General features: G+C 40.6%; 2 protein-coding genes across 2 annotated transcripts; one reads left to right on the top strand and one right to left on the bottom strand.

The window, feature by feature from the left end:
• Nucleotides 1-18,647: 18,647 nt before the first annotated feature.
• LOC115356766 (calcium-binding mitochondrial carrier protein SCaMC-1-like) lies at nucleotides 18,648-43,618 on the top strand. The gene is made up of 10 exons (XM_030047994.1): nucleotides 18,648-18,992; nucleotides 19,924-19,998; nucleotides 22,465-22,512; nucleotides 33,067-33,227; nucleotides 35,138-35,141; nucleotides 38,966-39,112; nucleotides 41,433-41,540; nucleotides 42,015-42,182; nucleotides 43,045-43,195; nucleotides 43,423-43,618. The coding sequence occupies exons 1-10, from the start codon at nucleotides 18,648-18,650 to the stop codon at nucleotides 43,599-43,601; spliced, it is 1,386 nt and encodes a 461-aa protein (XP_029903854.1). The 3' UTR covers nucleotides 43,602-43,618.
• An 825-nt stretch (nucleotides 43,619-44,443) lies between these two features.
• Nucleotides 44,444-45,180, bottom strand: LOC115356771 (transmembrane protein 69-like). Its single transcript, XM_030047999.1, has one exon. It carries the CDS (start codon nucleotides 44,940-44,942, stop codon nucleotides 44,457-44,459), a length of 486 nt encoding a protein of 161 aa, XP_029903859.1. The 5' UTR covers nucleotides 44,943-45,180; the 3' UTR covers nucleotides 44,444-44,456.
• Between the last annotated feature and the right edge of the window lie 26,909 nt (nucleotides 45,181-72,089).

Here is a 72,089-nt window from a genome sequence, read left to right as displayed (position 1 = left end):
CCTGTCTCCATGTCTTTGGCTGGACTTGATTTTTTCCTGTAATGTGCATCAAAAAACATAACAAATCATATTTGAACAACAATTAACTAGTTAAGATTGTAATTTTCTTACTCATTTTGCTTATTTTTTCTTTTCATCCATGCTAGAGTGTGAATATTTGTAGGTTTCCACTATCTCCACTGCCACTAATATTGTTCGTCAGTCAACAGCTACATTCAGTGTGTAAACCCCCCCAAAAACAATAAACAGCCCCCAAAACAGAACAATAAACAGGACAGACATGGCTTGCTGCTGGTCGCTGCATGAGTATGCGCCCATTTAAAACCATGATTACAAACTACTCCACTCTCAAATGCAGCTGATTTTAAATGTGTTCTGTTATTTGTTTGTTTGGTTTCTCAACAGTTATTTAGTGTGTGTGTCTGTGTGTATAATATCACTGATCTTTACTTTTATGTCCCCTTGGATTGTCCCCGCCTCCTCAATATTTCAAGCTCTAAAAGCCCTTAAGTTTCAATTTACTTTTTAGTAGTTTCAGTATTAGTTTTATTTATTTACTTTGTATTATACTGTAATATAGGGGTATTTGTCAGGGGCAAGATTGAGGAAGTTTAGAATAGGTATTACAGTACAAATAACACTTTGTGAAGGCAACTGACTCTCAGTCATGTTGACATCCTAGTCTCAATAAACATAAATACCAATTCCTCCTCGTGGTTTTTGTGTGGACAAATTTGACCAAATTGGCAAAATATAGAACTAAAGACATTTTCTTTTTTGTTTTTGGTTTGTTCGTTCATTTGTTTTGTTCAGTTTATTTTGTAAACACACAATATTATTTCAGTTTTCTTAATTTAAAGGTAGGTTTTTATTTTGTATTGTGTGTCTGTATTAGGTAGTAAGTTAAAGGGCCAAACAGTTTATTTCCCTAACAGGCAAGCATGACAATATCAGTTTAATGTTTATGGTTTGAAAATGTATCAGTACTGAATACTTAACTTTGGTAAACACTACTGAATTTATTACACTAAAATGTTTGACTTTGACTCTGACTTTTTTTTAACATATGCAAAAACACTTGTATTTCTATTTGCAAACAATGGCATATCTTGTATTTCTATTTGCAAACAATGGCATATCCTCTAAAAGCTCTGTGGCAAAATATTTATCACCCTCTATAGAGCAGGGAAAACTATCTTTAGAAAACCAAAAACATATCAAACAGTAACAATGCTGTTTTTTGTTCAACTTTGTGACCTTTGTGATCTTTTTCTGTCCTAATTACATACATGCAGGAGTGTGGCAAAATAGTGTTTATGTATTGTGTGTCTCTATTAGGTTGTAAGTTAAAGGGCCAAACAGTTTATTTCCCTAACAGGCAACCCTTCTCATTCCGTGTAAAATTGTTGTTCTCTGTCAAACCCTTAATATCGATATCCAAATTAGGTACTAAAGGATTTTAGTTTCTTTATACTTACATACTGTAAGTCATGATAGGTGGTTTTCACAATACATCCCACATTTCAAAAAAGCAACATTGACAAGATTACTGGTGTAACTTTGCTAAAAAATAACACCACAGATTGAATTATATTTAGTTTAGATTATTTTGTCTTAAGAATTACCCATGTTACTTATTTATTTTTTCCTAACTCATGTTGGAGTGTGGCTGTCGCTCCATGCTATCCAAGAGGGAACTCCTGTCAGTGTTTCCCAGCCAACAGGGGACCTCTGTCATTCCAAACAGTAGAAGTACCTTTTTTTCTGTAATATGCCTCAAAAAACATAACAAATCATATTTGAACAACAATTATCTAGTTAAGATTGTAATTTTACTTATTCATTTTGCTTATTATTTCTTTTCCTCCATGCTGGAGTGTGAAGGTCGCTGCATGCTATCTAAGAGGGGACTCCTGTCAGTATTTACCAGCCAACAGGGAACTTCTGTCATCACAGTTTAGAAGTCTAGTCAAAGTCTGATAATAAACTGTTTTTTTAGCAATTAGTCAAAAATGAAATAATTAAAATTTTAATCTAATTTCATCCTGGTTGTTTTTCTTTCTTTCTTTCTTTCTTTCTTTCTTTCTTTCTTTCTTTCTTTCTTTCTTTTTAAGTACTTATTACTCCCTTGCTCCCTTGCTGGTTATTTTTGTAAGATTTTTCTAACAGAGAAATGTTTAAATAATGATCACATTTAAGTTAAATCACCCATTCTTGAAAGAAACCAAGAAAGTCTTTGTGGTAAACGAGCTCTCATTAGGAGTGTGAATGGGTACAGACAGCTCCACTGCCTTATATGGAGGTCCCCTGTTAGATAGGTATACCTCACTCAAGGATCCAAGTCCCCTCTTGGCAATTTCTTTAAAAAAATTTAACAGTCACATTTGAAGTAATATTATGGTAAAAGACCTTAAAAGAAAATTTTCTGTTCTTTTTTTGTTTTATTAAAATGAACAGAAATAGAGGTCCCCTGTTGGTCAGTCTGGGCTGATAGTCCCCTGTTGGTAAGATAAACGTGTATGTGTGTGTGTGTGTGTGTGTGTGTGTGTGTGTGTACATCACACTTGACATTCAGCAAATGAAAGCTTAAAATCTCCCCTTGACAGCAATGACAAGCTTTTCCTTCTGTCACACACTTTTTGTGAAAGTCTGAGTCTCATTTGGTGAATAGCCTCCAGATATCACCATCCTGGAGGCCATTGGGAATGTGTGTAATTGGCCATATGTTGGACCTGATATTTAACAGTAAAGGACAGACAGAAGGTCACAAGTAGTGTTTTCAGATAGAATTTGTTCCAACATTCTACAAACTTAAAAATACACCTCTGTGATTGAAGCAGCAGGAATGAAGCAAAGATTTTGTTCAGATTGGCTGACTGAAATTGCAATGTTTCAGACAATTTGCACTTCCCCTCTTCTGCTTTTCCATATTCATGGTCTCTTTGTCCTTGATTAGATCCATTAGCAGCCACCCCACATCCCCCCTCTACTGTATTTACATATTGATGGGCCCATGAAGATTTCAGCACACCTGGCTTTAACCTCAAGGTGTTTGAACACCTTCCATGAGACTAAGTCTGTTTGGTTTTAGTCTAATTTTTAAAGTTTAAACCTGGAATGTTTAAAATCAGAGCAGCAGAGAGTTTTTTGTGGTTTCATGTGCCACCTAGTGGTCAGTATCTAGATAGCACATTGACTGGTCATATCCTGATTTCTGGAGGCAAAATATTCTCACCCAAGGGTTTTCATTAGTAATGGGGACTTTGTCAGGCCAGACATAACTTATTACTTTGATTTAAAGGGAGTCAGTGAGCTCCATGTACTTTTTCTCTGTGATTAAACACAAGTTCAGTGCAATGACTCTCTGCACATGTAGCACAGTTAAATACAGACAAAAGGTCACAAGGTCACTGTAAAGTCTGTGTGTATTGAGTAGAAAAGGGACTTTACATTTGAGGAGGTTTCCCCTCTTTATGTGTACACTTGTATAAACAGATTGTGAATTGTGATATGTCACAGACATTGTAAAAACTGTATGATTTGTGATTTTCTGTACTGCAGACAATGAAGTCATTGTGCTGTAACTTGAACCTGTGCACAGTAAAGCTGTCAATTACATGTAGAACATGTCAGCAGGACAGAGCAGCTCTCTGTCAGACTCTGGCTGCCTCTCTGAAGACATCTGACTGACATGCTGAGGATTTGCCCCCAACCCCAGCAGAGAGTTTTAGAGGTTCCAGGCCCCACCTGGTGGCCAGTGTCTAGATTGCACACAGGCTGTAACAGCAGGGAAACACTGACTGCATTTATTGTATTTGTGGAAGCCATAACAGTCTTATTGACAGAGACTTTGTTTTGTTTTTTAACCTTTTCAAAACAATAAGATTCACAGTCACACATCAGAGTCAGGCATCACATTTGGTGACTATGTCGTTGTGATGAGAAGAAAAATGCACAAGTTCATGTGACCTTTGTCGTATTTTGAAGACTGAATGGTCCAAAATTATAAATGCGCACAAGGAATTGTTTAACTCCCTGCAGGCACACAAGATCCACAGTCAGGCATCACATTTGGTGACTCTGCTGTTACCATGAGAAAATGCACCAGTCAGTGTGATTTTTGTCATATTTTGAAGACTGAACAGTCAAAAATATTTCCTGCACCCAAGTTATTGTTGAAATCCCTGCAGGCACATCATATTCACAGCTGCACATCACATTTGGTGAAGGGAAAGAGGTGTGAGAAAATAAAGTCAAACAGTTCATGTGACTTTTGTCATATTTCTAGGATTGGATGCTCATGCATCAACGTATTCTCATGAAACGATTTGTATGATATCATGCAAAAAAATTATGCACAAATGTTCGTGCATATTCCTACGGATTTCCAGCAGCACGAGCGATCAGCACGCATGCGCGAGCCCTGAAGCAAGAGCCTTAAGAAAATATTATTCTCAGTGGAAAATGCAATATTTTAAGATAGCTTATGCATTCAAATGCGTTTTGATAACATTTCTAGCGGGAAATGTGCATTTTAGTTATTTAGTTATTTTAGATATTACGAAGATTCTTTCAGGTTTCTATCGTTGCTATTGCTGTTGCTATTGACGCTGCTACCACTATCGCTGATGTAGCTTCCGCTTGGAAGTATTTTCCTCACTGTCACGGTGGAAATCTGGGGAGGGAGGCGTGGGGTTAACCTGCTCTCACAGAAATCCGTGAAATGAGCATGACCTCCTAATAACGCATTGCGTGCTCCTTGCACGTAACCTGTTTTAATCATAGATTTCTATGGTTTTAATTCCGTGTGGTCACCACACAAACAGTGTCCACTGAAAGTCAGAAAGGATCCGTGACGTCACGCTGTGGGTGGTGGCCCATAGATCCTGGAAGTGCAAATTTAATCGATATTCCGGAAAAAGGTCTGATTATTAGCCATAACGTTGTAACCATCCAAGGCAGACTTACCACGAGCTATGAGGTTGTGTAACGATGGCATGTGCTTCTGCCGAGTCCACAAGTCCCGTATAATATCAACTTTATTTTAAGAAAACACGTTTTATTTGCGATGTCATATCACGGAGAAGCACTACATTACCCATAATCCTAGTGTTTATCAGCGACGTGTCTGATTTGACTTTCATCAATAAAGTCAATAAAGTGTAATAAAGTTTGAAAATTGAGTCAGCTCTCCCAGGTGAAGTTTGGGCCCAGAAAGTCAGAAATAAACAAGCCTGGTGTTTCTGGAAAGGTCAGAATTCAACCTTTACATTGAGCCAAGGCTCCCTGACATGAGACCTTGCTGGCATTTAATATCAAGTCAAACATATGGCCAATTAGAGACGTCTCTGTATGTACTCCAGTCTGGCAAATGTTGACCACACTAGCTGCTGGACAGCGAGCTCCCAGTTTGTGACAGAAGCAAATACTTATTATTGCTGTGAAGGTGAGATTTTAAGCTTTCATTTCCTGTATGATAAGTTTAATTTGAAGTAAGGACAGGGAAAATAACACAGGAAGCATTATCACAATTTTTGCTGCTTGTTGCAACCCTGAATCCAGCTGAAAATTGAGTCAACTCTCCCAGGTGAAGTTCTGGCGCAGAAAGTCCAAAATAAACAAGCTTGGTGTGGTAACGCTTTTTATTAAGGTCCTTGTAATAAGCATTTGTTAATAGGTAATAAGGCCCTTTTCTTATAATAAGGCCATTTTCTTATAAGTTATTATAAATCTGTTATAGTCTGCTATTAACTATATTATAATGAGACTATTAATACATTATATAGTCTTATAAAGGCATACTAATGTTAATAAGCATCTTATACGCACTTATTAGGGCCTTATTACCTATTAACAAATGCTTATTGCAAGGACCTTAATGTAAAGCATTACCATTTCTTTTCTATAATGTAGGACAATGTCACATTCTGTTCTTGCTGTTACCAGACTTTATTGAAGCTACTTCTCTTATACTGAGGAAAATATTCAAAGCCAAGACACCACTGTTTTATGGCTGCACCATGACATCAGATAGAAAATATCTAGATGTCTTGTGCATAATGTTATAGACATTTGCCCGTAATTCAGCAGGACATATTTGGTACCTCTGGAAAAAACTGGAATCTCCACTAACATTTAAAGTGAACTACTCTGGATTTGAGTAAAGCTCTGCTGCACAGCGTGAAGCATTTGTAATGGCGAAGCCGCTGATGGGACTAGGAAGGTTGAAGAGGTTAAATAAGAGTAAGCGGCCTCTGTTCTCTTCAGTAAGGAGACAGAGAGGCACAGAGACACTTTTCTCCTTCACATGTTTAGACGAGGCAAAGACGCTCCACTCTTTGAGGCCGGCGCCCATCTGTCTCTGTCAGCCTCACCAGCTCCCACTGTCCACAACTGTGGCTGGAACTCACTGACCCGTCCCATGCAACTCTCTGGCCTGTCCAACTCAGCACCCTCTTCATCACCGGCTCACAGAATGGGGAGTGAGGCCGCTGGCTCTGTCACACCTGCGTTTGCTCGAGGGTTACTGACCACCCACAACTCGTGCTGTGGTCCACTCCCAGCCCTTTGGTCCTTTAGAGCAGCAGCTGAAAGTCTGTTTCCACCCATCAACAAAAAGACCAATTTTAATCAAACAAATGTAGAAGTTTGTGACAAATTCTATCTGAAAACACTACTTGTGACCTTCTGTATTTTAATGTGCTAGATGTTGAGATTGTATTTAATCATGACATTTTTAAACATTAAAAAACTTTAAAAATTAGACTAAAACCAAACAGATTTAGTCTCATGGAAGGTGTTCAAACACCTTGAGGTTAAAGCCAGGTGTGCTGAAATCTTAATGGGCCCATCAATATGTAAATACAGTAGAGGGGGGATGTGGGGTGGCTGCTAATGGATCTAATCAAGGACAAAGAGACCATGAATATGGAAAAGCAGAAGAGGGGAAGTGCAAATTGTCTGAAACATTGCAATTTCAGTCAGCCAATCTGAACAAAATCTTTGCTTCATCCCTGCTGCTTCAATCACAGAGGTGTATTTTCAAGTTTGTAGAATGTTGGAACAAATTCTATCTGAAAACACTACTTGTGACCTTCTGTCTGTCCTTTACTGTTAAATATCAGGTCCAACATATGTCCAATTACACACATTCCCAATGGCCTCCAGGATGGTGATATCTGGAGGCTATTCACCAAATGTGCTGCGTGAGACTCAGACTTTCACAAAAAGTGTGTGACAGAAGGAAAAGCTTGTCATTCTAAGTGGGAGGGGACACTAGTTTAAAAACTGGCTTGGCCACAGAGGAGGTAACATCTCTTCATTCATTCATTCATTCATGCATTTTCCAAGCCACTTCTACTCCTTAGGGTCACAGGTCACGGAGTGCTGGAGCCTACCAGGTAACATCATTTTCAAATTGCTTTTTGGATTGTATTTCTATGAATAACATTTGAGTTATTGAGGATCTCTCTTTTGTAATATTTCATTTATGTTTATGTATTTTTTTAAAACTGTTTTTCATATTTTTGCACATTTTTGTGCCAGTATAACAAATCACACCATCGTCACATTTTCTGACTACGCCTGTGATTTGGCAATTTTTGAGGAGACTGACACAGAACCCTGCAACACTCTGGCGGTCCCAAGTGGCAGCAAGAGACAACTCTCTGAATGTTTGAGTGTGCAGGACTTCATTAACCAGAAATCCCATAAACTGACATCTTCTCCTTAATGTCAAGTTGGAAGGTTAAGCCTCTGAAGGTCAGTTCTAATTTCCCTGGACAGAAAGCTCACTCACACAGCTGTCTGAGGAACACCTTTGAGTTTTATTGTTGATTTGACTTTCTTTGTGGGGAGGATTTTGCTAGAGAAACTACAGTGTAAATATAAGATGACACTTTGCAATAGAAACTCACCATCATGGATTCCTGTCAGCAGCTGACTGCCATATTGGTTGTTTTTGTTCCACTTGATCATGGCCGTTATGGCTTTTATCATATCACTCTCTATTCTCAGAGACCCAGGATATCAATAGCTCCAGCAGGTCTAGACTAGAGACGTTGTTTTAAAATCTTGGCGTGCACATTTTTCATGTGCCAAAAATTCAGACTTGGTGTGAACAGATCCTTAGGCTTGCATTCAGAAGACACTGAACACAATCAAAGCACAAGACTGCACAAGGAGCCCCAAAGCAGAGGGGGGTTCTACTTCTGAACACGCAAAATGATGAAGGGCACATTGCCTGCTAATGGATGTTACACCAGAAGTGCAATTGTGGTTCCACTGCACAAGGTAGAGCACAAGCTGCAGCAATAAACAGCAATTTCAACACCAAATTGGTAAATTAAATAGTCCACTGTAGGCAGATTGACATACATCTCCTTGAATCAGAATGTAAAATATGTAAACACAACGTGGTATCCCCATCATCTCTGATATCTTCTGCCATGCTGACACTTTTCTTTACAAGTCACAGTACACCTTAACTAGCAGTAAAACAATGAGCTGCTCCTCCACGAGTCTTTGTTGACAAATTCAACAAACACTAAAAATTCTGCCTGCAGGAATGTCATTGGAATCGCCTCCTAGAGGTCATGGATGTTTGCTTTCTGTTGTGCAGCCGCCTTGGAGAGCGCAGCCATGTCCTTAACAATAGACCTCAAACTGAACACAACCTTAGTGACATGAAGTGTGTAGGCTGCAAGTATTTTAGCCATTAATACCCATGATCCTGTTCAGACCTGGTGTTTTGTGTCAAGATACATCCATATTGTGACAACTGAGATGGAGTGTAGTTCACACCTGGCATTAAAAATACATCTCCGAGGTCCACCTGTGCTCAGATACCCCATCCCCACCATATATGCAAATACTTACTCCATCACTTCCGTTACTACAGCACCTCTATTCATTTCTGTTCCTGCATCCACACTCCAAATCAAAATACAGACGGCCTCCACCACAGACCATGTTTCATGCACTCTTACTTTATTTTTATGGACTATTGTCAGTTGTGTGATATCATGGATATCGCACATACATCCATTAGGTTACACGGGGACACATACGTGCTCACGCTACAAAACACATTTGGACAAATATGTCCCAGGCCACCTCCAAATGTGGGTTGAGTGATCAGATCAAATGTTTTGGGTGTGTTAAGACCCGTATTTAGAACTGTCCAGTTCTGATCAAACCACCCAGGATGGATGTTAATGCCAGGTCTGAACAGCCTCTGTGACTTCCAAGCTGATGTGAACAGTACTCTCAGTTAGCAGGCCCACATCATGCCATCTGTCCCATTTGACGTGGCAGTCAAATTAGCACAGGGTGAACTACCACTAAACTGACTGTGTGTTCACTGTTGTGTTTACTTATTCATTTACAAACATTGTGTGTGTGTGTGTGTGTGTGTGTGTGTGTGTGTGTGTGTGTGTGTGTGTGTGTGTGTGTGAAGGCCACTAAAGTGTCTGCTGACGGAGAGCAAGTGGAAGATGATGCAGAAAGGATTTGTAAAGGAGCTGAAGACCTGGAGCAGTTCATCAGGGACACACTGCTGGGTGTTCAAGGTAGCAGCAGCTGACAGCAGCTCTCCACTGCTAACCACTCACTACCTCCCTGCACTGAGCTGCTTCTACTACATTCATCTGACATCACTGCCACTCACTGGACAGGTTTCATTATCTAGCACATTAAAATACACAAGGTCACAAGTAGTGTTTTCAGATAGAATTTGTCACAAAATTCTACATTTGTTTGGTTAAAATTGGCCTTTTTATATACATGTAGAACATGTCAGCATTACAGAGCAGGTGTGTGTCAGACTGTGGCTGCCTCTCTCAACACATCTTACAGACATAATAATGAGCTGACTTCCCGTGAAACTGAATTCACAAGTGAAAATAACTTGTTTATGTGACACACAAAATGTATGGTCACATTTGATGTTATTTGATGAATGCTTTTATTTTGGTAATTTTTGTAAGAAGTATTTGAATTTGAACCGAAGCAGGCATTTATTGTCTCTCTGTAAAAGTACAGTGTAAGTTTGTTTTGTATAATGCACTTTGAAACCTACAGCACCTCAGTGCTGCCAGCAGGGGGCAGTGTGTTCGTTGTTTTCCCTTTGGGCTCTTATTTGCAGACTTGCGCTACTTCCTCATTCTGATGAGAGAAGCTGAACGGACTGAACGCAACGTTGCCTGTCCTCATTATTTCTCCCATTTACAGGTTTGTAAAGTTGCAAAACCAGTATAAATGCACATACATGTTGTTTAACATTCATATTATATGTTAGATTGATGCTGTGAGAGGAAATGCCGCATTTACATGTTATATGGGAAAGTGGAGAAACTACCGTTTCTGTAGTGTTGCGGTCGCCTAAAATGGCGCCCTCTGTAACACTGAAGTCGCACCGCGACCAGGTTGAGACCAGTCTTATGTTTTTATTATGGCTCAAGGCTCCAGTACATTTCAGGTTTTGGTTTAATATTGTTGTTTTGTGCAACAGCTTATTCCAAATATAGCCTCTGTTCCTGGTGTTTACAGTTGAATGCACATGTGAACATTTCTTGTATTTTATTGGAAAAAAGAGAAAAGCACTTTGCCAGCCTTCAGCTTATATTCTTACTGAACTAATGCCAGTTAATGCCACTTTTTGTTTCATACTGTAAGTCATATGAAAACAAGGGGAAACATAAATGTCCAGTATTTTTACATTTCAGATGAATGCTTAACTTGTATTTTTGATAGTTGTGAATTACACTAAAACAGTTCAGTTTATGGACTGAGGGAGGATTTATTAGTACAGTAGTGCTGTGAATTCAGTATAATTTTTATGGTGAATGGAAAATGTATGCTTTATGTCAAGGTGGAAAAGACTGAAATGTGTAGGCATATTGTTTATTTTTGTTATTTGTGGATCTTTAGGACAAAGAAAAGGACATTTAAATAAGAAACACAGAGAAAAGAAAGAGATATTTAGTTTAATGGCCAATAAATTCTGATCAGAGCAGCTGAACTGACAGAACGCAGCGTTGCCTGTCCTCATTATTTCTCCCATTTACAGAAACTTTTATCTGCCTACGGGATCCAATGCCTGGACCTGTAACATTTACATCCTCTCCTGTTATTTATGCACAATGCACTATTGTACACTGCACTATTCTTATTTTACTTTTTTAATTTTACTTTTTTAATTGTACTTTATTTTGCTCTATTTTATCTATTGAAATATACTTATTTTTATCTTCTTGTATTTCAATGTAAACATTCTAAAAAACACCTTACAAGGACAGTAAAGGCTTCTGATTCTGATTCTGACATGCTGAGGATTTGCCCCCGACCCCCACGTCTGCTGTGTGTGTGTGTGTGTGTGTGTGTGTGTGTGTGTGTGTGTGTGTTATTTACTTGAACTAATGTGATATTTTCACTGAAGGGCTCTTATTGGGAAGACTATATGTCTCTAATTGGCCATATGTCTGACCTGATATTAAGTGCTAGCACGGTTGCTCACAAGGATCATGCTAGCATTAAATATCAGGTACAACATATGGCAAATGACTGACGTGGCGAATGTCCTCCGCTAAGGCAAATGTTGACCACACGAGCTGCTGCACAGTGAGCTCTCAGTCTGGGACAGAAGGAAAAGCTTGTCCTTGCTGCAAAGGGGAGATTTCACCAAAAACTGAAGAAAGCAAGTATGTGGTGCTTGGTGTCACAGTGTTGTGGACTCTTTGGTTGTGCCCCAGTGATCACCGAGGCACTTAAGCCCCCATGCCACGTCAAGGCAGAGTCCATGTGGAGGGTCTTTTTTTTTTTTTAACACCACAAACACAAATGCACACAAAAAGGCTTAGGGGCTAGGGGTTAGGGTGTTGCTATACTGTTTGACGGACAACAAAAAGGGTGTGCCCAACACTTTTGTTTGGTTTCCTCTCTGCCATTCACCCTTGCTGTCCTGATTAGCTGTCTAGTCGTCCAAGTTAACCAATTGCTAAAAGATTGGATGCTGTTTTTTGTAAAATATCAGGACAGTTATGTTATGATTTCATGACCTTTTCCCCTCCTCTCAGACAAATGGCAACAAATTTCAGTGATGTATCCTGTTATTGCCTCTTATATGCTTGGCTGTTTTTTCCCAATTGCAGCCACCAGAGGGCAGATCCTAGTCTACCACAGGGGGATTTTCCCCAGTTTCAGCTGTGATCAGGCAGCCATGAAATATGGGTTTTGATGAGCTTTCAGTGATCAGTGTTCAGGTTAGTCATTTCTCTAGGGTAGGGCTGGTCTCAGTTAACTTGTCCTTTTCCTTGTGGAAAAAAGGATGGCTGTTTCCTGGGGTAAAACAGAGTCTAACGAGAGTGCCTGGAGAGAGAGGGGCGCCACCGGAAGCTCTAAACGCTCACCGATCACGTGGTCCATGTAGCCACCAACAGTTCCAGGAAGTGCTTGGCGGGTAATAGAAAGCAATAGGAAAACTATGATAATCGGTAAAAAATTGATCAATAAATGCGTTGCTGTGAAACATTTTTTATGGACATTGCAAACTGTCACATTGTCTTAAAGCATGGATGTGTGCAAACAGATTTGAGTTTGTCTCAAATGTAGTTTTCCTGATCTTCTTCAACCCCTGACTAATGCATGCTCTCACTGACAAGATAATATTGACTCTTCAACTCTTAACAAAGACTCATATGACCTTGGTTATACAATATTAATAAAGACTTGACATTTGTTATTCCAGGGCTACATAAAGATTTATTTAAGAAAACAAAAACAAAACGTTGACAGACAGGGTTAAGGAAAGGGCCTTGAGCTCAATCTTGTGTCACCTGCAAAGTGAGAAGAGCAGATAAAACAATTAGATCAGTTATGATGACGCATATTACAGTGACTGTTAACCTAACATGTCATCATTTACCTCTTCAGCTTTTTACTCCTCTCTCTCTGTCTTCATCTCTGAGCTTTTCTCCTCTCCCTCTCTCTCTCTCACTCTCTCTCTCTCTCTGTCTTCATCTCTGAGCTTTTCTCCTCTCTCTCTCTCTCTCTCTCTCTATCTCTCTCTCTCTCTCTCTCTCTCTCTATCTCTCTCTCTCTGAGTGGACGGAGTGAGTGTGCTGAGTGTCTGTGAGTGGTGATTTTTTCTATCTTTCTCTTATCTATCAATGTTGTAAATAGTGTTGTAAATAATTGTTAGTGTATTATTGTATTGGTGTGTAAATAGAGCGGGTTTAGGGTTTTGTGTGTGTGGCGGCCGCTGAGCCGCCGGTAGCGCCGGCATGGAGTTCACTAAACCATGGGTGCAGATGGCACTGGGGACGGGGGGGACGTGTCCCCTCCAGATTTATAGTGACCCGATCCGTCCCCCTCCCCAAATTGATCAGTATACAATACACCGATTCAAGAAGGTGGAAGGCTGGAGCCTGGAGCAGATCCTTGCCGAGTTGGCAAAGCAAGATGTTCAATTTTCCACATAATCCTCGGTTAATAATAACACTGCACAGCTGATCCATTAACATCCCGGTGTGTGCCGCTTTACCGCGCCTTACATGCCTACGACTCCGCTGTGCGTCGTGCCTTAGATAAGAACGCCCCTCAGCCGTTGTAAAATCACTGTAACCCACGGCTTCTCGGGGCTTATCGCTTAATTAATTTTATCAATATGAATCGGTTGTTTAAGTGTGTGCTTCTGTTATCATACACATTGTTATCAGGCGCGGGGGTGGGGGGGATCTTTCCTCAAAAGCCCCGGATCTTTTTTGATCTTTATTTTTTCTTTTTATCATTATTTTATTATGCTATACGAACAATGTGCATCTTGTGGAGAAGAAGCGGTGTGTCAATTTTCAAACCGATCAGACTTTGCATTTTTTCGTAACTTATCAACATGAATGGACCATGAGCCCAAAGTGTTATAATGTAAACAAGCCCTGATAGCTAAGCGGTTAGAGTTCCTCCCTGCCATGCATAATACCGAGGGTTCGATTCCTGACCCGTCAAAGAGGATGTCCGTGCGTTATTACATAGTTTTGTTGTTGAGTATGACAATAACGTGATTCTTATTATTCTGCCTGTCATTGGCTACATGAAACACACAGTAGCATTTAAGGTTTCTGTAATGTTCATTTCTTTGCTGTTTTTGTGAATTTGTATTGTAACCCAGGTGCAAACGGCAGCCTGTTGCCAGGTTTCAGGAAGTAGCTACGCGGCTGCCGAGCTGTGGTTGTGACAGTTTGCTGCCGGTGGGTTTGGAGTTATTAACAGTTTTTGTGTCGATATATCGCTTTATACTCACCGCGACGAGCCCTAAGTTTTAGGAGCCGCTTACCGATGTGTGCCTGAATATATATATATATATATATATTAAACACACACACAAGTATTTACAGCTTGGTCCCCCCCAGTTCTAAAGTCCTATCTGCGCCCCTGCGGGAAAGCAGGTTCTAACTTAAGCTCTCGGTCAGTTACCGCAGTAACAGACTCCATGAAACTAACCTGGTCGGGACCAGGTTTTTCTCATGAAACCTCGAGTTTCTCTCTGTGTCCATCCGCCCTCTTTCAGTCACACGGGATTTAACTTCCTCATTCATTCAGTCAGCAGGCCAGTTTTGGCGTGGCTTATTAGTTCTGCCATCTGTTATTTAAAAAAAAAAAAAAAAACAGTCAGTGGGCCTTTATTAGAAGTCCATTAGTAGTTAAGTGGCGACTTTTTTCATGAACATGGCATGTCCTTTTGACACCGGTCAGCTGCAGCGGCTCCGATCAACACCGGAGCCACTGCAGCTGCATGCTCGTTAGATACGGTTAGCTTAGCTTTAGCTACTAGCGGTGTTGGACTGTGTATTTGAGTTTGATGAGGAAAACCAAGAAATTCCATTAGCCTTCGTAGCTGTAGCTGAGCAGCTTGCGTCTCTTTTCTGCCATCTAAAAACAGCTTTTTTGCCGAAAATTAAAGGTAACGAACATATGGTTTTGACTTTAGGGATTATGGCAATGGGCCAATTTGCCAAAATGCTGAAGATCCCATTAATAATGTGGTAGGCTATTGTCTTTATTGATGTATGAAGAGATGAACGCAACAGAAAAATATCAGTGTATAACTTACTAGAAGTGACTAGTTACTCTGATAGTAATTTTTTGTTGAAACTGTTTCAGACAATAACATTAAAATAATATTAATTTTCTTGTGCAGAAAGTCGGCGACCTCTTTGCACTATGCGCTTCAGCATCCGCTGACCCCTCTCCGTCACTTTACGTGGCCTACCACTTCGTGGCTGAGTTGCTGTTGTTCCCAAACGCTTCCATTTTGTTATAATAGAGCTGACAGTTGACTGTGGAATATTTAGGAGCGAGGAAATTTCACGACTGGATTTGTTGCACAGGTGGCATCCTATGACAGTTCCACGCTGGAATTCACTGAGCTCCTGAGAGCGGCCCATTCTTTCACAAATGTCTTGTTTCACAGTCTGCATGCCTGAGTGCTTGATTTTATACACCTGTGGCCAGGCCAAGTGATTAGGACACCTGATTCTGATCATTTGAATGGGTGAGCGAATACTTTTGGTAATATAGTGTATATATATATATATATATATATATATATATATATATATATATATATATATATTTTTTTTTTTTTTTTTTTTTTTTTTCCAACTTAACTAGGGCCCTATAATTTCTGCAAATGGAATCACGGAATTAGCCAAATAAAACGGAATCTATTTTTAACTCTGAATTTGACATAATTTGAATGAAATGCTGTTTTTGTGTGGAATATGAACATATGTCTGGGGAGAATTACATGGAGGGAAGCAAATCTGGGTCGCACAACCCCTCCAGTCATTTCACCTGCACCTGCACCACCAAGAAAAAACATTACAACACCTGCACCGTGCAAGTTAAAAAGGCAAAGAAGCTTTCCAGCTACAGCAGCGCTCTGACATAGATTGTGTAACAAAGTGAAGAGTCGCCACTCCACTCTATTTTCACTAGCTAACAGCAGAATACTGGCTTAGCTTGTCTATTCAGAGAAGAGGTATCACTTCGGCTTATTTTTCAATCTATGTTATCACAGGCATACTACTGCTCTTTCATTGGTAGCTGAATTGTTAGGTCTGTTTGATAAGTAATTTACATTTTTTTTAAAAAATAATAATTTAACATATTGTTATACACACACACACACACACACACATGAAATGTTAAGTATTTAATGAGATGTTATTTCATATGTTTAATTTAATGATTTAATTATATGTCTAATATTTTGTGCTTTAATCAATTCAACCACACTAGTTAGTTGAGATTAAATTCAGTTTACTTCACCAGGACAATCCACTTAGTATCAGTATCACTCTCCAAGGCATGTATTAAAGACAAAAAAATATGTATACTTATAAAGACTGAAGGCTAATTTGATTACCTGTTGATATAAACACCTTTACAAACACATACAAAATAAATGCACATTAATTAAAAATCCATGAGGATGGCTACTAGAGTTCTCATCGGGCCTGAAAATTAAGACCCGACCCGACCCGGGCCGGACTGGGCCAGCCCGAGGCCCGACCCGACCCGACTAATTAGCCGAACTTTAGGCCCGACAGACCGATAAAGCCCGGAAAAAAAAAATCGCCAAATTCGCCATTATTTAACAGAGCCGGTCGGCCGCGGCACCGGGGCACCATCAGTCGGTATCAGGCGAGCCGGCCGCGGCACCGGCCAGCATCAGGCAGCTCACCTGTCAGACCCGGCAGACCTGACGGGTGGGCGCGGTATCGGACGGTGCCGCGGCCGGCCCGCCTGATACCGACTGATGGTGCCGCGGCATGTGCGGGTCAATACGGTAGTCTAGAAAACTGGAGATTTTTTTTTTTTTTTCTCATGCGCCCCCAAGTAGATTGCGCCCTGGGCAGTTGCACTGCCCATAGCAGAAACCGTCCCTGCTGCCGAGTCTGCCAGCACAGCGGGATGCTGCTGCAACTCTCTCTCACTTGTTTGCGCTGCGCTCGCACAGCTGGTTGTCTGTCTGTCACTGACAGTTTAGCCTCCAAATCCAATCCAGTCTCTCACTCTCTCCACCAGTCACATAAAAATGAAACGTCATAATCAATAACAGAACACATAATTCTATTTTTTTATTTAAAAAAAAAAAAAAAAAAATCCCCCACAGAACCCGAAGCCTGACCCGACCCGCCCAATTCACGTAAACCCGACCCGAAAATGTCGGATCGGGTCGGGTTCGGGCAGAATATGAGAACTCTAATGGCTACACTATAAGTGATTGTAACATTTATTAAAACAAAACTTTATCAAAAAGTGACACCTTTCCAATCTAGTATTATAGATGAAAAAGTTAAACAGCAAGACTTGGATCTGTTTTTTCTCTGACGTATATGCGTTTTGCTTAAAGTTGGACAGTCGTCGTGAGGAGTCAGTGAGTGAGTGCCATGAATCCGAATTTTCCAGCCATGTGGGATCAGACACAGAGTACAGCCCACCTCGGACTGAATCATCGTCTAGTGATGAGGATATGAATATCTGGATATATCCAGTGATGAAGCCCTTGAAGGACCAGATACAGATTCAGAAGAAGACAAAAATCAACAAACAGGCAAGTGCAAAATAAAACGCAAAAACCCCAGAACTTATGAGAAAAGAAAACGTAATAAAGAAAAGAAAAGAAAAGAAAAGAAAGATGAAGAAAAAAGTGTGACCATAAAAACCTGCACAAAAAGGGAGGATGGAAAACGATCATGGGACAAAAGGCACTACTGTCTTTATTGTGAAAAGCCACACTCAAAGATAGCGAGGCACCTGGAGAGAAAACATATAGAAATAAAGGATGTAGCATATGCCTTTAGCTTTCCGGTCAAATCAAAAGACAGAAAGGTTCTTCTGGATCAGCTCCATAATAAAGGAGATTTCAAGCACAACACCAAAGTCCTGGAACAAGGGATGAGACAACTTGTGACGTGCAAGCAGCCATCTTACAACACCTGTGTTGAGGATTATTTGCCTTGCACCTATTGTTATGGGATGTTTGCCAAAAGGAATTATGGAAACATCAATCCTCGTGTGGAAGCAAAAAATCTTGTACAACAGATAATGAAACAAATAAAAGAAGAAGAGTACAAAGTTGCGCTGCACGCCTCCTTCCGATCGCTGCTTCCTCCACTGGATGTCAGACCATCATCAATAACATGCGGCAAGATGATGTGTCTTTTCACATTAGGACAGATTCTTTGATTTGCAGGTACGGTGAAGCACTTTTTGCAAAACATGGGCGTGTGAAGCCAAGACACCAATACATCTCACAGAGAATGAGGGAGCTTGGCCGATTCATGTTGGTAGCTAAAAGCATGGACAAGTCTTTAAAGGGCTTGGAAGACTTGTGTGCACCATCAAGGTTTCAGTTTGTAATCTGTGTGGCGAAGAAGGCTACAGAGTTTAGTCCTGGCAAAAATGAGTACGGGAAACCATCTACTGCTGTCAAAATCGGATTCTGTCTCAAAGGAGCGGTGGAGGTCCTGATTGGACAAACACTCATGAACGACGATGACTTGGCTGAGAGGAAGGCAAAAAAAATCCTGGAACTGTTGGAAAAACATTGGAAAAACCAGGTTGCTGTAAATGCTCATCAAACAATGCAAGAAAAGAGATGGAACAAGCAGGATGACATCCCCCTCACTAAAGATGTGATCACTCTGAGGGATCATCTGAGGATGATAGAAGATAAAGCAAAGGAGGAACTAACAAAGGCTAAGCTAAGTTTAACAGCCTACAAGACATTGAATGAGACGGTTCTGGCACAGGTCATCATCTTCAATAAACGGCGTGAAGGGGAAGCATCACGCTTGTCTCTTGACATCTACAAGACAGTAAGCATAAGTCCGATAAACAAAGACATTTATGAAACACTGTCACCCCTAGAAAAAGAGCTCAGCAAGCTCCTGACGCGCATAGAGGTCAGAGGAAAAAGAGACAGGAAGGTACCGGTGTTCTTTACAGAGAGAATGAAGGAGTCTATTGACCTGTTACTTAAAAGGAGGGATGAAGCTGGCATACCTAGTGAAAACCCTTGTCTCTTTGCAAGACCTGGTGCACTGACCAACATCTGCGGGTGTGACTGCCTGAGAAAATATGCTGAGGATAGCAAAGCAGAGAACCCTGAGCTCCTGAGATCAACCAAATTAAGGAAACAAGTTGCTACTCTCTGTCAGCTTCTGGATCTAAATGAACAAGAGCTTGAACAAGTCGCTAGATTTATGGGTCATGGCATCCGAGTGCATAGGGACTTCTACAGACAGACAAAACCTTTCAAATCGCCAAGATAAGTAAACTACTTTTTGCGATGGAGCAAGGCACAGGGGCCTTAAAGGGAAAGAACCTCAACACCATCAACCTTTCTATTAGTGGTGTGTATGTACTACAGCTGACACAGTTTAGTCCTGTCCCTAATCGAGCTAGTTTATTCAACAATAGTAATTTTGGTTCTGCTTAGCGCTGAGTTTGACTATAATTATCATTCGTAGGTGAAAGACCCACATCAACTTCTGACATTGGCCCACAGAAAAAAGGGATCCTGGGCAGAGAGGAAGATGATGGTATGTGTCTAGGGATTCTGTTCATTTTAAACATATCTGTGTTAGAGATGCACATAATAATTTAATCTGCAGGAAAAACGTAAAATAAATAAATACATGTTTAAAATCATTAACATATTAAATACTATTACTATCGTATGGTATTATGTGATATATACTCCTTTGTGAAAGTGTCAGCAAAAAATTGTACTGTTAAGCATTGCCATATAAGCCATAAAGGCTTATATGGCAATGCTTACAGTTGCTTACAGTTGTATTTCTCTCTTTCAACACTGTACAGTATGAGGTCTCACTCACTGTTTATTTTTATTTTCAGATGACTGCTCTGACCTCCTCTCTACTGAAAAGAGACCCGACCCCTGCAGAGAGGATGGGACCTCAGATATCGATGGTGAGTTAAAACTACATTAAAATTATTGGGTTAGGTTTATATGTATTGAGCTCAATCTTTGGAATCTTTTCTGACTTAAATTATTACTTTCCTGAGTATCCTAAAATGGTAAACATAACAGCCACCCTATTTACATTTAAAAAGAAAAAAAGGCTGAATATCTTTGAATGAGTGTTATGAGTAAAAGGAGCAGTTTTGTGGCAGTTAATGGACTTGTCAAAAAGAGCTAATGGTTAAATAAAAACACCTAAGTTATTTCAGCAGACTTAAAGCTATGGTCTACATTCTGAAAAATGCGGTGAGCCGGGGGGAGGAGCAGGGAGACTCGACGTGGCACCAGCACTGGTAATAATGGTGGAAGCAAATTCTAACATGGAGGCGGGACGTCTCAGGACGATAAGGAGCAGGGGAGTCGAGGGGATTGGATGGAGGATAGGATAGGAGCCATGCGGGCCAGTCAGTTTCTCTGCAGGCCTGCAGCTGCTAGACAGAATGGATTTTTTTTTCATTCTTTTTCCTCTTCACATTGTATAGGTCGTACTATAGGGCCATAAACACCGGCTAAATGACGTTAATAATAATGATCAATCTTTCAAATAGTAGACCATAGCTTTAAGTTGGCTTTTGCTGGCCAGGCAATGTGAATAGTTGTGCTCACTATTGCTGAAGGAGAGAATTAGGCTCCTCTGGGTCGTCAGTACATCTGGGAAAAATAAAAATATTTGATCAACAACAGTCTTAACATGTGAGGCTTTAAGGACTAATATTTGACCTTCATCTTTCACAGCTGAAAATCCCACGTCAACTTCTCAGACTGTCCCACATCAAGGACAAAAAAGAGCCAGAGAGATGGATGACGGTATGTTCTCTCTTAAGAAAAAAACATTTCGCAATCCATTGTAAACTCCACATTATCAATCTGCAGATAGTTACATGCTTACTACACCAGAAAAAGTATCACAGTTCCTAGTCTTATCATGATATTTAAACTCAGCCTGATGTAAACATTTATAAAACTCAGTAAAATGTCACACAAGCAGCTCCATGTTGTCCCTGTGTGATGTCCAGGGACAGGTCAGGACAGTCTGAGGACAGACAGCTTTGAGGTTGAAGTTTATATTAATGAGTGGTTCATTGTGAGACTGACCACATGTCAGCTGTAGGAGAGGAAAGCTCAGCTGTTCTCAGCTCAATGTGACAAGCTTTTTAAAAAAAATAATAAAATAAAATAAAACTCCAGTAGCAACCGAGCTTTTTTTTTTTTAATTTTTTCATAAAGGGATGGGAGGACATGCTGCGCTGGAGCTGTTTCATTACGAACTAATATTTGTCTTTTGCAGATCAGAGTCCAGGAACAAGCCTTAGCCAGAGGCTTGCACTGAGGATCAAAAGAGGACAAGAGAAGGAGGCAGAGAAACAATGGGGTACGTTCTGCTGCCGCTTCTTTAAACTCACCATTATGTGCTTTTTATGACACTTCACCAGCTAGGCTTGGATTTAATATATTAACTTCATTAGAAGTCAGGAAGTGTGATAAATATTGTGTCAGACGGTGTGCATTCCAGTATCAACTGAAAGTGCAGTTTGGCCCAAAACAGTCAGTCCGCATTCCTGCATCATTTGATTCTTCTTGAACATACACAAGTCAACAAATATTATATTTTTAAGCTAGGGGTGGAAGGGCACATTCTTAAAATTATATCAAGGCGAGATGATGCATCTCAAGGGGTTTATCCAAATAAATAAATTTCAATTTTTTGGCCATATCAATACACACTGTATGCCACATTTCTCCTAAAAAGCTCCTCATAAATGTGAGGACTGGGCAACTGTGTCAAATCACAATTTTCCTTTAAACCAAATGTCTAAATATCTACACTGCAGCAATATTATAGAAATAACTATTTGTACAAAATATTAACACAATGACATTTTTGATTAATATAATCAGTAATTTAGATTCAATGGCTGCAGTGTGTGAAGACAAAAATTAGAAAAGGTAATACAGCCTGATAAGATATTTTTTTATTTTTATTTATTTATTTATTTATTTTTTACTGTAATGCAACTTTTAAAAGCAGAAAAATAGTTAGTAGATAATAGAATAGTTGCTGATGAACGTGACCCTCCACTGGTCACGTAGGGACGACCATCTGTGTTTCGCATGAAGGCCCCAAACAAGAAGTAAACATTCCGTAGATTTATCTTTTTTTCTTCATGTAGTTGTGTAGATTCATTATCAGCTTTATATTAACCTGGGAGGTCTGTCACAGATCGTCCATGTTTTGCTGGAACTTTAGACTCATTCCTTACTCATGTAGCCTCACTACACGCCCTTGTATTAACTATGTGGCTTCCACTTTGGGAACCACTGCTCTGCTGTATTAATAATCATAAGAGATGCACTTCCATGCTTTCATCATGTTAATGACGCTGTATTATACCGTGTCTGCTCTTGTTTTTTAGATGCGGGTCTTGACCAAAGCACTGAAGGTTGGAGTTCATCTGCAGATGGTGAGTTATTCGGCTTTAATTGTAAAAGCTCATTGTACAGTGCCAAGTTAAAATATACAAAAACTTTTCCTGCTTCCAACACATATTTCTAAAGATTTATCACAATATTGCTCACCATTTTGTTCAGTCATTATTTCATTAACCTTATGATGTAGTGTGTTTTGATCAGAACCTACAAACAGACTTGACAAACTGTCAATGTAGTGAAAATAAAGATTACTCCTGTCTGCATACAGAAGTCAGCTTGGCAGGTATTGATGTTTGTTTTTTGTTACAGATGAGAGCGCAGGGACAAACCTGATTACAAAGACACAGAAGAAGAAGAAAAGAGGAAAACAGATGGTGAAAGGAAAAGGTAAATTCTTACAAACACAGCAAACTTTTCCTTTGTCATGACTGATTTCAATTGGATTCTAGAGAGGGACTGCAAGAGATCAGTGTAGGTCTGAGGAGAAAAGTAGGCCCTATTCTAAATAACTCTGCTTCTTAATAATTGTGCTGTCACCTCAGCATAACATCCTCACACCTAGTCAGTTAAGCCACCCACCTCCACTCCCTGCTGTGCTTGCACGGGCTGTCTCTCTCATACACACAAACTTATGCAACCTAGTTTAGTTAGCTAACAAGCTCTTATCCTGCCAATCTCAACATTTGATTACTATTTTTAACTGATGGATATTGCTACAAAGTTTGAATGTGCTTCCCACAGATGAGTAAAAAAAACTGATCTACTTTTTGAACAATAAAAAATCTATATTGCCTTCTTTGTCATTTGTAGAGCTTCCCGAAGTTGCAGTGAGGACACCATGGAGTGCCGCAGAAAAGTCAGCAGTCGAAAAAGCACCTGGGAAACTGTTTGGCAGAGCAAAGAGTTCCTGGCAAAGAGGCCTGTCTGCGGGCTATTCAGGCTGAGAAAGCCCTGTGTCAGAGGTCATGGAAAAATGTCAAAGACTATATTTACAACAAAATTGTGACTTTAAATCGCAGATCTGCTACAAGGACATTGAGTTATTAAAGACTAGAGATGCACCATTCAGATGGCCAGTTGGCTCAGATACAAGTCATCTCTACTGATCTGTTCATGTCTGTTTTATCTGTTCTTTTATGTGTTCTTTGTGAATATATACTAGTGCATCTGTAGTGAGCAGGGAAGCTTCATTGTTAGGTTTTTCTTAGTTAAGTTGTTAAGTTTTTCTCAGCTCTGCAGTTAGAAAAGTACACTGCAAAAACTCAAAATCTTACCAAGATTATTTGTCTTATTTCAAGTCAAAAATGTCTTATTACTAGTCAAAATATCTCATTACACTTAAAATAAGACATGATCACCTCAGAAGTAACTTGTTTTTAGACAATTGTCTCTTGTTTCAAGTGAATATTTGCTTGAAACAAGTGAAAATTTGCTTGTGTCATTGTCAAAATTTGTTTCTTGTTTCTAGCTAATTTTCACGTATTTCAAGTGAATTTTCACTTTTTCCACTGGCAAATTTTGCCAATGAGACAAGCAAATTTTCACTTGTTTCAAGTGAATTTTCACTTGAAACAAGTGAAAATTGTCTAAAAACAATTTACTTCTGAGGTGATCATGTTTTATTTTAAGTGTAATGAGATTTTGATTAGAAATAAGACATTTTTGACTTGAAATAAGACAAATAATCTTGGTAAGATTTTGCGTTTTTGCAGTGTAGGAAAGAACATGCTTCAAACTACATTTTTAAAGGTGCATTATGCAGAACTGCAGAGGGTTGGCTGAAGTGAGGGCCCTGTGGAATAGGCACAATGTGCCTATGATGATGGCATGTGCCTAAAGGAAGCAAGGAGAGGAGGCGAGTAGACAAGGATAGGAGGAGGAGAAGAGGATGGGAGAGGAGGAGAGGATGCAACGAGAGGAGGTGAGGAGAGGAGGAGAGGATGCAACGAGAGGAGGTGAGGAGAGGAGGCGAGAAGAGGAGAGGAGGCGAGGAGAGGTGAGGAGAGGAGGTGAGGAGAGGAGGCGAGGAGAGGAGGTGAGGAGAGGAGGCGAGGAGAGGAGAGGAGGTGAGGAGAGGAGGCGAGGCGAGGCGAGGAGAGGAGAGGAGGAAAGGAGAGGAGGCACGAGGAGGGCCGAGAGGCAGCAGGTTTTCATTCCAACCAAGGCCTCCACCAGGTGACTTCACTGATCAGTTCCTCCTTTCTGATACAAGGTGAGGTGATCAGTGAAGTCACCTGGTGGAGGCCTTGGTTGGAATGAAAACCTGCAGCCTCTCGGCCCTCCTCGTGCCTCCTCTCCTCTCCTCTCCTCACCTCCTCTCGTTGTATCCTCATGGCACATGATTGGACACCCCTGGTCTATACCATCCTTGCTTTCATTGCCCAACTGCATTTTTTTCTCTATTGTGCAGCTTTTATAGTGAAATTTGGGAATGACAGAAAGTAGAACCAGATTCTCATCTTTACATATGAGCTTTTATTGTGAAAGGTTCCACAATCTATCATTCATCATTTGTTCTCTGTAATGGATGTGATTCAAAATGTAGTTTCTACCTCTGCCAACAATTCTGGTGTGACTGTGAATTGTGGTTAATTTTTTGCTGATTCTATATTTAAAGTTTGTCAGCTCTCAGTTGACCTCACCTGACTAAAGTCTGAGCTCTGAACTCTGTTTCTTTGTATGTAGTGTTTCTACATAGTGATAATTGAATAATTAAAAGAGAAACAAGACAAACTGTTGCAGTGACTTTTAATTGCTACAAAAGACCCAGGTTACACAAACAGAACCACCATAGTTAAAATAGAACTTCTTGTGTGGCACACCACACCATACTGTAATTTTACAATAAAATACAACTGTACTTTTGTACAATGGTCCGAAGCGACAAAACATTATGCATATTCTGCTTATTAATCAACCTAAAACTCTGCAATTCCTTTAAAACACACCTAGAATTATTTTTTACTTAAGTATTTATCCACAGTACAACATAAAAAGGGAGCAAGGAATGCCTACAATCCAAAAAAAAACAGAAATGGTCTGAACCGGAAATGACCCAATAGCACCCCCATGAAAAGGTCCTCACTTAAATGGTACAAAACTCTTCCACAAGGTATTTTTCCTTTGCGCTTTTTAAAAAGCTGAGGTGGAAACTGGAGTTAGGGGGCCACCTAGTGTTGAAGTGCAAGATCCATTTGTCTCTAAGTATAGCAGAAAGGGTGGTCCTTAGTCCCTAAGTGAATTGTCCTGGTCCTCACTTTGATGCCTGTACACGTACGTATGTGTGTGTGTGTGTGTGTGTGTGTGTGTGTGTGTTTCCTTTCAGAGCTTGGCTCTTGTATGTTAAAACATCAAATAATTGGACAAGACATACAAAATTTATTAATTTATTTATTTTCTTGACAAGAATGGTGCTCTCTTGAGAGCAGAAACTAAAACTTTGGAGAATTCACCAAATGTTGAAAGTTCAGATTAAGATTTTTGGAAAAAACTTTTTGAAATAAATGGTAAATGGACTGCATTTCTATAGCGCTTTTTCTAGTCTACTGACCACTCAAAGCACTTTACAATGTTTTTGCCTCACAATCACCCATTCACACACACATTCACACACTGACGGCAGTGGCTGCCATGCAAGGCGCCTAGCTGTCCATCAGGAGCGGTGAGGGGTTCAGTATCTTGCTCAAGGACACTTTGACACACTCTGGAGGACCGGGGATCGAACCGGGAACCCTCCAGTTACCGGACAACCGCTCTACCTCCTGAACCACGCCGCCCCACCCAATAGAACCCCCTTATCTCCAACCTCAGCAATCTGTTTCAACCAGAAATACACCAAATGAGAAAAACAAGAAACAACTGAAAATCTGTTACTGGCTAATGATCTTGTGACCCAAGCTGAAGTGATCTGAATCAGCTTGCATCTCCCTCCAGCCCCAGGATCTTCCTGTAGCCTCCACGAGAGAGGACTCTCAGTAGTGTCTGGACTGTGAGACACACCATGTCCTGGAGAAAAATCACATGCAATAAAAATCTGCAATTCTAAAACCTTAGTTGGGGCAAATGCAAGACAATAAATACTTACACCACTAAATTTGTTTCCAATTTTCACAACAAAACAGAGCATACAAATGAGCATCATGAAAACTGCTGTCTTATTAAAAGTATTGCTCTGCACATGGGCACATGGCTTGGGTCACAAGATCATTAGCCAGTAACAGATTTTCAGTTGTTTCTTGTTTTTCTCATTTGGTGTATTTCTGGTTGAAACAGATTGCTGAGGTTGGAGATAAGGGGGTTCTAGTTCAAAAAGTTTTTTCATAAAATCTTAATCTGAACTTTCAACGTGGAGGAGCAGTGACTCTACTCCAATCCCTGTGTGCCCCCTATCCCTGAGGCTAAACCTAACTCCAATTCCTTCAAGGAGGAATTCATTGATCCATTATCATTTGTGCCTCGTTCTGAATGCTTTGGATCCATTGAAAAATGCATGATGGCCTATTTCAGACCAATGCTAGTTTTCGTAGGTCCTGAAAGTTCAGACGTATCAGGATGTCCACCTGACCGACACAATGAATTCATTCACCCTGAATCCCATGCAATAAAGGGATGAAAACAGATTTACCTGCTGCTCCAGAGTCATGACCGTGTGCACGCTGAAATGTCCTCTCTCACAGGGTCAATGAGACCTACAGAGTCTGGCAGAAAGAGACCAGCAGCAAGCATCTGCAGGCAGCGCCTGGAAAACACAAAGGAGCACAACATAGATCCATTAGATCCATTGGGGTCAACATTTTTGGAAATGTCCGATGGCAAACCAATAGGGGGCGCCACTGACTAGTGTCAAAACATGGAAAAAACATGATTTCACTATCTTAAGAAAAAAATAAATAAAATCTGACCAAACAGGTGTTCTTACCACACCCAAAAACTATAATGAAGATTGAAAAATTAGTGATCACAACATCACATAATAGACAAAACATATTAGAACTACAAAATCTATGGTGCAGGACACTTCTGTGTGTTGCAACAGAGGTGCAACACACAGATTGTCGTTCTGGTACGCCTCTTCAGGGTTAAGGTAAAAGTTTTGAAATTAGGTTTAAAAAACATACATACGATAGTTTTTCAACACCAAAAGTATAACCTTAACATGTAGCCTATGTTTATATCATGAATAAAGATGTGTTATGAAAAATAAAAAATATATCTAAATCTTTAGTGCTATTTTGACATGTTTCCGTGGTTTTTCCACCCGCTCTGTTTCGCTGACTGAAAGGGTTGTGTTCAATGGCGTAACATATGAGCATATTATCAACTTTCATGCACTTTATTACACTTCATTGACTTTATTGATGAAAGTCAAATCAGACACGTCGCTGATAAACACTAGGATCATGGGTAATGTAGTGCTTCTCCGTGATATGACATCGCAAATAAAACGTGTTTTCTTAAAATAAAGTTGATATTATACGGGACTTGTGGACTCGGCTGAAGCACATGCCATCGTTATACAACCTCATAGCTCGTGGTAAGTCTGCCTTGGATGGTTACAATGTTATGGCTAATAATCAGACCTTTTTCCAGAAAATCGATTAAATTTGCACTTCCGGGATCTATGAACCACCACCCACAGCGTGAGGATCCGTGACGTCACGGATCCTCGCTGACTTCCAGTGAACACCGTTTGTGTGGAATTAAAACCTGAAAGAATCTTCGTAAAAACTAACAAAGTAAACATCATATACATTAACTCAGTGGTTCTCAAACTTTTTTTCTCATTCCCCACTTTGGACAGGGGGGGCATTGTCAAGACCCACCTACTCGTATTGCCTCAACAGAATGGTGAACCAGGCCTCTTTTTTTTTTTTTTTAACTCAAAATGCATTGAAATAACAAATGTAAAGTAGGCCTAAATAACTCTAGTTTAAAATTAGAGAAAATAAAAGTGCTTGTTAATCTTTGCCCCAAAATGCAAGTTGTGTCATCACTTTTCAGTTGAATGTAACATGGGAACATAAGAGTCCAAGTGAACATACAAGAGTCTCACACATCACTGCATTAGTGGCTGCAGTGGGCCTGTCTTGCATGGCACAGTTTTTCAAAACGGGATTGCAGGTTTGAAACTGCCACTCTCAAATCATGTTCAATATGGAGCTTGGATCTGTACTTTGTTTTCAGTGCTGCAACAGCTGAGAAGCCAGTTTCGCAGAGATAAGAAGTTGCAAAGGGGAGAAGAATGCCCACAGCTCTCTGGCCAATGGCAGCATACTCCCTTTCCACCCCAAGCCAGAATTCATCCAGTGTCTGAGTTGTAAACCTCAGCCTCAAAGTGGTATCAGAGGTCATCTCAATGAATTGGTCCTCTTCAACAGAACTGAAGTCAGCAGGTACTGCAGATAGATTACAACATGCTCATTTTACTGAACAGAAAGGACAAGAGAACACAGTGAATAGAATTAAACAAAAATATTTTTCTAAACATAATTTATAAAGCTAAATCATAAAACCAACCTGCTGCACTGAAAGGGTCCATGATCCAGTCATACTGACCACTGCTAGATGGAAAGTATTTTCCAAACATTTCAAGCAGGGATGTTATGTGCTCCCGAATGCAGGGAATCACATGAGTGATCCTATTGGTCATCTCAGCCATTTCACTGACATTCTCAAAAGACTCAACACTTCCTCTATCAAGGCGACTACCCCATACCTGAAGCTTTCTTGTAAATGCTGTTATTCTGTCAGCCAGGTGAGGTATGTACTGTATTTGTCTTTTCCTTGCAGGTGAAGATTTAATTCATTGAGCTTTCCGAATATCTCACTCAGATAGGCCAGCTTCAACAAAAAATCTTCATTGGTGAACTTGGCCGCTGCGTCATTCATGCGCTCCTCTTCCAAGAACGCCCGGATCTCTCCCCGGAGCTCAAACACACGCGACAGCACTTTGCCGCGGGAAAGCCACCGTGCCTCACTGTGGATAAGCACCGCTGTATGATCAGCGCCCATCTCCCCGCAAAGCGCGGAGAAGAGGCGTGCCTTCAAAGGCCGGGTTTTAATGAAGTTTACAACGCTCACAACATCTGTCAGAACTTCATTCAGACTGGGACTGAGCTGCCTTGATGCGAGCGCTTCCCTGTGAATGATACAGTGCGTCCACTGCGCCTCTGGAGTGACTCGCTTAATTAATGCCTGCAGGCCCTTCCTTTTCCCTGCCATGATCTGTGTGCCATCCGAGCAAAACCCCACACAGTTTTCCCATTTTAGACCGTGATGTGAAAGGTACTCATCCAGCATCCCAAATAGCTCCTCAGCAGTGGCTCTGCCTTTCACATATTTACAGAACGGCATGTCCTCACTTATTGACATGGCATCTGCGTAACGGACATAACAAATGAAAAGACAATCTCTGCTGATGTCAGTTGCCTCGTCTACTTGCAATGCAAAGCGTCTCTCTTTAATTTTTTCAATTATTTGCTCCTCGAGGTCACCAGAGATGTCGTATATGCGCCGTGCTACTGTGTCATTTGACAGAGGCATGGCCTTCAACTTTGCTGCGCTTGCCTCATCCAGCATTATTGACACCATGTCTATTGCCGCGGGGAGAATAAGTTGCTCGGCTATCGTATGGGGTTTTTTGCACAGGGCAATTTTGTATGCAACTTTGAACTAAGACCAAGATATGAATCATCATACTTTCTTTTCGGTGGTTGACTTTTTGGTTGAATGGCTGTCTTCTCTGGTGTGGCTGGATCACCAACCTTTGTCGCTCTTGTCACAAATCTGTCCATTTTATAATGCTAGTAGAGCACTCTGACGCTAGCTAAAATCACTGCACTATCCCATATTGCCGCGTTGCTCCAAGGAAGTTTTTTTTTTCATTGTTCCACCGCAATTAAAATGCCGACGTCAATCATAATTTTCACAATGTCGTTCCAGGTCACATTCTCATCTCATTCCCCATTCTAATTCTGCTTAAACTAACCAAAGATGGACACAATTATTAACTTGTTTGAGTGTGGTTGTTTTGTGTGAGTGGGAGTTTGATTTCATCTTTAGCGAGTGAGACTAAAATGTATCTGTGGCCATTTAAATAAATAAATAAATAAATAAATAAATAAATAAATGAAGAACTCCCGTTGGTCGCGCCCCACCTGTCACAGTTAATGCAGTGTTTGAGAAACACTGCATTAACTGAACGAAGATTTTGGAAATAAAATGCACATTTCCCGCTAGAAATGTTATCAAAACGCACTTGAATGCATAAGCTATCTTAAAATATTGCATTTTCTACTGAGAATAAAAGGAATGTCCGACATTTATTTTGTTTTCACAGATAGACCAGCCTGCAGCGCATAGGTCACGTGATCACAACTTTCTGGTTCACAATTACGTGGGAAATATAGGAATTATGAGAACAGCCTGCTGCAGCACGTCTAGCCGATGGCACCGATGGTGCTCAGCAGTTTTCTCATCAGGCTGGCTTGGATCTCCAGTCCCTCACCAGCAGGGCTCCAGACTAACTTTTTCACAGGTAGCACTGGTGCCACCTAGCTTTTCATTTAGTAGCACCAAAAGAAATTAGGTAGCACCATATTTTTCTTTGTATAGCGTGTTATTAATGAATGACCTTATCATGTTGATGAAATTTAAAGATTAAAAATGACCCAAACTTGTCTGCAAAATATTTTAATTTGAACTTTACGTTTCTCTGCAGCAGCAGTACAAAATAGATCATCTTCTTCATATGAACAAAACATAAAAATGAAAGTAGGGATGTCCCGATCATGTTTTTTTGCCCTCGAGTCCGAATCATTTGATTTTGAGTATCTGCCGATACTGAGTCCCAATCCAATACTTCTATAAAACCAGGAAATGATATGTTATTAATGATTGAACCAAAATGACAAGAGGATGCATCAGTAATTATTTCACCTGAGGGTTGACAGAGTACTTTTTACTGTAACAATATGTTAAATTATTATTTGTTTTAACAATGTAAATTACTTATCAAACAGACCCAACAGTTCAGCTACCAATGAATGAGCAGTAGTATGCATGTGATAACATGGTTTGAAAAATAAGACGAAGTGATACCTCTTCTCTGAATAGACAAGCTAAGCCAGTGTGCTGCTGTTAGCCAGTAAAAATAGAGCGGAGTGGCACCTCTTCGCTTTGCTACACAATCTCTGTCAGTGTTCTGTTGCTGCACTGCTGCTGGTGGAAGTGGAAATGGTAGGTCCGCTCCTCTGTTTTTCAGCCTCTCACTCCACTTTAAGGAATCCAGACTTGGTTTGAATATATTTTTAAAAGCCATGATACACGGGCCAGTTTTGTAGACAGTCTAGATGTAAGGATGAAGGGACATATTGCGTGTACACATATTTGATCCCTTTTGCTAATCCCAATCCCAGTTTAGGGTGATGTTCCCCTTCACTGTTGTTGAAATGAGAGTTTGGCTAAGATGCAAAGTATTGCAAGTGACAAGGAAAACATTAATATGACAATATGACACCTTTTTTTTTTTTTACATTAATACAACACCTGCTAATGTCCAATTTTATGTCAGTGATGCAACAGATTTTAAAGTGCTTTGCAGTGATGCAATTGATTTTACAGTGGGGACATGTCTAATTGTTATGTAATATTTTGGATTAGGCCATGCTGAGTGTCAGGTCCTGCCGGGATTAAAGTTCAAGGTGTACGTGAGCAGTGTGAATTTGAGTTTTCCACCTAAAGCAACATATGTTTCTTTGGTAGTGGCCTAGATGTAGAAGTCAAAAAATGTGTATCTTGTTCATTATTTGTTTAGGTTTCACACGTTCTTGTGGTTACGACCACTACCGGTCATTAACACATGGGTTTGGTTTCACATCATTTACCCGTTCACTTGTATGGCAGGACTGAGACAGAGAGGGTGTGAGCAGGCTCCAGTATTTTCTATTGACTGTCATATTATATTGGGTCATATTTAGTCAAATATTAAATGTTAATATTCAGTAATTATTCCAGTAGAACAATATGTTTGTCGGTTTCTATGTTTTAATAAATAATCTGTTTAAAACACATGCAGACCAAGCTTATTGATGATTATCACTTCTGTACTGTTATAACACGGTCATCTTTATTACTGATAGAGTATTGTTTTAAGGACTTTATCAGGACTGAAAAGTGTCAACAAAGGTTTTAATAATTAGACCTTCAAGGCAAATCATCATATTGAGGTGGGCTGGAAACATGAAAGGGACAAAATCATCAATAGGAACCCAATAAGCAATAATAAGAAGAAGCAGTTTCATCCCCTCATAAAATAGTAAATATGGCTAAATGGAACCATATATCAGAGTAATACCTAATTTGCCAGGCTCTGGCAAAATGAAAATGCGGCTCCACAGATAGAGCCATTTTAGAAAGCCCTCTTTTTGAACACTTGCTGCTCTATTGCTCCAGCGCTCCATTATAAGATAATTCAAGCTGGTCTGCAATATGTTGCCCTGTATGCAGTTCTCAAATGTGTGTTTGGGTCCTGAAGTATCCTGAACTCTTACTCTGTTTATCCTATTTCATTTATTTTTTGTGCGTAGGTGCTCGACATGGGTGACAGCCTCACCGTTCCAGACGAGTTCACAGAGGAGGAGAAGATGACTGGTGTGTGGTGGAAGCAGCTGACGTCGGGGGCGATGGCGGGCGCCGTGTCGTGCACAGCCACCGCCCCGCTGGACAGAATGAAGGTCTTTATGCAGGCGTGTCTTAATTTGTCTTGGTTGTGTGTTTGCATGTCCCCTGCTGTTGGATGAAAACTTTTCTATCCTTTTGAAGACTCATGCATGTTAAAAAAAAAAAAAAGTATGTCAGATATCATGAAACCTGCTCCAAGGCAAGGCAAGGCAAGGCAAGTTTATTTATATAGCACAATTCAACACAAGGTAATTCAAAGTGCTTTACAGAAACATTAAAAGCAACAAGACACAAATTAAAACAATAAAAACAGTCAATAAAAAGGGAAATAAAAATTTAGAATGATAGCAATAATAAAATACAGTAACATAAAATATAAAATAACATAAAATAACAACAGGCTCAGTACACTGCCTGAGCTAGACGGCCAAGGGCCCAGGGCGTGATAGGCCTTATCACCCCTGCGGCTCCTTGCCACCAAAAGGCAATGGGCCAAGGGTCCAGGCCGTGATAGCCTATATCACGCCTGCGACTCCTTGCCACCAGACTAGACAAAATTTGAACCAGCTCTGTCAGAGATTTCAGCTAGTATCTCTTGTCCCTGGCTCTGAACCATCAGGAATTTGGTTGGTCGGGTCTGTTTTTTTTTTTTTTTTTTTTTTTGTAAGGGACGTCGCCCTTAATAATACATCACACTATTTGCTCTTGAGTCCTTCACTCAGAGTCTTACAGTCCCGCCGGACACAGGTTCCACACTCTGGTCTTATTCAGATCGTGATGAACTCTAAAGATCCATCACAGGACGTCTCCCTTCTAGATCTGAATTCACAGCCTGCTCCCCAGTGTCGAGTCACAGCAGTAGCTGACTCAGACTTCCCGGTCACCCCCCGCAGGGATGCCGACAGCCCAACCTCTTAATTCCTTAGACTCTGAAACCTCTCCTATTAGAGATTTCAGCCCGGACTCAGTCCTCAGCCCTGGAATCTCTGACATTTGCTGCTGATTTAACAATAAACCCAAATAAAACAGTTAGGATAAGAAACAAAGTAAGAAAAATAAAAGGCATAAATAAACAGTGCGTAGTTTAAAAGTACGGGCAGTACAATAGGTAGTCCTTGGAGTGCGGAGGAGGCATAAATCAACAGTGTGTAGTTAAAAAGTACAGGCAATACAACAGGCAAGTATTTAATCTAACAGAACGCTTCAGTGAACAGTAGTGTTTTTAGCCCTGATTTAAAGGAGCTGACAGACTGAGCAGACCTCAGATCTACAGGAAGTTTGTTCCATAGGTGAGGAGCATAGTAACTGAATGCTGCCTCACCTTGCTTGGTTCTTGTTCTTGGAACACACAACAAACCAGTTCCAGATGACCTAAGGGGTCTAGATGCATCGTAGGGAACCAGTAGATCAAGCATATATTTTGGTCCGAGACCATTCAGGGCTTTGTAGACCAGCAGTAAGATTTTAAAATCTATCCTTTGACTCACAGGAAGCCAGTGTAGCGATTTAATGACCGGTGTGATATGGTCCAGTTTCCTGGTGTTTGTAAGGACTCTGGCGGCAGCGTTCTGAATCAGCTGCAGCTGTCTGATTGATTTTTTGTTAAGGCCTGTAAATATGCCATTGCAATAGTCCAACCTACTAAAAATGAATGCATGAATAAGTTTTTCCATGTCTTGTTTAGACAGAAACCCCTTAATTCTAGCAATGTTTTTCAGGTGGTAATAGGCAGATTTAGTGATAAACTTTAAATGGCTGTTGAGGTTCAGGTCTGAGTCAATAATAACACCAAGATTTCTGGCTTGATTCGTAGCTGTCAGTGACATAGAGCCAAGGTGAGCGCTGATCTTTGCCCTTTCATTTTTTGGGCCAAAAATTAATACTTCTGTCTTTTCTGGATTTAGCTGGAGAAAATTCTGGCACATCCAGTCATTGATTTGATGAATACAGTTACTCAATGAGAGTAAGGGACTGTAGTCATGTGATGACACTGAGATATAGAGTTGTGTGTCATCGGCATATGTATGATAGGAGATGTTGTGATGTTCCATAATCTGGGCTAGGGGTAGCATATAGATGTTGAATAGAAGTGGTCCAAGAATGGACCCTTGAGGAACCCCACATGTGATTGTGGTTCGCTCAGATTTATGGTTACCAACTGACACAAAAAAGTCCCTATCTCGTAAGTAAGATTTGAACCATTGTAGCACAGTGCCGGTGAGTCCCACCCACTTTTCCAATCTGCTAAGTAGAATATTATGATCAACTGTATCAAATGCAGCACTGAGATCTAGTAATACCAGGACAGAGGATTTGCATGCATCAGTATTCTGATGAATATCATTTAAGACTTTGATAAGTACAGTCTCAGTGCTGTGGTGTGGCCGAAATCCAGATTGAAATCTGTTAAAAAGATTGTTTTGCATCATAAAAGTATGGATTTGCTGGAAGACAACCCTTTCAATGATTTTCCCCAAAAATGGCAGATTTGATATTGGCCTATAGTTACTAATTGTTGTGGCATCCAGATTTGATTTTTTTAGAAGAGGTTTTATTACTGCAGTTTTCAAGGCCTGGGGAAACTGGCCTGCTTTAAGAGAAGTATTTATTATCTGCAGTACATCCGGAGCTATGCAGTAAAAAATGGTTTTAAAAAAGTTTGAAGGCAGAATATCAAGGCAGCATGTTGTGGGCTTTAATTTTGAAACCGTTTCTGTTAGAGTTGTGTAATCAAGGAGGCTAAAATGTCCTAGATTAACCGGAGGACAGGAAGGCACAAGTGTTATCATTCCTGAGCTGGAACTGCACACTGCCTGTCTTATCTGCAATATTTTGTTTGTGAAGAAGGCTGCAAAGTCATTACATGACTTGTTGGACAGAAGTTCAGGAGGGAGTGATGCTGTGGGGTTGGTCAGTCTGTCCACAACAGAAAAAAGTGTGCGGGCATTATTACTGTTTCTATTGATAATCTCTGAGAAATATGATTGCCTTGCATTCTTCAGTTCCTGGTTATAGTTGCGAAGACTCTCTTTATAAATGTCGTAATGTACCTGGAGTTTGTTTTTTCGCCACCTGCGTTCAGCTTGTCGACATAATCTTTTGTGTTCCTTAACCAGTGTGGCGTTTCTCCAGGGTGCCTTTTTTCTTCCTGACAGAACTTTGGTCTTAATTGGGGCGATGGAATCAATAACAGTCATAATGTTGGAGCTAAAACTGTTTACAAGGTCATCAACTAGAGCTGAGGGCAGGGTTGGTGATGGTGTAAAACCCTGGGTGAATAATGCACAGGTGTTATCATTTATGTAACGCTTTCTGATCACCTCTGCTTCACTTTTCATATTATTAGCAGAGGTGGTCATTTTGAACGAAACACAGTAATGGTCAGATAAAGCGACATCGTTCACCACAATCTCATAGATATTAAGACCTTTGGAAATAATTAGATCTAATATGTGCCCTCTGTTATGTGTTGATTCTGTGACATGCTGAGAAAGCCCAAAGTTATCCAGGATATTTAACAGTTCCTTAGCACACCCATCTGTAAGGTTATCAACATGAATGTTAAAATCTCCCACTAAAAGAACACAGTCAAAATCCATGCACACAATAGACAGCAATTTTGCAAACTCATCAGAAAACCTTGCATTATATTTGGGCGGTCTGTAGATGGTCACTAAAATTGCTCGACAGGGGGATTTTAACTGAGTGGCAACATATTCAAAGGAGTCAAACTGACCATAAAACATTTGCCTACACTGGAAGCTGTCCTTGAACAGAGTGGCAACTCCGCCTCCTCTCTTGTGTATTCTCGCTTCACTAAAGAAACTAAAATTTGGAGGGGCTGTCTCAATCAAAACTGCGGCACTATTTTCCTGACCTAGCCACGTTTCAGTTAGAAACATAAAATCAAGTTTGTGCTTGTTAATGAAATCATTGACTATGAAGGATTTACCAGCCAGAGACCTGATATTTAGAAGTGCTAATTGTGAAATGTTATCTGGCCTATGTTTAGAGACAGACTGTGACTGACATGAGATACATATCAGATTTGATGGGTTGGCCGTCCTTGATTTCCTGCAAGTGTTTTTATTTTTGCCATGCCGCCGGCTGTGTGAAATTGCCGGCATAAGGGGGAAAGCGGCATGGTGACTGTCCTATCTCTTCTTTTCTTGACATTCTGGCTGGGACAAAGACAATCTCTGCAGGCTTCTTGTAATGTGGAGGACAGAGTCGCAGGCCGTGACGTCATCATTATGGGAGGCGGTTGTTGTTGTGGGAGCAGTAACTGTCTCTCTGGCTGCTCCCTGTGTGCTGACCTTCCTGCTTATCAGTGCATATATGTTCTGATAAGACGACTCGATGGTGTGGCGTATGTTGGACCCAAGATGTCTGGAGCCAAGGTTGTTTGGTTGAATCCCGTCTGGCATGAAGCGGCTTTTTATGTTCCAAAAAATATTAAAATTGTCAATAAATCCAACCTGTTGCTCGAGACAGGCTGATGACAGCCATGTGCTTAAGCCAAGGAGTCTGCTGAAGGACTCGCAACCTCTGCCGAGTGTTGGGATAGGTCCAGAGATGAAAGACACTCCTGAGTGAAGTTTTTTAAGTGTTTCCAATAAAAACAAAAAGTCTTTCTTTAGGGTCTCAGACCCAGATTTATTCTTGAGGATGTCAAATGAGCCAGCATGAATAACAATCTTCTTAATATGTGGCCGTGTAGACATGATGTCAGGTAGCATAGCTGCCACTTCTCTGACTGATGTGTTATTCACAGTTAGATTTTCAGTCCTGGCCATTTCCACCTGCCTCGTTATAGAATCCCCAAGCAGAATAGTGTCTATCTTCTTAGCTTTGTTTTTAGCAGATTGCTCTCTGGCTCTCGGCCTGGCACTGGCTTTTGATCCACTAACTTTGTTATTGTTCAGTCTCATAGTCTCACCTTTATGAGTTGAGGGACTCTTTTTCCTTCGTCGCTGCTCTGTTTCCGTGGTGTGTGCGGGGGGGGACACAGAGCCGTCCACACGGGGGGCCTGCTGGCTGTCAGCCGGGAGGGGGGCTGCAGGCAGAGGAAGACTCCCGGACTGGGGAGACGTGGGATGGGCTGCATCATCCTTGAGCTCGTCGGAGTCCGGCGCTTCGAGCCGTGATGACAGAGGCTCAAATCTGTTGGAGAGGCTGAGGTGGGATGAGAGACCGAGTGAAGTCCTTTTTTTGCCCCTTACCACCACCTCCGACCATTGCAGCTTACGACGGGGCGTTGAGCTGCTGGGCTCCGGAAGAGAAGAGGCAGGATCCCAGGCCAGTGTGTCCTGAAGAGCAGCTTTTAACGATGAGATCTGTAGAGACTGTTCATGAGCCACGTTCAGGGTGTTTGACAGCAGCTCAGATTGGGACTTGAGTTCCGCTGAGAGCTTTCGGATGTCTTCTCTGAGGTTGGCAATAATCCTGTCTTTCCTAACGAGTTGGTTTTCATCTGGAGGGCTGGATGTAGCCATCTGCTTAGCAAACCAAGCTAAGTTGCTACAGGCAGTCTGACTGTGACCGAGTAAAGTGGCAAAAATCACTCTTCAATGGCGGTAAAAATGGTAAAAATAAATAAAAGCCCCACAGAAAGTTATGTGGTGATAGAAAATGATTAAAAATGATTAAAAGCTTAAGTAAAGTAAGTAAAGGAGAGAAAAGCAGAGAGCAAAGCAGAGAGCAAAGAGCGGTGCGACTGCACTCCTCCGCACTCCAAGGACTCCACATCACACACTCCTTATAATATTACCTAAAGAACTGCAGATGGTCTCTTTTGAACCTCAGGAGCTGAAACAAAACAAAATCAGCCTGGTTGGTAGTTTCAAGCAAATGTTAAAAGAAGGAGGTCCGACTTCTCTGTGGAGAGGAAATGGCATCAACGTCCTGAAGATAGCCCCTGAGACGGCCATTAAGTTCATGGCCCATGAGCAGGTAAATCCATTTCACTCTTTCTTTCAGCGTGAGTGTGACACTGAAAGTCACTAAAACATTATTAAAATTGTTTTTGACTGTTTAGTGGAAGGGAAATCACTGATACAGTGTGCCATTCTGCTTCAGGATCATGCTCTGAAAAATTTCCATTATCAGGAGGGAACATAAATTATTCAGTGTGTGATAGAGCACCTGCAGTGTCGCTGTTTTCACAGCAATTAGAATGGGTGGATGCTAATTACCTACTATATCTGCTACTAGGCCATGAATTAGGGATGGTCCGATCCGATCCACTGGATCGGTATCGGATATCCGATCCATCAGCCCAAGCTATCTCATATATCCTCAACTTCACTTTGTGCGACATGCCGTAACACAGACGAGCTGTCGCCATGGTTGCCATGTGCCTGTGTTTTCGTCACGTGAGCAGAAGCCTGCAGAGCTGTAGTCATGTCCTCCGTTAACTTTACGTTAACGAAAGCGTAACGTTTGCAATATGAGTGTCTCAAGGGGTGGTAGCAAAACTGGACGTTTTAACACAACGGACTTAACAAAGCATCTGAAGAAGCATCATGGAAAGGAGTACAGAGACTTTTTACAGGCGAGTGCAAAGAAAAGCGAACCGTTTCACAGAAGGAGGTAACTCAAAGCAGAGAAAGAGGGGTAACTCCAGCCTGTTTCACAGAGTGAGGTAACAGAGGGAGGTAACCAGCTCTCGGTCAGTTACCGCAGTAACAGACTCCATGAAACTAACCTGGTCGGGACCAGGTTTTTCTCATGAAACTCGAGTTTCTCTCTGTGTCCACCCTCTTTCAGCCACACACCGTATTTAACTTCCTCATTCATTCATTCAGTCAGCAGGCGAGTTTTGGCGTGGCGTATTAGTTCTGCCGTCTGTTATTAAAATAATAATAATTAAAAAACAGTCAGTAGGCCTTTATTAGAAGTCCATTAGTAGTTAGGTGGTGTCTTTTTTCACAAACATGGCATGTCCTTTCGATAACGATCCCGTGGATGAAGGTGCAGCGTTACTGCTCAGAGAATTAAATATTCGTCGGGAGATGGTTATAAGACCGCACATAGATGTTTTAGCATTTCCAGACAATTATCTTTTTGAGCGTTACCGTTCCACGTCACCTAAATGAAATAAATTAATAGGCCAGCAGTAATTCAAGCAGTTTTCCCCTGTAATATTATTGATTGCAACGGACTCCATTTAAACTTACACATTGACCCGAGCAGCAATGTTCTCCCACGCCATCTCCCTCTCCTTTGCCACTGCAGCGGTGTTGCACTTTCTTTAAAAAAAATGTTCAAACTCGCTGTATGAATGCATTAAGATTTCCAATTCAATTGGGGTGAAAAATGCAGCCCGGCGCTTCCCCGTTGCCATGGTGACTCGTCTTATAGCTGTTGTTCACGCACTTAACTCCAGGTGAAACTACTCCGAGTTGATGAAACTACCTCAAATGCAAAATTTGCACCAAGTTGCACTTTTATTTAGTGTTGCACAACTTCAGTTGTTGTCACATCTTCCTTCTTTCTTTAGGGGACCAGAATAGTTGTTGTACAGTGAATGTGGTGTTTTTAGATATCAGTATCAAGCAAATTACAGCCACGTATTATTAACAACTTTTAGAGTGACAAAAAGAATCAGATCGGTATCGGTATCAGCCGATCCTCAAGGCTGCAGTATCGGTATCGGTATCGGATGTGAAAAAGTGGTATCGAGCCATCCCTACCATAAATAGCTATCATCTGAGGGAATGAGAGCCCAGCTTTTCATCACCTTAGTTGGCTGAGTGTTGCACATTATAAAATGCAAATGTAGAGTCAATAGCATGCACGTATCGGGAGATTGGACTGAAGTTGATTCTTTTGTCCATTGTTTCACAAGTGTTGAACATGCAGGCCAATGAATCAAAAGTTTACAAGGCTCATGTTTCTCACGTCTTCCAATAGAACAAAATACCAAGTTCAACTGTCACAATTAAAGTGTCACAATACTTTGCTATTGTGTGTATGTGTTACGGTTTTAAGATTATTTGACCAGTGGTTCGTGGTTGGCATGTGCACATTCAAGACACTGACAAATTACCATTAATTATTATCAATCAATCACTCAGTCCATCTATGTATGAACTGTATTCCACAATCTGTATTAAAGCTGCAACAGATTGACCAACAAGCTGATGACTTACCGTTCCATATGACATGAAAGTGCTGGGTTTAACTATATATCATCTCATTGCTAATAATCCTTAGCAGTTTGTCATTCAGACTTGATGCCACGTTCCCTTTCCATTCTGTGTTTTGACAGTATAAGAAGCTGTTGGCCAATGACGCAGGGAAGATCCAGACCCATGAAAGGTTTCTGGCTGGATCTCTGGCTGGAGCCACAGCGCAGACTGCTGTCTACCCCATGGAGGTGAGACGGAGACATTCAAACGGGTGTATCCACATTCATGTGTGTGCGTGTGTGTGTGTGTGTGTGCTGTCCATCTCCGTGTAGTCTCTACTCACCCACCGTCAGTCTGCCCTTTATTTGGAACAACATACAAACACAGCAGCAGTTGTTTTCTGCTAAAAGGATGGCTGTGTTATTTGCCAAATTATTTAAATGCAAATGATAACAGTGCACATTCAGACTATTAGAGGGAGAGACATATTGCAGCTGTGATGATGGAGCCAACCTCTTCATTAGTAAGCCCGAGCTGCTGGCTGCATCAAAGCATCCTCACCGTCTCCTTAGAAAAAGTGATCTGATTTGGACCAGGTTATTTAACCGGCCATTGAAAGTATGTTGCATTGCATTGCATTTTAAGGCGTGCCATAGTCAATCAAATTTGAAGGACTGATGGAACTAGGAACAAGACTCACCTGTGATCTGGTGTCAGTACAGGTGCTGAAAACCAGGCTGACCTTGAGGAAGACTGGGCAGTACTCCGGCATGTACGACTGTGCCAAGAAAATCCTCAAGAGGGAAGGAGTGAAGGCATTTTACAAGGGCTACGTTCCAAACATGCTGGGCATCATTCCCTACGCTGGAATCGAGCTGACTGTGTATGAGGTACGTGATAGTCACTGGAGTGAAAAACTGGACCTCACCAGAAACATTTTCATTAGTATTTCATTAGTAGTGTGTTATGGGGAGAGTTTCAGGGCTCTAGTTGCGCAGACCTGGTGAGGCGGGGGCGTAGTGCAGATGCGCTTCGCCAACTGGGTGTGGCCAGGCGGATTTTCCAAGTTTGGCTCGCCGTTCTCGGTTCTCAAGTACTCCGCCATCCCTCCTACCGGCGCGAGGGAGGAGAGAAGGTGTGGAGTGGGTTTGACACAGCCGATTCACATTTAACAAATAAAATGAGCCCCTGTCCTCGCCTTTAAAATGCGCTGACAAGGAGGTCTACCAAAAGGAGGTCACCAAAACCTCACAGGCAGGCTTCCGGAATGTCAGGCACATGAACGATGCAATAAATACCGAAAAAAACACTATTCAATGCTACGATCACAATCAGCACATACATATATCTCCATATCAACTGTCCCGTCACAACTGATGTCAGATCAAAGGAGATTAGCACCGTTTATGCTGATTGTGAGGTTTTGGTAATTTTCGCCAGTCAGCCAAACTTCGACTGCACCGGCCCCACTGCGCCTTGCGCTGAAAGTAGACGTGGTTTCAGATGGCGAGCTTTTGGCGCACCTCGGCAAAGCCTTTTGGCACGAAACTGTCACTGCGCCAAGCCGAATCTGTCGACACCTCCCCCTGCTGCAGCGCCACTCCCATCTCGGTGCACATCGGACTGCGAAACTGCTTTTATTGTACTTTTTTAGTGTACTTTGTATCTGTGTGCTCAGGTGATTCGGTTAATGTGGCTGTGACTTACATGGAGCTAACCTCTCACTCATGTCTCTGCCCATCCCGTCACCAGAGCTTGAAGAACTTCTGGCTGTCCCACGATGCCAAAGACACGGCCAACCCTGGAAGTTTTGTGCTGCTGGGCTGCGGTACCATCTCCAGCACCTGCGGCCAGCTGGCCAGCTACCCTCTGGCTCTGGTCCGCACCAGGATGCAGACGCAAGGTAGGGACACCCTGAGCTCCCCTCAGGCCAACAGAGGTTTTTCACAGCAGCCATTTTAACATGGCATAACAGCAAACACGGGAGTTACAAATGTGATTGTTGTTACATTTAAGAGTAACAAACCCCAAACCCAAATCATTAAAATCCCACGTATAACATTGACAAGCAGGGAATAGCTCAAACATGTTGAACAATCTCACTGATTTTTCACTGCCTGTTTTCCCCAGCATCTGTTGAAGGCTCGGAGCAGCTGCCAATGGGCCGTTTGGTGAAGATTTTGGAAAAGGAAGGCTTCTTTGGACTCTACCGTGGCATCCTGCTCAACCTCATGAAAGTCATAGCAGCAGTCAGCATTAGCTACGTGGTATATGAGTACATGTGCTCTGGCCTGGGTATTCAGAAGTAGGGATGGAGTCATGTCTGGATGTGTGTATCTGTGAGTTTGTCATGCCATGAAAATTATGTTTTGTTTTGTTAGGTTTTGTTCTTGTGTCTTGTCTCGTGACTTCCTGTTTTATTTTGACATCCCACTCTCCTCTTGTGTCAGGTCACTTGCCCTTCCCCTTGTGTGTTTCCCTCTAGTCTGATTGTCTGCCACGCCCTGATTGTTTCCACCTGTTCCCCATTACCTTGTGTGTATATATAGTCCGTGTTTCCCTTTGTCCTGTGCGAGTTCGTCCTGCTTCGTCTTGTTTGGTCCTGCTTTGTCCTGCCACGTTCATGTTCCTTGTCACGTCACGTCAAGCCAGGTTTTGTATTTCCTTTGCTACTTTGTTTTGTCATAGTTTTGTTCTCTTGTTTCTTTGATACTTTTGTCATAGTATATTTCTGTTGTCACTTTGTATTGATATTTAAGTTGTTACTTTTCTAATTAAAGAATTAAGTTTAACCCTCGTTTGAGTCGTGCGATTGGGTTCTATCCTCGTAGTATTAGTTTTGACAGAGTTTGCATGAGGATGTTCACCAATGTTATTTCAAAAACATTTCCATTGTAATGTATCGGGGGATTTGGTCTGTAAAGACCTTTTTTTTTTTTTTTTACCAGTAAGTCACCTATACTGTTCTCACATGCATGAAAAAGTTAGAATAAACTCATTCCTCCAAACGTTCCTCCAATGAACAGGCCACGTGTTGTACTTGGCAGGAATTTACTGGAGAAAAGGTAAAACTGCAACAAACAAATTACACGGATAATGAGGCATTTGGCTCCTGTCCACTGTGATTTTTTTTTAAAAATATTTTTTTTAAAAATATATTTCCTTCATTCCTTTTCATCTGAGAAAATCCTTTTCTCTGGGAAGGATCCATTCATTCTGAGTGTGGCAGCTATGGAGAAAACAGCCACGACAGTCAGGAGGGCGCGCAGGGCCTTGAACCAGCTGGGGTAGGTGGGCAGGAGAGCGAGGTCATAGTGCAGCCAGATTCCCAGTCCCATGATGACCAACATGGCTGCCGTGGTGATGTTGTCCCCAAACAGCACGGCCACCCACGCTAATAGGGAGGGAACCACGCCATTGGCCAGGTTTATCCAATCAGGTTTGGCTGGGCTGCTCTCAGGAAGTGCAAATCCCCAGCGTGCTCCATCCAGGAAGGACAAGATGGAGGCGCCGTAGGCCAACTGAGCATAGGCCAGCTCTGGGAAGTAGATCTCAGTCACTCCCATGAGCAGAGGAGGGGAGACGAAAGGGACGAGCCCGGCAAGGCCCAGGTACAGCGCCGGTTTGGGGCTCTTCCTCAAGTCCCTCATGTCATAGCGGAGCAGGTCCAGTTCCCTGGGAGGAGGCTCCGGCTGCTCCCGCCTCTTCAGCCTGGCAGCAGAGGTATGGAGGTGCTGGATCCTCGCCGAACGAGCAGCAGCATGAGGCCGGGTCCTCTGGAGGAGCTCAGGTCTCACTAAACGACAGACAGCAGGAGTCTGGCTCTTTGTTGATCCAGCCTCTCTTTCTTTAAAGGGTAAAGTGGCTGCTGATACCCTGCAGGCCTGCAGAGACCAACATGAGACGCTCCAGTCAGGGCCGAGATCAAGGAGCTTTGTGGAGGAATGGCCCAATGGCACACCTGAGACAGAAACATTCAAACAAAAAACAAAAAAAGATGGCGGCGCCCTGTGGCACGCTGTCTGACTGACTGAAAACTGACTGAAAACAAAATCTAAATTCTAAATCTAACAACAAAAATCTAACAGAGAACAAAGGACAAAATGCCACCAAAGAAAAACGTGCAAGCGCAAAAGACGATGGAGGACAATATAGAAGAAATCAAGCATGCGCTCAACTTTGTGACGGAGGAGCTGAGTAAAGTGAGTAAGCAGCAAGCCTCACTCTTTGATTTAATGAATGAAATCAAAACTCTGAAGAACAGAGAGAGAGACAAAACAATCTTCGAATTGGAACAGAGACTAAATGAAGTTGAACAATATACGCGGATGGAGGACGTAATCATAAGTGGATTAAATGTGAAACCGACATTCTACGCCAGAGCGGCTGCAGATGGCAATAGCGTCGGTGAGGACGCGCCGCTGGAAGATCAACAGTCACTAGAAACCCAAGTAATCAATTTCTTAGATTCAAAGGACATCAAGGTTGATCCAACAAGCATTGTAGCTTGCCACACACTTCCGCGGAGGGACCGCAATGCAAAACCAACCATTATTCTTCGCTTTGGGAACAGAAAACATAAAGCTGAACTTTTGAAGCAGGGAAAGAAATTAAAGGGATCAGACGTGTATGTAAATGAGCACTTAACAAAAAAGAATGCCGAGATCGCCAGAGAGGCCCGTGTACTCAGGAAACAAAAGAAAATACGGTCAACCTGGACCAGGAACTGCAGAGTGATGATAAGACTTAATGGGGACACACCAGAGCAAGCCAAGGTACTAACTGTAAGAGACATCAGAGAACTACACCAATACAAATGAAGGGTGGATATGTACATTCCGAGTGAAAAACATTCCTGGGCCATATGGAACAGTATTTTTTTTTTCTTTTTCTTTTTTCTGCTTAATTTACTTTTGGAATGGCTTTTTTTTGTGCATGCAAAAAGGGAACTTATTTTGCCAGATGGAGGAATATTCTCTTTTTTTCTTTCTCTCCTGCAATTTGTTTTCATCAATTACCGGAAATCCACGGAAACTGCGTGAATCATCATGACTATTCTACTCTTATTTATTTTTTCTCTGCATGCAATTTTTTTTCTTTTTTCCTTTTTCCCCCAAATGGCTTTCTCTTCATATGCTTGGATTTTTGCTTTTTTCTCTTCTTTTTCTTTTTTGGCTTCCGTTTTTGGCCTGCTCAGTGCAATGGGATTGTTTTGCATTTTGAACTATCTTGACAGACATTGCATGCTCTTGTTACTTGATGCCTAGTAGAAATGGACTCTTGCATGATTACTATGTTTTTGTTTGTTTGTTTGTTTGTGTCTTCTTATATGAGTTTTGCATGACTGTTGTTATATGCATGCCTAGTGAAAGGACTTGTTGCCCTCTCTTTTTGTTGGACTGGACCTTTAGTATTATTTCATATCGGCGGACACTGCATGTCATGGACAAGATGATGCTATTTTTTTGTTTTTTGGGGGGAACAAATTGCTATGTCGACATTACCTGGACAGCTGTTCTTGCTCTCTTGACCTCCTGCATCTTGTGTGTGTGGGAGTGTGTGTGGGTATGTGTGCATGTACATAGGTATGTCTACAAAGGATATGAGAGAATGCTAGCAGTGTGCATGGATGTGAGAGAGAAAGGCTATGTGTATGTGCCAGTGGTGTGTGTAAATGCGAGGGTAGAATGCCATGTGGGTGTGGGTATAGTGTGCACTGATGTGAGTGTGGAAGGTCATGGGAGTGTGCGAGTCTGTAGGGTTGTGAGTGTGACAGACCACGTGAGTGTGCTAGATGTGTGTATAGATGTGATTGAGAATGGATATAAAAGTATGCCAGTAGTAGGTACTTACGTTGGCATGTGTGCAATGACGGGGACATGTAATGTATCAACGTCTAAGCGCTTGGACTGCCACCTATGACAGATCTTGACAAGAGCCCTTCATTCCCATATATGGACATGGATGACGATGAGTTTATTGATGGGGCCAATGTAAGCGATATAAATATTCAACAGTATGAACACTATAGTTTTAATCATTTTGATCATACCGACTATAAATCTTATGAGATTGGTAATGACATAGATCCTGAAAATAATTTCTACAACAATATAAATAACAACTGTCAGTACTACACTGATGAGCAATTTAAAAAGGTTGATATGAAAGAGACATTCTCAATGATACACTTCAACAGTAGGAGTTTGAATAAAAATGTTAGTAAAATAAAGAAATATTTGGCACAATTCAATAAATTCAGTGTCATCGCGATCTCTGAAACCTGGCTGAATGATAAGTGTAACGAAGAGCACTTCGTTACGAGTGACTGACTGTTTTCTTGTAAATATTGCACAACAGGGTTGATATAAAATGCACTTTAACAGACAACGCAATCATGCACTTTAATAATGGCACTTCGCACTTTAGTCTCAACAGTCGCACTTTATTATTGGTTTGCACAGTAACATTTGCACATTGCATATTTGCACATTTTATACCGACTATTTATTGGTTATTTATTGAGTATTTTGCAATTAGATAATTTAACCGTGTAAAACCATGAGTGATGGGTGTCTTCAGGCTTGGGTGGTAGGCAGGGCTTGGCTCCACCTGTGAAAGTAAGATTGAATTAGCCGCTGACACCGCACTTGCGTGTGATCGCCTAATCAAAGTTGATTAGCAGGTGTGTTAGCGACTACACCACTGGGTGGTAAAAAGTGCTGTTAAAGAAAATAAATGTGCAACTGTCTTATTTATAAGTATGCTGTTAAAAAGTTGTCTGTAACCTGTCCTTACCTTGTCAGGTCTGTGTCTGCTCCAGGGTGTTCGGCCAAAGAGTCCCGGGTGGTACGAGCACCGTGTTAAACGTTCCGGGAGAGACCAAGTGGCAGGAAAGGATAGGGGGAGCTGGTATTTGGGTGTATTATTTTTTTTCTTGTAATGTGGGTTCTTTAGATTTATTTATAGAAATAATTATAGTAGATGAGTAATAGTTAATAGTAGTCATAAAATTATATTTTATATTGTGTATTTATAAGAATTTATTATAGCCTAATTTATTAAGTATACCTGGAAGTAGAAAGCACCCAATTGAGCCTACAGGGACAGAGTATATAAGGCGTCAGTATACCTCTGTCTGGCTGGCTGTGAGGTCTCATTTGCTGATGCTGCCACCTCATATTATTGTATTGTTTCTTTGTGGGTTTTTTTTGGTGAATAAAACACCATTGGAAGATACACCTCTTCGCTGCCTCTCATCATTCACTGCGTTATCCAGCCGCAAATGGTTATCTCTGACAATAAGAAAGAATTTAATGTGGAATTGGAGGGCTATGAATTGTTTACCTCAAACAAAAAAGACAGAACAGGAGGAGTTGCCCTGTATATGGACAGAGCTTTAATATGTAGTGTGGTACAAAGTATGACATATAACATAGATAACATTTTTGAATGCCTAACAGTTGAAATTGTTCTAGAAAAATGCAAAAATATGGTTATAAGTTGTATATACAGAACACCTGGAACTTGCCTAAACACTTTTATCAACAAATTAGACAATATGCTGAGCAGCCTTAACAACAACGAAGTGCACTTAGCATGTGGTGACTTTAACGTGGATTTACTTAACCCACATGGAAAGAAAAAAATTACAGATTTTGTTGACTCAATGTTCAGCAACAGTCTATTCCCAGTCATTACTAAACCGACCAGAATAACCACAGAGACAGCAACACTAATTGACAATATTTTCATTAATAAAATTGAGAGTCAAGTAACAGCCGGACTATTAATTAATGACACAACTGATCATTTTCCTATCTTTGCCATTTTTCACCATCATCTTAAGATGGAAACCAAAAGTAAAAACAACACAGTAAGGCTAATAAGACATAGAACACCTGAAGCTGTTGCTGCCCTCAAGGTGGACCTTAACAGACAGACCTGGAATGAGGTCTTTGACACAAATGACCCAAATAAATCATATGATGCTTTTTTTATCTATACTACTAGAGCTATATAACAAACACTGTCCCTTATGAAAATCGCTAAACAAGCATAGCAACAAGCAGCCAACTCCGTGGATTACTAAAGGAATTGAAAATGCATGCAAAAGGAAAAACACACTCTATAGAAAATTTATTAAACAAAGAACAAAAGATACCGAGACCAGATATAAGACATACAAAAATAAATTGATAAATATTATAAGAGTAAGCAAAAATACGGAAGCGTAGAGCTGCCAGACCAAGAAAATAAAAACCGAGAGGCTCAGTATCACGTAATTACGTAAAAAGTTTATTGTTATAACAATATATTTTCACGTTATAACGTGAAATTATCACGTTATTTCATTATATGATTTTTTCACGTTATAACGTGAAAATATCACGTTATTTCATGATATGCTTTCATGTTATAACATGAAAGTATCAGGTTATTTCGTGATACGACTTTTTCACGTTATAACGTGGTAGGTATCACGGTATTTCGTGATACGAATTTTTCACGTTATAACGTGATAGGTATCACGTTATTTCAAGATAGGAAATTTTCAAGTTATAACGTGAAAGTATCACATTATTTCGTGAAACGTGTTTTTGTTTACTGTCTGCTGGCCATCTGTAAATCATGGCTGCTTTACATGATGCCATTAGATCATATTTCATGCTTGGCTTGAGACATGGGGAGATTTTACAGTTATTGGGCTCCGTGGATGACATTCATATAAGCATGCGTACCCTGAGAAGAATTTTGAAAACAATGGGATTATACCAGAGGAAAAACGAGTCGGACCCTCTTGAGGTAGCGTCATTCCTCATTGATCAGCTGGAGGGACACGGCCGGCTGCATGGATACAAGCTCCATCACCTCAACTGCATCCAAGATGGATATGTTGTCACCCAATTTCCTCCGGTATACCTGCCACCTCACTTGTGTGGGCGGTGCCCAAGAGGTGGGTGGAGCCCACAGGTGATAAATTCATGCAGCTCACCTGCAGTCTTTGGCTGAGAACAAAGGAGCTGGCTGTCCCTTTGGTGATCATCCCTCCAAATGCTGAGCTGTGTATTTGATATGTGAGTTTGATTGAGTTGGCTTTCTTTGGTTTAAATGCATAGATTTGATCTAGTTACTGTTATATTTCACCTTACTTAGTGGTTAAGTTGGTTCTTAGCAGTACTGTTTGAATCTATGACTTTGTTGGATTATGAATTACTCATAGATTTGATGTTTAGTTTAACATCTTTTTTATACTTTGTTTTCTGTTTGCCAGATAAACCAACTCTCATAAGAATAAATATACTGGACTGGAACTCCTGCCCCTGCTCATTTGTTTTAACTGACAAGCCATTGTGTTGATATCACTCCTCAACCATATACTGGAAGTAATATTCTACACTTTTAATAAGACAGCAGTTTTCATTATGCTCATTTGTATGCTCTGTTTTGTTGTGAAAATTGGAAACAAATTTAGTGGTGTAAGTATTTATTGTCTTGCATTTGCCCCAACTAAGGTTTTAGAATTGCAGATTTTTATTGCATGTGATTTTTCTCCAGGACATGGTGTGTGTCACAGCCCAGACACTGCTGAGAGTCCTCTCTCGTGGAGGCTACAGGAAGATCCTGGGGCTGGAGGGAGAAAACTGAGTCAGATCACAGTTTTAGTTTCTGCTCTCAACAGAGCACAATTATTGGCAAGAAAATAAATAAATAAATAAATAAATTTTGTATGTCTTGTCCAATTATTTGATGTTTTAACACACAAGAGCCAAGCTCTGAAAGGAACACACACACACACACACACACACACACACACACACACACACACACACACACACAGTAAGTAATTAAGTAATTAACAAAGCTCCTTCCTCATTTCAGTCGTGTGGTCAAGGGTGCACACTTTGTAGTTGTATTCTCATTAAGGTATTAAGGCAAGGCTCACACAAAGCTTTTATCACTTCACATTTGTTGCAGTGGTTTGGCCCTGCCCTGTCACATTTACGAGTTTGGTTGGCAAGACAGGGGTGTAAAATTTTCCTCTGTAAAATAATATGTTCTTGCATGCCTTTCTGCTCACATCAACTGCACACCTGTTTGTAGTAAAATGATTTATTTCAGACTATACAAAGAGCCCAACACTAATAAGAGCCCAAGGCAACTCTTCTTATGCATAAAAAGCCTTTAATAGAAGTAGCTTACATGATAAAAGGCTCCAACATGTTTCGGCCAGAGCATGGCCTTCATCAGGGAGAGTTACACAGGTGTCCTAACCTACCGTCTCTTACACCCTTTAAGCCTAAGTCCTACTTTAGTCCTTCTGTACAAAATGCTACTCTCAACACCTTCGAGAAGAAAGTTAACTTTGAAGTTGATAAGCTGTGTAAAAGTAGTACTGATGCCAGTGTCCAACATAACCTGACCAAGAGACAACGTGAGGCTCTGAGAGATCTAGCTGACAACAAGAACATTATCATTAAGAGGGCAGATAAAGGGGGGAGCATAGTAGTATGGGGTAGACAACAGTACACTAAAGAGGCATTTAGGCAACTCGATGACACTGAGTTCTACCGCCCACTCTCCTCCAACCCTACAGTGTCACTAATACAAGAACTAAAGGATATTCTCTCCAAGGCGCTAGATGAGAACCTGATAACAGACCAAGAATACAAGTTTCTTTTTAACCCTGACCCACGTTTGGCCTCTTTTTACTTACTCCCTAAAGTGCACAAGAGTTTGATAGATACACCTGGTAGACCTGTAATCTCAGGAAATGAGACACTTACAGAACCCATCTCTAAATATGTGGACTTCTTCATTAAACCTTTACTCCCATCGTTGCCTGCATATTTGCAAGACACTACAGATGTACTTAATAGAATAAAGGAATGCGGTAACATTGGATCTGATACCTATCTGGTGACAATGGACGTGCAGGCACTCTACACTTCCATAGACCATGACCAAGGCCTGGCTGCAATGAAACATTACTTGGATGCACGTTTGCTTCCACATGATCCACCTACAGACTTCCTGGTGGTACTTACTGAGTGGACTCTAAATCATAATGTTTTTCTGTTCCAGGATAAGCTGTATCAACAAGTAAAAGGTTGTGCTATGGGTGCTTGTTTCAGCCCTTCATATGCAGGCTTGTTCATGGGCAAATGGGAGAATGATCATGTGTTTAACACGTGTAATCCCTATATTGACAAAATTATGTGGTGGGGCGCTACATAGATGACATTATTATGTGGTGGAATGGTACGGAGGAAGAGCTCACTTTGTTCCATACATATTTGAACAGTGTTAACAGTAACATTCATTTATCCCTGGAGTTCAGTCAAGACAAGATACAGTTTCTTGACTTGGAAATCTCCAAAAATGAGAATGGTGATCTCCATACCTCTATCTACAGAAAGGAGATCCACAAGAACACTGTACTACATGCAGAGAGCTTTCACCCACCAGGTCTTAAGAACAATATTCCCTATGGACAATTTCAGAGGTTACGCAGATTATGTGATAGTGATTCAGACTTCAGAGATAAGTGTCTTGAAATGCGTAGACGCTTTGAGAAACGGGGCTACTCTAAGGATGTCTTACAAACAGCGGTTTCTAGGGCTAGTGCTTTAGACAGGGAGAAACTGTTGGTGAGAAGACCCAGGAAAACAAAAACAAGAACTGATAGAGTTTTTTTCTCCACTCAATATAGCACTAAGGCCCGCGCAGTTTGTAATGTCATTAAGAGAAACTGGAATCTCATTAAGTGTGATGAAACCCTGAATGGTATCTTTCCTGATCCTCCTTTGTTCTGTTTCAGAAAGGCTCCCACGCTCGGGGATAGACTAGTCTGTTTGTTTGTTTTATTTAGATCCCCAATTAGCTTTTGCAAGCAGCAGCTATTCTTCCTGGGGTCTATAATCATTCATAATGACAATACAACATCAATACACAGATAGACATGAGAGATGTGCACACATGTGCGTACATGACACAACATACCTGACACAACATACGCTACATTATATAATGACAGCACACAGACATTACATAATAATCATATATCATGTAAAACAAGATCACAAGACAAATACAAACAAAACATAAGACAGACACTGCAATTATAACCAACTGAAAAAAAAAAAAACACAGAATATATTTTAACACAAATTTTACACAAATAAACAATAAACGAGGACTCACACATCAACAATGTCCAGCTGCTCACCCATGCTGACCCGCGCCCACCCCAACAGCAGGGGCCCTGGCAGCAGCAGCCTTAATACCTGTGCACCCGTGAATCAAGCTCAGGCCACCAAGCATGAGCAGCCAGGCAGTGCACAAACAAAACATCCACTGTTCATCTAACTCTGATATCATAAGGAGCATCAGTGACCAAAATTCATATTTTGAAAATAAATTTTTAGTTGTTTTTTCAAGCTGCTAAGATTTAATTGAGTCAGAGAATAGGGAAGCAAATTCCACTGTTGCATTGCTCTATATGTCACTGTACGTTGAGTCAAGGTCTTAGATTTTGGTAGGGTAAAACGACCTTCAACAGCATGTCTAGTTGAATAACTGTGTGCCTCAGACCTAAGAGACAATTTTTCATGAATAATGACAGGAAATTTTGAAGTAATGACATTCTTGATAAAAATTATTAATAAGTACAATAATCTATTTTTCACATCTAACCAACGTAACGATTCATGCATTTTGGATACATTGGTTCTCCATCCACAGGATAGAGCAACTCGTGCTGCTTTATTCTGGACCAGCTGCAATTTCATAATATTACTCTTTGATGTATTGGACCATATTATAGAGCAATAGTCCAAGTTAGATAGGACCAAGGCTTCGATCACTTGTTTAACAAGTTGGTGGGTTAGATATTTTGCGCATCTTTTAACCAGTGCTAAGGCATTTCCCATTTTGGTCACCACCTTTTGTATATGTTTGTTCCATGATAACTTGTTGTCAATGATGACTCCCAGCAATTTAACTTCCTCTACTTGATTAATCACCGTATTATTTAAAATGAGATTAAGCTTTGGCTTACACCGCAATGAGTGATCTGTACCAACAACTATACAATTAGTTTTAGTCACATTTAAAATGAGCTTATTATTTTTTATCCAGTCTACCACCATAGTCATCTCTTTAGTTAGATTAGCATTTAATTCTTCAATTGTTGCTGCAGCCAGATAAACTGTTGAGTCATCAGCATACATCGAGATGCAAGCTTTCTCTAGTACTAATGGAAGGTCATTTGTGAAAATGGAGTATAGGAGTGGCCCCAGGCAACTGCCCTGAGGCACACCATGCTTCACATCTATAATAGTCCATAGCTATCTTCCAGCTGAACATGCCACTTGGCTTCCCAAGGCACCAGCAGGTACATTTACATGTGGGCACTGTAAACAGTGCGATGTTGTACAGAAGTCTAAGGGGTTCACACACCCTATTACCAACCAGACATACACATGTAAACATTTCATAAACTGTAAATCCACACATATAGTGTATATTTTATTGTGCTCTCAATGTAACGCTTTCTATGTGGGACGCAGTAAACGCAGACTACAGGACAGGGTAGCTGAGCACAAGTATGCTATCAGATCAGGAAATTATGAGTATGCCATGGCTAAGCATTTGAAAGAAGCTCACAATGTTTCTACCGCTTCTTCTTCCTCTTTTACAGCTATAGGGATTGACATGGTTCCCCCTAATGCTAGAGGGGGGAACAGACAAAAAATCCTCAACCAGAAAGAGAATAGATGGATATTTCAGCTACAGGCGACTACATTCCCGGGTCTGAATGATTCCCTGGATTTGGTTGCCTTCCTCTGATCTATCCTTTCGGTTCTTCTCCAGGATGTCACTTATGATTTGGCTTTATTTTTCAGTGCTTCCTCTATATAAACACCACTGAAAATAGTTGCTGATCTATGTGGTCATCAATACACTCCCAGTGGTGTATTATGTTAGATACTGTTTGTATTCTGTATATTGTATGTAAATGTATGAATTGTGTGTTTTCTGACCCCTAATGGTTACTTATGGTATTGCGATGTATTTTCTATCAGAGACACTGCCTATTTAACATGTGATGAGGGACACCTGTGTAACTCTCCCTGATGAAGGCCATGCTCTGGCCCAAACATGTTGGAGCTTTTTATCATGTAAGCTACTTCGATTAAAGGCTTTTTATGCATAAGAAGAGTTGCCTTGGATTATCTGTACGTCTTCGTGGAAATATTTTCCCTGTAAGTCCAATGAGCACCTTCTTTAGTCATGGTATGAACCTTTTTTACATTAGGGGCTCTAGTTTCCCGGCGCAGCGCAGGGTGGGGCAGTGAGGCGCACCCTGCACAGAGCTAGTTTCGACCAGCGCAACGCGCGAAGCGAACGGTTTCCAAGTTTCGCAGACGGATCTGCGCCGAGATGGGAGTGGCGGCGCAGCAGGGGGAGGTGTGGACAGATTCAGCTTGGCGCAGTGACAGTTTCGTGCCAAAAGGCTTCGCCGAGGTGCGCCAAAAGCTCGCCTCCTGAAACCACGTCTACTTTCGGCGCAAGGCGCAGCGTGGCCGGCGCAGTGGAAGTTTGGCTGACAGGCGGGCAGTGCGCACACGTCACCAAACCTCACAGATTGTCAGGCACATTAACAATGCAATAAATAACCACAAAAAACACTATTCAATGCTACTATCTCAATCAGCACATAAATGTATCTCCATATCGACTGTGCAGTCACATCTGATGTCAGATCAAAGGAGATTGGCACCGTTTGGCAGCGTAATGGAAACCCAACCTGATCACCTGTCAGTCAAACAATGTGTCCAGTACCGTGATGTCTTTTTTCCAGTCATGGTGTCTGGCGCTGCCCCTGTTAACTACACAGTTTTTCTTCCATATATATAAATATTCCACTCTGGGTTTTCGTTATCCGGTAATCACCGGACTATGATTGGTAAAATCTGCCAAAGTCCGGTCATTTTTAATGTCCGGTGAAAATATTCACAATTTGAATTTTATTAAAACAGTCAATTTCCACGTAATTTTATTTGTAATTAAAAAAAAAAAATAGACTGCGTGATCCCTGTCTCCGGTGTACCAGAGGGAGAGAGAGGGTTTTTTTCTGCAGAACCGGATCAAAACAGCAGCAAAGTCGCCTGGGGGAGAACAAGGTCACAAGACTGATGCGCATTGCAAGTTGCTGAGAGACACTTGAGACTTTAGATTTTAATTCAGCTGCTGAATTAAGTTTTTATTGCATCTATTTGATTTCAAGTTGGCAGCACGCCGCGTTATTAAAATATGAGCCCGTTTTTTTGTTTGCAAATTGTAGTTGCAATTGTTTGCAATTGTATGCAACGTTCATGTTAAAAGAGAACAGGCTTGTGCAATATTTATTTATTTATTTTAGACGTTACGCACGTGAGTCAATTGACGGCACTAATTTAATTTGATACAGCCTGCTTTTCAATAAAAAGATTACGCTATAAATTGACATGCCTTGATATCATTCTTATATAGCCTGCATATAATTTTAAGCTCAGTAAATTCAGATAATATTTGACCGGAATTTCAAACATTTGTCCGGTAAATTGAAAACCTGCCTGTCACGTTGTCCGGTGCCAGTTTTCTCTAACGGAATCCCTGATTTGCCCTGCGATGGACTGGCGACCTGTCCAGGGTGTTTCCTTGCCTTCGCCCTATGAGCGCTGGGATAGGCTCCACCACCCCCCCGCGACCCTAGTGAGGATAAGCGGTTTAGAAGATGAATGAATGAAACCCTGATTCCACACATATCGAAAATGTAAAATGCATAGGTTCCTTGCCAGACACTGGGCGTTTAGAACAGCGAATGTAAAAGCTTTCATGAACCGGATTTTGTTTTAATCTCTAGTGTGTTGTTGCATCAGTAAGTGATGGAGTCGAAAGTTGCAAAACAAACATGTAGGCTATTTATATGAATATGGCGAGGATTATCCTTTGAGGTAAAAACATTCATTAAAAATGGGGGCTTCACAGTAAAATTTTTATTTGCTCGTAAAAATCAATAACTTTAACAGACGGTGACAGAGCTGGAAAAAAAGAGATGCGAGGCAGGCAGATAATGGAAAGACAGGGGACTCAGGAATTTAAGGATAGATGCATGGATGGATGGATGGGTGGTTAGATGGATGGGTGGACAGATGGATGGCAGGTAGCTCCAGCAACATTGCAGCAGCCAAGACTGGCCTCAGTGCGTGTGTGATGCGGCTGCTCTCTTCGTCCATGTCAAATGTGTAGACTACCACTACGCCTTCGCGCAGCGCATTTTAAAGGCGAGGACAGGGGCTCATTTGATTGGTTTAAAGTGAATCGGCTGTGTCAAACCCACACCACGCCTTCTCTCCTCCCTTGCGCCGGTAGGAGGAACGGCGCACTAGATGCGCCAAGGCGCACGGCGTGCCAAACTTGCAAAATCCACTTGGCCACACCCAGGTGGCGCAGCGCAGCTGCACTGTGCCCGCGCCTCGCCAGGTCTGCGAAACTAGAGCCCAAAATGTTGATGCGCTGTAGCCTTCTCCTAGTCTCCCTTTTTTCATGGACTAATAAGAGCCCTTCAGTGAAAATATCACATTAGTTAAAGTAAATAACACACACACACACACACACACACACACACACACACACACACACACACACAGCTACTTCTTCATGCCTGAAACCTCTAAAACTCTCTGCTGCTCTGATGTCCTGCAGCAGACGTGGGGGTTGGGGGCAAATCATCAGCATGTCAGTCAGATGTCTTCAGAGAGGCAGCCAGAGTCTGAAAGAAAGAATTAGGGTGTGGCATCACTGACTACAAGACGGTAAGTTTATGTTACTATCTAAACATTGTATTGCATATTAAAACACAATTAAGTTTTAAAAAAGCTACATAAATATCATTTATTCCATCAAGTCAGCTAAAATACCAATTATTTACATGCAACTAGCTTAAATCTAAACATTGTATTGCATATTAATACACAATTAAGTTTAAAAAAAAGTCTACATAAATATTTATTCCTTTAACCTTTAATTTGCTGTATGACAAGTTTCATTTGAAGGAGCAACAGGGCAAATAACACAGGAAGCATTACTGAAATTTTCGAGAATTGAGTCATGTTACGGCCCCCTCCTTTTTCATTACTTATTTTTCAGCCATTCATTCGCTGCCTGTTTAATTCATTCGCTGCCCTGTTTAGTTTTTGTTCATTTTGGTGAGTTTTCTGTGTTAGGTGTAATTTTGTGAATGACGTGACGTCACGGCATCCCCCGGGATTTCCTTTCCAGGTCCACGCCCTCCGGTGCTGTTACCTCCGCTGCCCACTTGCTGGTTGCTCTGCCTCCCAATTTCCCGCTGGACCAATCCACAGGACGAATCCACCGCTCCCGGCAGATAAAAGCGTTCCCGTGACAACCACCGGGGCGGCTGTGATTTAATGTGAGCAGTTTGCCTCGGTAGTTCGTATTCGCATTTGTACTTTGTTTGTTGTGTAAATTTACACGTGGGTTTTTTGCTGTTAACACCTTGTTAACTAGAGACTGTAAACTTCAGGTTTACTCGTTTATTCAGTGATTGTTTGATCTTCGACAGAGTGGATGCCTTCGTTTTGTTGGTTGGTGAAACTTATTTTGGCATCAGTTTGAGTTGTTTTTCTAGCCACCGATTTTTGTATTTACCTGTGTTTGGGGTTCTGTGTAGTGGCCCTTATGTAAACTTTGTTTATGCAGGTAAGTTTAGAGTAGGTAAGGTAGGCTTTTGTTTCAACCAGGTAGGTTAGTGTTTCTTTTGTTACAGAGAAGGCTAGTGTGGTGTATTTTGTGTATGTTTTGCTCTGTATTTTTGTATTTGTTCCCCTGCTTTTCCCTTATTGTGTCCATTTATTTACCCCGTCCTACTACAAATAAACAGCTGTACACGCCATACAACCATCTTTGTTGCTTCCCTTTATATCCCTAGACATTTCCATGTTTAGGGTTGTAACAAGTGGGGGCTCGTCCGGGATATAAAGGGAAGCAACAAAGATGGTTGTATGTAAGTCAGCTCTCCCAGGTGAAGTTTGGGCCCAGAAAGTCAGAAATAAACAAGCTTGGTCTTTCTGGAAAGGTCAGAATTCAGCATTTCCACTGAGCCAAGGCCCACTGACATGACACCTTGCTAGCATTAAATATCAGGTACAACATATGGCAAATGACTGACCTGGCGAATGTCCTCCGCTAAGGCAAATGTTGACCACACGAGCTGCTGCACAGTGAGCTCTCAGTCTGTGGGCTCTAGTTTCCCGGCGCAGCACAGGGTGGGGCAGTGAGGCGAACCCCGCGCAGAGCTAGTTTTGACCAGCGCAACGCAAGAGGCGGACGGTTTCCAAGTTTCGCAGACCGAGGTGCGCCGACATGGGAGTGGCGGCGCAGCAGGGGGAGGTGTCCACAGATTCAGCTTGGCACAGTGACAGTTTTGTGCCAAAAGGCTTCGCCGAGGTGCGCCAAAAGCTTGCCATCTGAAACCACGTCTACTTTCAGCGCAAGGCGCAGCGGGGCCGGCGCAGTGGAAGTTTGGCTGACAGGCGGGCAGTGCGCACACGTCACCAAAACCTCACAGATTGTCAGGCACATTAACAATGCAATAAATAACCACAAAAAACACTATTCAATGCTACCATCTCAATCAGCACATAAATGTATCTCCATATCGACAGTCCCGTCACATCTGATGTCAGATCAAAAGAGATTGGCACCGTTTGGCAGCATAATGGAAACCCATCCTGATCACCTGTCAGTCAAACAATGTGTCCAGTATGGTGATGTCTTTTTTCCAACAAGTCCTCCAACCCATACGACCGTATAGGTCGTTTGTCCATACCCTTTAATTCGACCCACAAGAGCGTTTCCTAAGATAGCGCCCCTACCGGCGGCAGAAATGACACAGGAGGAGGTTCATGGTACATTGTGAGTTGGGTGACATCATTTTGACAGCACAGTCTGGCAGGTACCGGTGCAAGAGCTAATAAAGGTAAGTATTAAACAGTGATTAAAATATATATGTATATAAACAGTAATAATAGGTAGGTTACTGGGTGTTTTGTGTTTTAACTCAGATTACTATTGTTATTTACTATTCCTTTTGGCAGTACAACTCAAACTCCGGAGAAGTTAGCTAACATTAGCGTGGGTTGTTACCACGTATTTGACATAAAACTGTGATTTATTAATAGGATTTTCAAGACAGCTAACTATCAAATAGCTTTAAGTCGCAAAATCGCATGGAGGTAGCTCTGAGCTCAGCATAGGTAACGTAACGGTGTCACTGTGTGCTTTGAAACCTTCCCGATTATCACGAAATTGTCTGCCAAAATGTTAACGTTAACGTCTATGAGAAGATTAACTTATGTTCAGTGGTGTCAAATGCTTTGTAAAACTCTAAAAATGGAATATCTATCAGGACGTTATTAATTTAATATATCATAATGTCAAGGAATGTTACACCAGAGGTGCAAAGCCAGGGGTAGGAAAGACAAAATGAGGTGAGACTAAACATGTTTCAACTTCAACTTGTACAAAATGCTGCTGCATGTCTTTTAACTGGCACAAGCAAGTATGAGCACATTTCACCTATTTTAGCTTCACTCCACTGGCTGCCTGTCCATTTTAGGATTCATTTTAAAATCCTTTTATTTGCTTTTAAAGCCCTGAATGGCCTTGCCCCACTCTACCTTTCTGAGCTGCTGCTCCCCCACTCTCCGAGCCGCTCTCTTAGGTCAGCTGACCAGCTGCTCCTGACCGTGCCGAAAGTTAGGTTAAAGCTCAGAGGGGAACGAGCTTTTGCCGTAGCGGCTCCAACACTTTGGAATCGATTGCCGCTGCACATTAGGCAGGCCTCCTCACCATCCCATTTTAAAACCCTTCTTAAAACCCACTTCTTTTCTTTAGCTTTTGATAGAATGTAGGTTTTATGATTTTATGATTTTATGATTTATGATTTTATATGTGCATGTTTTTTTTTCTTTTATGCTGTGCGGGCAGTGCATTTTACATTATTTTATTCTATTAAAATTATAATTGTATTATTACTTTATTTTATTTTTATTTTATTATTTTATTTTAATATTTTTATATATTTTATTTATTCTATCCTATTTTGTTTTATTATTATTATTATTATTATTATTATTATTATTATTATTTACTTTATCTGATTGTATTTTAATTGCTCTTATTTTACTTTATCGTGTTATCCTACTGTTTTTTTACCTTTTTATTCTGCTTTTGTTGTGTTATTTTGTGGTGTTTTATCTTGCTGTGCAGCACTTTGGAAAACCTTGGGTTTGTTAAATTCTGCTATATAAATAAAGTGGATTGGATTGGATGTTGTGCGACCTATCGTTAAGGTGATGTCTGTTTTCGGTCACTGCAAGCTTTATTATCATGAACACGGCAACCTTATCTATGGTTTTGCAGTGGGAGTGAGTCCTTTACAGACAGTCATTAAAAAAAAAAAAAAAGTGACTGTGACCATCTACATACAGTGCAAATATCAATATGTAAAACCTATGTAGAAATAGTGCTTGGTAACAGCTGTCAAATTTTAGTATGCAATATTGCCAGAATCTGATGGGTCAGATGATGGGACAGAATCACATATCACAATATATGTGACCTAATACTTTGATATCAATAGACAATATTGCCATATCACCATAAATCAAATACCATATCCACTATCTTATACCAGATTTACCCTGATATCACCATGTTAATACAATAACTATAGACCTATAATACCCAGCCCTACTATAGTAGTTCTCTTTGAAGCCAACACATTATGTAGATAGATAGATAGATAGATAGATAGATAGATAGATAGATAGATAGATAGATAGATAGATAGATAGGTGGATAGATACGTTATTGATCCCGAGGGAAATTCAGGCATCCAGTAGCTTATGCAGTAAAGTACAGTGAACCCACCACCAAAACAGCAGGATCAAAGTCAGTAAAAGAACACAATTCACATCAACATTCAAGTAAAAATTCAAGTGGGGTTAAAGTGACATTTCTTGAGTTAAGTCTGCAACAGTTATGCATGTAGTGCCAAGCAACCTGGTGATGACATCTGATTATGATGATAATGTAGTAGTAGTAGTGATAATAATAATAATAATAATAATAATAATAATAATAATAATAATAAAAAGCTAATATAATAATAATAATATAAGATAAGATACACAGGATGATATTCATAGTGCGGTGCAATGATAAACATAGTGCATATATAGTGTAATAATAATCAAATAATAATCATCAGACTGCATGCTCAATAAAATAAAATAGAAGTGCAAAATAATATGTAATATAATGATATGATGATATAATGATAATGATATATGAATAATAATAATGCAATAAATGTCATACATATAATAAACAATAATAATAATACTATATATATAGATATAGATATAGATATATAGATATATCTGTATCTATCTATCTATCTATCTATCTATATATATATATATATATACACTACTCACAAAAAGTTAGGGATATTTGGCTTTCAGGTGAAATTTACGGAACATGTAAAAAGTTCACGCTACAGTGATATTATATCATGAAAGTAGGGCATTTAAGTAGAAGCATACACTGGTGATTTCCTCATCTCAAACAATTTATTGAAACAAAAGCCAACAACAGTGGTGGGTATACCACAACAAAAAATGTCAATGTCTCAATAACTTGTCATGTGCCCTTGAGCATCAATTACAGCTTGACAACGACGTCTCATGCTGTTCACAAGTCGACTTATTGTCTGCTGAGGCATGGCATCCCACTCTTCTTGAAGGGCGGCCCTCAGGACATTGAGGTTCTGGGGTACAGAGCTCCGAGCCTCTACACGGTGACTCAGCTGATCCCATAGGTTTTCTATGGGATTCAGGTCTGAGAAAGTGCAGGCCACTCCATCTGAGGTACCCCAGTCTCCAGCAGCCGTTCCCTAATGATACGACCTCGATGAGCTGGAGCATTGTCGTCCATGAAGATGAAATTAGGCCTGTGTTGTTCATGCAGGGGCACAATGACTGGATTAATGATGTTATTCAGGTAGTATGGGCTTGTCACTGTACCATTCACAAAGTGTAGGGCAGTTCTGTACTGACTAGACACACCTGCCCACACAGTAACACCACAACCACCAAAGGCTCGTCTGGTGACGACAGTGGCTGATGCATAGTGCTCTCCTTGATGTCTCCAACATCGTTGGCGGCCATCATTTCTGCTCAACATGAATCGGCTTTCATCAGAGAACAGCACTGAGGCCCACTGGTCCCTCGTTCAGCGTAAATGCTCCCTGGCCCATGCAAGACGATGACACCTGTGCCTGGTGGTGTGGTCAGGTACCCTTGCAGGTCGTCTAGCACGCAGACCATGCTGATGTAAACGGTTTCGAATGGTCTGACATGACACTTGGGTGCCTCTCACCTCCCTTAAACGTGCCTGGAGTTGAGTGGCATTCATCATCCGGTTCCGCAGGGCACTGTTCACAATGAAGCGGTCATCAGTGTGGGATGTGGCCAAAGGACGTCCACTTCTATGCCTTTCTGTGACTCTTCCAGTCTCTCTGTATCTCTGTTGCAACCTGCTGATGACACTCTGTGACACTCTAAGCTCAGTGGCCACTTCCGTCTGAGAACATCGTGTTTGAAGCCTCGCAATGGCGAGGTGCTGCTGATCAATTGTTAGGTGTCGTCTTGGTCTCATGAAGTCAAAATGTGAACAGCATGATGAGGAGGACTGTTTAAATACCAATTCTAATTGAATCAGGAAATTTATTGGTCGATTCATGGATCAAACACCTGTTGTGAATTTTGCCGTTAAACTCCTTGTTAGAGAACAGCAACTTGTGCAAAAAGTACTGAAACATTGAACAGTTGGACATCTGCATTCAAAAGTTAACAGAAGGTCACATTAAGTTCACCTGTAAAGGTTATAATGCATTTTAGGTTCATCCTGAAATTTCACCCGAAAGCCGAATATCCCTAACTTTTTGTGAGTAGTGTATATTATGGCATGCCGTTTAGGAAAATATTATATATATGGAATGAAAGTTTGAATATTTTGAATGAAAGTCTGAATATATGGAATGAAACTTGAATATTTGGAATGAAAGTCTGAATATATGGAATGAAACTTGAATATTTTGAATGAAAGTCTGAATATATGGAATGAAACTTGAATATTTTGAATGAAAGTCTGAATTTATGGAATGAAACTTGAATATATGGAATGAAAGTCTGAATATATGGAATGAAACTTGAATGAAAGTCTACATGGAATGAAAGTCTGAATATGCTGGTGGGCCAAATGCAAACTGGAGTGCAGGTCGGCTATAAAGCAGCTGGTTAATGAATAAAAACACAAACTGTCTACCTGGAGGGTGGGAACGACAGGGGAGCCAGGAGGAGCTCATCTTCCCTTCGCCTAATAACACATGAACTCCCCTAAAAACATGATGCAATAAATTTTGGGAGGTCTCTAAAATATGTATTAAGAATATGGAGGGTTTCTTCTTCCATATAAAATTCGGAGGCGCCAGCCTTTCTTACATTTTGTGCCCCAGCGCGATTAAACGCATTCTCTCTATTCACTATAGACGCAATACAGTTATTATAGAAATATATTATAGGCCACTACGTGAATGTTTGTGCTGCAGTTACAACAGGAACACCACAGAAATGTTACTGGTTGATTTATCCACCAAAGCGGAGCTCGACCCTCTCAGACCCGCTGGAAAAATTAAATAATCTGTGCCTGAACGTGATCAGGTCAAGTAAAGATGTGAGATACGACTTCAGTGATTGACAGCTGCATTAAAATGAGGCTTGAGTGCACAAGAATGTCCCCTAAATGCCATCTGCCTGTTAAATAGCTTTTTAGTTTTAGTTTTTGCGTGGAAGGAGGACTAGGCTAGCCAAGTAAGAATTTCATTTAGGCTACAGTGTAAACGCCTGTTTTACTGTGCATATGGCCATAAATCTCTCTCTCTCTCTCTCTCTTTTTCTCTCTCTCTCTCTCTCTCTCTCTCTCTCTTTCTCTCTCTCTCTCTCTGAAATGATACCTGTTTATTTGCATATAGAGCATAGAGAGCGGGATAGCACACACAGGTGTCATAATACAAACAGCAACATTCGCACGGAATATTACACATCGAAAACACCAGATGGCGCCATCGCCAGTATTGAATGAGACTTATATGGAATGAAAGTCTTAATATTTTATTTAGAGATTGTTTTTGGCACTTCTGCTTTATTTGACAGACACAGCAAAGAGAGAAATGAATGGCAGGGGAGAGAGAAAGAGGGGATGACATGCAGCAAAAGCCTCGAAGCCAGATTCGAACCCAGGACATCGCAGTTCTGCTCTACTTTGTTGTACATGCGCTTATCCAGTAGGCCACTGGTGCGCCGAAGAAAAGAAAACGTGTAAAGTCTTGAGTACTTTGAATGAAAGTCTGAATATATGGAATGAAAGTCTTAATATATGGAATGAAACTTGAATATTTTGAATGAAAGTCTGAATTTATGGAATGAAACCTGAATATATGGAATGAAAGTCTGAATATATGGAATGAAACTTGAATATTTTGAATGAAACTTGAATATATGGAATGAAACTTGAATATATGGAATGAAAGTCTGAATATATGGAATGAAAGTCTGAATATATGGAATGAAAGTCTGAATATATGGAATGAAACCTGAATATATGGAATGAAAGTCTGAATATATGGAATGAAACTTGAATATTTTGAATGAAACTTGAATATATGGCATGAAACTTGAATATATGGAATGAAAGTCTGAATATATGGAATGAAAGTCTGAATATATGGAATGAAACTTGAATAATTTGAATGAAACTTGAATATATGGAATGAAAGTCTGAATATATGGAATGAAACTTTGAATATATGGAATGAAACTCTGAATATTTTGGATGAAATCTTGAGAACCCATAATCCTATACCCCGTCATCAAAGTGATAGCCTTCCGAATTCCCGGGCTTTACAAAATGGCATCGGCAGAAATATTTCAATACTTTGTTGAACTGGACAACTTTTTTGCAACAGTTGGTCATGCTGCAAACGACACCAACAGTTTGGAGTCTACATTTCGGCACCTTGAGGATCATATTTCCATTATTGCAACCTTCTTAGTGCTTATGAGTAATGACGTTCAACAAAACGTTGCTCAAAGAACATTATCCATCATTCTTGAAGGAATTTACGAGTCTCTTCGGGAGATGTTTGCTGAAATCACACTTCAGGTAGAAGCGGATATACAAGCTCATGGTATGGGCACTCATTTTGCATCTCAGAGAGGACGGCCGAGGTAAGTGATAGACATGGAAACGTATGGGGTGTGGAGGGCTGATGCGTTTTGTTTTGTTAATCATTTGAGCTGCAGGAAAGGTGTTATACGATTATTATCATTATTATTATTATTATTATTAGTGTTGTTGTTGTTGTTCTTCTTCTTCTTCTTCTTATCACTGTTGTTGTTATCATTAGTACCTTTACCTGAGTAACACCATCTGTGCTTGAAATAATTCCAGTCACATCCACATTAAATTTTTTCTTATTATTAATATTTAGTTAAATACGTCTTAAGTTTAGTTAAATATTTCTTAAGTTGCCCACTACTCGAGTAGAGTATTTTCTGTAGGCTAAATAATTTTGGACACTCACTCAAGTAGTTATTTTGATAGTTATTTTGAACTACTTTTACTTCTACTTGATCAACTTGTTATTGCAAAGCAACAATATTTTTAATTGGGCACATTTTTGTCTACTCTACCCTCCTCTGCAAACAAGATTATTAACACAAGGTATTAGGAAAATGTACTCACACTATGTACATTAACACATTTTTTTTTTATTTTGTCTTCTTTAAGGTACAACATACCAGCTGCTCAGCTGACTCACATGCGGGACTTAGGATTTACCTGGATGGCCATATCTCAAATGCTGTCAGTAAATATTCAAACACTGTACAACCACAGGACACAACTTGGTGTAGTGGACTACGGGAGTTTCATCAACATTTCAAATGATGATCTTGATCGTCTTATTACTGAGGTTCTTAGACAAACCCCTGGATCAGGAGAGACCTACATCACTGGCAGTTTGAGAGGTAGAGGAATCAGAGTTCAGCGTTGGCAAGTGCGAGAGCGTTTAAGGATAGTAGATCCAGTGGGAAGAGCCTTAAGAGGACGATGGGCAATTCAACGGAGAGTCTACAATGTCTCTGTCCCAAATCAAGTGTGGTATGTGTTGTTGTTTTTTTTTTTTAATTTGGTTAACATTAGTCTTTACTAACTTGCTGGTCAATGAAGAATGTCATAAAGATTGTTAAATAAATAATAAACCATCATGACACAATCATTATATGAAAAAACAAAACAAAAACAAATTATATGTAAAACAAGCATGACAAGCGAAATAATGCAATAATGTTTAAAATGTGAAAATAAACAGCATGAAACATTAACATGAATTTTAAAAAATTTTCTGTTTACTCATATATGCATATTGTTGTATCCTGTTATTTAGGCCTACTTTATATTGAACACTTCTGTCAGCTACCTCTGGGGTTGTAACATTTTTATCACCAAGTAGAAATAGCCTACTTGAAAAATAAAAACAACAAAACAAACAAACAACAAAACAAACAAACAAAAAAAAGTAGTACAGCAAAGCCAGAAGTAAAATTTTGATGTATATCCAATATGGTGTTTAACAATATTTTTTCCTATTATTCCAGGCATATTGACAAACCACAAGTTAAATCCATGGGGATTTGTGTTTCATGGAGGAGTTGATGGCTACAGTCGCTGCATTACCTACCTGAGATGTTGCACAGACAACAGAGCATCAACAGCCTTGCAACTTTTCCATGGTGCTGTTGATCTATTTGGACTCCCGCATCATGTCAGGGATGATGCTGGTAGTGAGAATATTGATGTTGCACGGTTTATGATTGAGAATCGAGGGGCAAACAGAGGAAGTTTTATGGTTGGACACAGTGTTCACAATCAAAGAATTGAAAGATTGTGGGGAGAACTAAACAGGGTGGTTTCAGCATACTTTAAAGACCTTTTCCTCTTTATGGAAGATGTTGGGATTTTAGATAGCACTGACCTGCTTCACATTAGGGCTCTTCACCAGGTCTACCTTCCAAGAATAAACAGATCTGTGGATGACTTTGTAAACCAGTGGAACCACCACAGCTTAAGGACAATGGAAAGTAGGTCCCCGCTCCAACTGTGGACAGCTGGGATGCTCCAACTTCCTCAAGATCAAAGACCACTCAATTATGTACATGTGCACATGCAACGCCCTTATGATCATCACTACTGGGACGCTGAGTTAAGGCCTATTAATCCATTTACTGACGATGGAAATCATAGGATAGGACTTTTTTTCAGAGCATGTAACCTGCTTCAAAGAAATACTTAGTCTGCTAAGAAATTTTGTTGCTGTTTGTCATATAGAAGTTACTGTGGTGTCAGACAAACAGTTCATTGTCATGTACAGATACTAGTTAATTTTGAGAAGTCACAAAATCCAGTGCTGTTATTTTGTAAATGACTCAATTTGAAAAAACAAACTTTTGAAGGACATCAATGGACAAGAGGAGTCTACGGGTCACAGGACAGAAGATGTTTACATGCTTAAAATACATTGTAGAAATGCTTAAAATACACTTTTCTTTCATGACAAACCATAGCTAAAACCATAAATATATGCAGTGTATACTGTATTATGTATCATTAGGCTTTACATAATGTACTAATTTAACCCTATTAATGAAGATGAACCCTGCATTTTGTAAGTTCTCAAATAAATTCATTTTGTGTACAGTTCTTCAACTATCAAATAGAAAAACATTGACAAACTAGAAAATTCCCGCACGGAAATTTTGAGAGTGCCTCGGGGGCCGGCGCCAGGGGGGTGCGCGTCTGACCTCTGTGTGACCTCATGTGTGTGTGTGTGTGTGTGTGGGCATGTTAGTGTGCTCCAAACTGTGGGAGGAGTAGCAAACTGATGCAAACAGCATGAGTGACAGTGCAGCTTGGGAGAGAATCCCCTGAATGTAGTGCTTAAACAAATGCTTTTTTCTCAATGACAGTAAGTCCGAGCTGAAAATAAAAGGTATTATGACAAAGGTAAGGCTTTGGGCTTTCCAACTGTGTCAAAATTAATTGCCAACTCCCCAAAATGCCCGAGATTCGGCGAGTTGAAAAAGTGTGTGTTTCTGCTTCTCTCCCCAGACTTTGGGTTCTAGATATTATGGGAGTCTATGGGGAAGAGAGCGTGCACTCCTGCCTCGTTAAGTGTCACAGTGTAAAAAGTTCAAACTACTTTGCTTTTGTATTTACATTTTTCAAAGCAGAACTAATTTTCCTACTACTCTCCAAGAAATTATGCATGTGGAGTGAAAATTGTGGCCATGAGAGCAAGTTTAAGACAAAAGTTGTAGGCAATTTTTCAGGGCTGCTCCACTCTAGCCCTCAGGAATGCCACTCTAGCTCACGCAATACACACTCATTCAAAAGTCAGAGGCCAAACTTAAACTGTGTTTTATGGCAAACTAAAGCAGACCTGAAAAATTGAAGATGACACACATAAAGTTGAAGTTCTGCTGACCCGTTTAAGCTTTGAATGGGTTCTGTCGGCCAAAGAACGAGGGAGCTGTGAGGCTTTGAAAGTGCATGGGTCTCAGCCGGCTCCCCATTATTTTCTAATGAGGGCAAAATCGCGATTTGAAAATTGAATTATGAGAAATCACAAACTCCGATCGGTTTGAAAATCGACACACTGCTTCTTGGTCCGTGTATGATTCGTTCAATTGATATTCAATTGATAATCAGAAAACAGTAAAATGAAATAATGACTTGATATTCCATAGTTTGTTTTTCAATGTCACACAAAAAACAAATAACGAGTCGTTTTTCGAACCTTTGATGTTATGCTCAGGTCAAAAAAAGAACATTTAAAAAACGGTCTCAGGGCCGAATTTGATTTTGATTGTGGGGACCCGGGGTTAGGGTTAGAATGAGAAGGTGTGGCCAAACTTTTGGCCTGTACTGTATATACATATTATTTGGCTTTTAATGGCAAATACCCCTTACTGTGGGCCTATTATGAACACCATGAGGCTGGCAGCTGGATATGGCTTGAAAACAAAATGATTGATGAGAGCCCAAAACAAACATCTTTGTCTGCTTTATGGTATTGTACAAAATCAACCACAAATTTGAAGAACCCTATTATTAATTTTTCATGTGACATTGTGAAGGTCATACACAAGAAATGTGCAATAAACGGATTACAATTGCCTTCATGCCCATTATGGAGGAATCCATTGCTTACTGCAGGAGGGAAGACTCTTTTAAACAACAAGTGGAATAGTCACAATATTAGGAAATTTGAACAAATTGTAAAGCAGGGGAAAATAATGTCCTTTAATGAAATTAAAGCTAATTATAATCTGAATAAATCATGTTTCCTACAGTATTTACAATTGAAATCTATACTGCAGAAATTTATATCTCAGGGTACCACTATGGCGTCAAATAAAGACTTAGATGATCAATTCAGAGAGATTGTAACAAATAGTGGTACAGTATCCAAACTTATAACTCTCTTCTCCAGCAGTAACATGGATAAAGTCAAACAACAATGGGAACATGATCTCAGAAAACACCTACCACCTGAACAATGGAACTCTATTATAGGACATACAAATTATTTATCAAAATGTGTCAGATATAAACTTATACAGATGAAGATTTTACACCGAACATATATAACCCCATACAAAACAAATAAAATTAATCCTCAGACGTCAGACTTGTGCTGGCACGGCTGTGGAAAAAGAGGATCTCTAATACATATGCTATGGCACCAGAAATAAGAAAACTTTGGGAAGGAGTCCAAAATACTTTATGCTCAATTATAAATGATGATGTACTAATGTGCCCAGAAGTGTGCTTGTTGGGAGCTAAAATGGATGGTGTAAAATCTGAAGAAATACAACAGCTTTTAACGCTGGCATACTTTTCTGTGAAAAGGATTATCCTCATGAATTGGAAAGTGCGGAAACCTAATTGTTTCTGTTTGAATAACTGGCTGAAAGACTTCATAGAATTAATAATGATGGAACGTGCAGCCTCAGCTTTACAGGAGCTGTATAGACATGATCTTGATGGACCATGGACACTCATTAAAGAATATATTAATGTGAGAAATTCAACTTAGTTTAATAACATGCTGAGGATATGATATGAATGTGAACCTCGTAGGTAGAAAATCAAAATCCTCTCTAAGGAGTTTTGACACAGTGATTCCCTGAGTCTATTATGTTTCTTCATGTTAGTAGTTTGCAATCCCTGGTGAAATGTTTTTGTGTTGTGTATTAGTACTGTGTGTTTTTTGGTTTGTTTGTTTGTTTGTTGTTGCTGATGTTGTTTTGTTTTATGTGGCTAAAATTAAAATGTAAAAAAATTGTCCAAACAATCCTGATTTCCAGTGGACTCTGCAAAACTCTGCAGTTCCACTAACTCAGTCTCCAGATCCCTCATTGATTTGGCAATGTCACGAGAGACATTGAAAGTGTACTGTTGACAGAGTTGTTTGATTTTTACCTTTCCAGAAAAAAATAAATACCTCCTTAAAATGTTCATCTAACAGCAGAGCGGTG

The sequence above is a fragment of the Myripristis murdjan genome, unplaced genomic scaffold (genome assembly GCF_902150065.1).
Source record: "Myripristis murdjan unplaced genomic scaffold, fMyrMur1.1, whole genome shotgun sequence".
Taxonomy (NCBI): domain Eukaryota; kingdom Metazoa; phylum Chordata; class Actinopteri; order Holocentriformes; family Holocentridae; genus Myripristis; species Myripristis murdjan.
The sequence above is the reverse complement of the archived record's forward strand: the minus strand, read 5'-3'. Positions and strand labels throughout refer to the sequence as shown.

Coding starts and splice junctions, on each gene's coding strand:
- LOC115356766 (XM_030047994.1), top strand. CDS start 18,648: ATGCAAGAAAAGAGATGGAACAAGCAGGATGACATCCCCCTCACTAAA. Junction 18,993..19,923: donor GAGGAAAAAGAGACAGGAAG/GTACCGGTGTTC, acceptor TTTTATTTTCAG/ATGACTGCTCTGACCTCCTC. Junction 39,113..41,432: donor AGTTCATGGCCCATGAGCAG/GTAAATCCATTT, acceptor GTGTTTTGACAG/TATAAGAAGCTGTTGGCCAA.
- LOC115356771 (XM_030047999.1), bottom strand. CDS start 44,942: ATGAGGGACTTGAGGAAGAGCCCCAAACCGGCGCTGTACCTGGGCCTT.